Source organism: Ovis canadensis, chromosome 24 (assembly GCF_042477335.2).
Source record: "Ovis canadensis isolate MfBH-ARS-UI-01 breed Bighorn chromosome 24, ARS-UI_OviCan_v2, whole genome shotgun sequence".
Lineage (NCBI taxonomy): Eukaryota > Metazoa > Chordata > Mammalia > Artiodactyla > Bovidae > Ovis > Ovis canadensis.
In genome coordinates, this window is record NC_091268.1 from 4,971,458 (window position 1) to 5,041,534 (window position 70,077).

The window sequence follows — 70,077 nt, forward strand, 5'->3', positions numbered from 1 at the left end:
CCCGCTCTGGTGGCCTCAGGAAAGGCCAGTCCCCATGCGAGTTCCTCGGGGGCCTCTCGGGATTCCTCTCCCGTCGATGCCGGGGCCTAAGACCTTGTGTGGAGTCGGGGCCGGAACCTGAGGATTCCTCTCCAGTGCTGACATGGATCTTGGGGTACTTCTGGAGTCTCCCCAGGGGAGTCAGTCCTCGTCTCGAATGCGGGCATGCACTTGCGCTTTCCTCCAGAGCGGTAGCAGCAGTGTCACGCAGTCCACCGCGTGGATCAAAGGATCTATGGTTTTCCCTCGAGTCTTTCCCACGAGGCTTTCCCACGAGGCTTTCCCACAGGGCTGTCCCACGTGCACACGTGGTGGGAGTCGATCCTCGGCTTGAACGTCAAGGCAGTGCAGGGAAAACAGGTTCCTCTGGAATGGACTGACACATCTGGGGGACTCTTGGAATGGTGGCACGACCCTGGAGTTCCTCTCGCCTTTCCTGTGGAGAGCGCCTCCTCTTGAGATGCGACGGGAACGCCGGGAATTCTTTCCCTACGAAACAGGGAAAGGATCCCTCATCTCGAGCTAGGAGGCGGAAACGGGGCTCCCCTGGATGTGTGCGGACCCCACGTGCTTCCTCTCGAGTGGAGACGGGTATGTCGGGGAACTTCTTGAGTTGCAGCAAGGGTGTGAAGGACCCTTTGGAAGTTCCAGTGGTTAGACGTGATTGGCCTCGAGAAGACTCAGCGGAAATGGGCCTCATCTCGCCTGGAGGGCAAAACCTCCTGAATTTTCTCGAGTTGCAGCAGGTGCTCTCGACTTACGACGGGGACCTCAGGGACCCGCTCTGGTGGCCTCAGGAAAGGCCAGTCCCCATGCGAGTTCCTCGGGGGCCTCTCGGGATTCCTCTCCCGTCGATGCCGGGGCCTAAGACCTTGTGTGGAGTCGGGGCCGGAACCTGAGGATTCCTCTCCAGTGCTGACATGGATCTTGGGGTACTTCTGGAGTCTCCCCAGGTGAGTCAGTCCTCGTCTCGAATGCGGGCATGCACTTGCGCTTTCCTCCAGAGCGGTAGCAGCAGTGTCACGCAGTCCGCCCCGTGGATCAAAGGATCTATGGTGTTCCCTCGAGTCTTTCCCACGAGGCTTTCCCACGAGGCTTTCCCACAGGGCTGTCCCACGTGCACACGTGGTGGGAGTCGATCCTCGGCTTGAACGTCAAGGCAGTGCAGGGAAAACAGGTTCCTCTGGAATGGACTGACACATCTGGGGGACTCTTGGAATGGTGGCACGACCCTGGAGTTCCTCTCGCTTTTCCTGTGGAGAGCGCCTCCTCTTGAGATGCGACGGGAACGCCGGGAATTCTTTCCCTACGAAACAGGGAAAGGATCCCTCATCTCGAGCTAGGAGGCGGAAACGGGGCTCCCCTGGATGTGTGCGGACCCCACGTGCTTACTCTCAAGTGGAGACGGGTATGTCGGGGAACTTCTTGAGTTGCAGCAAGGGTGTGAAGGACCCTTTGGAAGTTCCAGTGGTTAGACGTGATTGGCCTCGAGAAGACTCAGCGGAAATGGGCCTCATCTCGCCTGGAGGGCAAAACCTCCTGAATTTTCTCGAGTTGCAGCAGGTGCTCTCGACTTACGACGGGGACCTCAGGGACCCGCTCTGGTGGCCTCAGGAAAGGCCAGTCCCCATGCGAGTTCCTCGGGGGCCTCTCGGGATTCCTCTCCCGTCGATGCCGGGGCCTAAGACCTTGTGTGGAGTCGGGGCCGGAACCTGAGGATTCCTCTCCAGTGCTGACATGGATCTTGGGGTACTTCTGGAGTCTCCCCAGGGGAGTCATTCCTCGTCTCGAATGCGGGCATGCACTTGCGCTTTCCTCCAGAGCGGTAGCAGCAGTGTCACGCAGTCCGCCGCGTGGATCAAAGGATCTATGGTTTTCCCTCGAGTCTTTCCCACGAGGCTTTCCCACGAGGCTTTCCCACAGGGCTGTGCCACGTGCACACGTGGTGGGAGTCGATCCTCGGCTTGAACGTCAAGGCAGTGCAGGGAAAACAGTTTCCTCTGGAATTGACTGACACATCTGGGGGACTCTTGGAATGGTGGCACGACCCTGGAGTTCCTCTCGCCTTTCCTGTGGAGAGCGCCTCCTCTTGAGATGCGACGGGAACGCCGGGAATTCTTTCCCTACGAAACAGGGAAAGGATCCCTCATCTCGAGCTAGGAGGCAGAAACGGGGCTCCCCTGGATGTGTGCGGGACCCCACGTGCTTCCTCTCGAGTGGAGACGGGTATGTCGGGGAACTTCTTGAGTTGCAGCAAGGGTGTGAAGGACCCTTTGGAAGTTCCTGTGGTTAGACGTGATTGGCCTCGAGAAGCCTCAGCGGAAATGGGCCTCATCTCGCCTGGAGGGCAAAACCTCCTGGATTTTCTCGAGTTGCGGCAAGTGCTCTCGACTTACGACGGGGACCTAAGGGACCCGCTCTGGTGGCCTCAGGAAAGGCCAGTCCCCATGCGAGTTCCTCGGGGGCCTCTCGGGATTCCTCTCCCGTCGATGCCGGGGCCTAAGACCTTGTGTGGAGTCGGGGCCGGAACCTGAGGATTCCTCTCCAGTGCTGACATGGATCTTGGGGTACTTCTGGAGTCTCCCCAGGGGAGTCAGTCCTCGTCTCGAATGCGGGCATGCACTTGCGCTTTCCTCAAGAGCGGTAGCAGCAGTGTCACGCAGTCCGCCGCGCGGATCAAAGGATCTATGGTTTACCCTCGAGTCTTTCCCACGAGGCTTTCCCACGAGGCTTTCCCACAGGGCTGTCCCACGTGCACACGTGGTGGGAGTCGATCCTCGGCTTGAACGTCAAGGCAGTGCAGGGAAAACAGGTTCCTCTGGAATGGACTGACACATCTGGGGGACTCTTGGAATGGTGGCACGACCCTGGAGTTCCTCTCGCCTTTCCTGTGGAGAGCGCCTCCTCTTGAGATGCGACGGGAACGCCGGAAATTCTTTCCCTGCGAAACAGGGAAAGGATCCCTCATCTCGAGCTAGGAGGCGGAAACGGGGCTTCCCTGGATGTGTGCGGGACCCCACGTGCTTCCTCTCGAGTGGAGACGGGTATGTCGGGGAACTTCTTGAGTTGCAGCAATGGTGTGAAGGACCCTTTGGAAGTTCCAGTGGTTAGATGTGATTGGCCTCGAGAAGCCTCAGCGGAAATGGGCCTCATCTCGCCTGGAGGGCAAAACCTCCTGGATTTTCTCGAGTTGCGGCAGGTGCTCTCGACTTACGACAGGGACCTCAGGGACCCGCTCTGGTGGCCTCAAGAAAGGCCAGTCCCCATGCGAGTTCCTCGGGGGCCTCTCGGGATTCCTCTCCCGTCGATGCCGGGGCCTAAGACCTTGTGTGGAGTCGGGGCCGGAACCTGAGGTTTCCTCTCCAGTGCTGACATGGATCTTGGGGTACTTCTGGAGTCTCCCCAGGGGAGTCAGTCCTCGTCTCGAATGCGGGCATGCACTTGCGCTTTCCTCCAGAGCGGTAGCAGCAGTGTCACGCAGTCCGCCGCGTGGATCAAAGGATCTATGGTTTTCCCTCGAGTCTTTCCCACGAGGCTTTCCCACGAGGCTTTCCCACAGGGCTGTGCCACGTGCACACGTGGTGGGAGTCGATCCTCGGCTTGAACGTCAAGGCAGTGCAGGGAAAACAGATTCCTCTGGAATGGACTGACACATCTGGGGGACTCTTGGAATGGTGGCACGACCCTGGAATTCATCTCGCCTTTCCTGTGGAGAGCGCCTCCTCTTGAGATGCGACGGGAACGCCGGGAATTCTTTCCCTACGAAACAGGGAAAGGATCCCTCATCTCGAGCTAGGAGGCGGAAACGGGGCTCCCCTGGATGTGTGCGGGACACCACGTGCTTCCTCTCGAGTGGAGACGGGTATGTCGGGGAACTTCTTGAGTTGCAGCAAGGGTGTGAAGGACCCTTTGGAAGTTCCTGTGGTTAGACGTGATTGGCCTCGAGAAGCCTCAGCGGAAATGGGCCTCATCTCGCCTGGAGGGCAAAACCTCCTGGATTTTCTCGAGTTGCGGCAGGTGCTCTCGACTTACGACGGGGACCTCAGGGACCCGCTCTGGTGGCCTCAGGAAAGGCCAGTCCCCATGCGAGTTCCTCGGGGGCCTCTCGGGATTCCTCTCCCGTCGATGCCGGGGCCTAAGACCTTGTGTGGAGTCGGGGCCGGAACCTGAGGATTCCTCTCCAGTGCTGACATGGATCTTGGGGTACTTCTGGAGTCTCCCCAGGGGAGTCAGTCCTCGTCTCGAATGCGGGCATGCACTTGCGCTTTCCTCAAGAGCGGTAGCAGCAGTGTCACGCAGTCCGCCGCGTGGATCAAAGGATCTATGGTTTTCCCTCGAGTCTTTCCCACGAGGCTTTCCCACGAGGCTTTCCCACAGGGCTGTCCCACGTGCACACGTGGTGGGAGTCGATCCTCGGCTTGAACGTCAAGGCAGTGCAGGGAAAACAGGTTCCTCTGGAATGGACTGACACATCTGGGGGACTCTTGGAATGGTGGCACGACCCTGGAGTTCCTCTCGCCTTTCCTGTGGAGAGCGCCTCCTCTTGAGATGCGACGGGAACGCCGGGAATTCTTTCCCTACGAAACAGGGAAAGGATCCCTCATCTCGAGCTAGGAGGCGGAAACGGGGCTCCCCTGGATGTGTGCGGGACCCCACGTGCTTCCTCTCGAGTGGAGACGGGTATGTCGGGGAACTTCTTGAATTGCAGCAATGGTGTGAAGGACCCTTTGGAAGTTCCAGTGGTTAGATGTGATTGGCCTCGAGAAGCCTCAGCGGAAATGGGCCTCATCTCGCCTGGAGGGCAAAACCTCCTGGATTTTCTCGAGTTGCGGCAGGTGCTCTCGACTTACGACGGGGACCTCAGGGACCCGCTCTGGTGGCCTCAGGAAAGGCCAGTCCCCATGCGAGTTCCTCGGGGGCCTCTCGGGATTCCTCTCCCGTCGATGCCGTGGCCTAAGACCTTGTGTGGAGTCGGGGCCGGAACCTGAGGTTTCCTCTCCAGTGCTGACATGGATCTTGGGGTACTTCTGGAGTCTCCCCAGGGGAGTCAGTCCTCGTCTCCAATGCGGGCATGCACTTGCGCTTTCCTCCAGAGCGGTAGCAGCAGTGTCACGCAGTCCGCCGCGTGGATCAAAGGATCTATGGTTTTCCCTCGAGTCTTTCCCACGAGGCTTTCCCACGAGGCTTTCCCACAGGGCTGTCCCACGTGCACACGTGGTGGGAGTGGATCCTCGGCTTGAACGTCAAGGCAGTGCAGGGAAAACAGGTTCCTCTGGAATGGACTGACACATCTGGGGGACTCTTGGAATGGTGGCACGACCCTGGAGTTCCTCTCACCTTTCCTGTGGAGATCGCCTCCTCTTGAGATGCGACGGGAACGCCGGGAATTCTTTCCCTACGAAACAGGGAAAGGATCCCTCATCTCGAGCTAGGAGGCGGAAACGGGGCTCCCCTGGATGTGTGCGGGACACCACGTGCTTCCTCTCGAGTGGAGACGGGTATGTCGGGGAACTTCTTGAGTTGCAGCAAGGGTGTGAAGGACCCTTTGGAAGTTCCAGTGGTTAGATGTGATTGGCCTCGAGAAGCCTCAGCGGAAATGGGCCTCATCTCCCCTGGAAGGCAAAACCTCCTGGATTTTCTCGAGTTGCGGCAGGTGCTCTCGACTTACGACGGGGACCTCAGGGACCCGCTCTGGTGGCCTCAGGAAAGGCCAGTCCCCATGCGAGTTCCTCGGGGGCCTCTCGGGATTCCTCTCCCGTCGATGCCGGGGCCTAAGACCTTGTGTGGAGTCGGGGCCGGAACCTGAGGTTTCCTCTCCAGTGCTGACATGGATCTTGGGGTACTTCTGGAGTCTCCCCAGGGGAGTCAGTCCTCGTCTCGAATGCGGGAATGCACTTGCGCTTTCCTCCAGAGCGGTAGCAGCAGTGTCACGCAGTCCGCCGCGTGGATCAAAGGATCTATGGTTTTCCCTCGAGTCTTTCCCACGAGGCTTTCCCACGAGGCTTTCCCACAGGGCTGTCCCACGTGCACACGTGGTGGGAGTCGATCCTCGGCTTGAACGTCAAGGCAGTGCAGGGAAAACAGGTTCCTCTGGAATGGACTGACACATCTGGGGGACTCTTGGAATGGTGGCACGACCCTGGAGTTCCTCTCACCTTTCCTGTGGAGAGCGCCTCCTCTTGAGATGCGACGGGAACGCCGGGAATTCTTTCCCTACGAAACAGGGAAAGGATCCCTCATCTCGAGCCAGGAGGTGGAAACGGGGCTCCCCTGGATGTGTGCGGGACACCACGTGCTTCCTCTCGAGTGGAGACGGGTATGTCGGGGAACTTCTTGAGTTGCAGCAAGGGTGTGAAGGACCCTTTGGAAGTTCCAGTGGTTAGATGTGATTGGCCTCGAGAAGCCTCAGCGGAAATGGGCCTCATCTCGCCTGGAGGGCAAAACCTCCTGGATTTTCTCGAGTTGCGGCAGGTGCTCTCGACTTACGACGGGGACCTCAGGGACCCGCTCTGGTGGCCTCAGGAAAGGCCAGTCCCCATGCGAGTTCCTCGGGGGCCTCTCGGGATTCCTCTCCCGTCGATGCCGGGGCCTAAGACCTTGTGTGGAGTCGGGGCCGGAACCTGAGGTTTCCTCTCCAGTGCTGACATGGATCTTGGGGTACTTCTGGAGTCTCCCCAGGGGAGTCAGTCCTCGTCTCGAATGCGGGCATGCACTTGCGCTTTCCTCCAGAGCGGTAGCAGCAGTGTCACGCAGTCCGCCGCGTGGATCAAAGGATCTATGGTTTTCCCTCGAGTCTTTCCCACGAGGCTTTCCCACGAGGCTTTCCCACAGGGCTGTCCCACGTGCACACGTGGTGGGAGTCGATCCTCGGCTTGAACGTCAAGGCAGGGCAGGGAAAACAGGTTCCTCTGGAATGGATTGACACATCTGGGGGACTCTTGGAATGGTGGCACGACCGTGGAGTTCCTTTCGCCTTTCCTGTGGAGAGCGCCTCCTCTTGAGATGCGACGGGAACGCCGGGAATTCTTTCCCTACGAAACAGGGAAAGGATCCCTCATCTCGAGCTAGGAGGCGGAAACGGGGCTCCCCTGGATGTGTGCGGGACCCACGTGCTTCCTCTCGAGTGGAGACGGGTATGTCGATGAACTTCTTGAGTTGCAGGAAGGGTGTGAAGGACCCTTTGGAAGTTCCAGTGGTTAGATGTGATTGGCCTCGAGAAGCCTCAGCGGAAATGGGCCTCATCTCGCCTGGAGGGCAAAACCTCCTGGATTTTCTCGAGTTGCGGCAGGTGCTCTCGACTTACGACGAGGACCTCAGGGACCCGCTCTGGTGGCCTCAGGAAAGGCCAGTCCCCATGCGAGTTCCTCGGGGGCCTCTCGGGATTCCTCTCCCGTCGATGCCGGGGCCTAAGACCTTGTGTGGAGTCGGGGCCGGAACCTGAGGATTCCTCTCCAGTGCTGACATGGATCTTGGGGTACTTCTGGAGTCTCCCCAGGGGAGTCAGTCCTCGTCTCGAATGCGGGCATGCACTTGCGCTTTCCTCCAGAGCGGTAGCAGCAGTGTCACGCAGTCCGCCGCGTGGATCAAAGGATCTATGGTTTTCCCTCGAGTCTTTCCCACGAGGCTTTCCCACGAGGCTTTCCCACAGGGCTGTCCCACGTGCACACGTGGTGGGAGTCGATCCTCGGCTTGAACGTCAAGGCAGTGCAGGGAAAACAGGTTCCTCTGGAATGGATTGACACATCTGGGGAACTCTTGGAATGGTGGCACGACCGTGGAGTTCCTCTCGCCTTTCCTGTGGAGAGCGCCTCCTCTTGAGATGCGACGGGAACGCCGGGAATTCTTTCCCTACGAAACAGGGAAAGTATCCCTCATCTCGAGCCAGGAGGCGGAAACGGGGCTCCCCTGGATGTGTGCGGGACACCACGTGCTTCCTCTCGAGTGGAGACGGGTATGTCGGGGAACTTCTTGAGTTGCAGCAAGGGTGTGAAGGACCCTTTGGAAGTTCCAGTGGTTAGATGTGATTGGCCTCGAGAAGCCTCAGCGGAAATGGGCCTCATCTCGCCTGGAGGGCAAAACCTCCTGGATTTTCTCGAGTTGCGGCAGGTGCTCTCGACTTACGACGGGGACCTCAGGGACCCGCTCTGTTGGCCTCAGGAAAGGCCAGTCCCCATGCGAGTTCCTCGGGGGCCTCTCGGGATTCCTCTCCCGTCGATGCCGGGGCCTAAGACCTTGTGTGGAGTCGGGGCCGGAACCTGAGGGTTCCTCTCCAGTGCTGACATGGATCTTGGGGTACTTCTGGAGTCTCCCCAGGGGAGTCAGTCCTCGTCTCGAATGCGGGCATGCACTTGCTCTTTACTCCAGAGCGGTAGCAGCAGTGTCACGCAGTCCGCCGCGTGGATCAAAGGATCTATGGTTTTCCCTCGAGTCTTTCCCACGAGGCTTTCCCACGAGGCTTTCCCACAGGGCTGTCCCACGTGCACACGTGGTGGGAGTCGATCCTCGGCTTGAACGTCAAGGCAGTGCAGGGAAAACAGGTTCCTCTGGAATGGATTGACACATCTGGGGGACTCTTGGAATGGTGGCACGACCGTGGAGTTCCTCTCGCCTTTCCTGTGGAGAGCGCCTCCTCTTGAGATGCGACGGGAACGCCGGGAATTCTTTCCCTACGAAACAGGGAAAGGATCCCTCATCTCGAGCTAGGAGGCGGAAACGGGGCTCCCCTGGATGTGTGCGGGACCCACGTGCTTCCTCTCGAGTGGAGACGGGTATGTCGATGAACTTCTTGAGTTGCAGCAAGGGTGTGAAGGACCCTTTGGAAGTTCCAGTGGTTAGATGTGATTGGCCTCGAGAAGCCTCAGCGGAAATGGGCCTCATCTCGCCTGGAGGGCAAAACCTCCTGGATTTTCTCGAGTTGCGGCAGGTGCTCTCGACTTACGACGGGGACCTCAGGGACCCGCTCTGGTGGCCTCAGGAAAGGCCAGTCCCCATGCGAGTTCCTCGGGGGCCTCTCGGGATTCCTCTCCCGTCGATGCCGGGGCCTAAGACCTTGTGTGGAGTCGGGGCCGGAACCTGAGGATTCCTCTCCAGTGCTGACATGGATCTTGGGGTACTTCTGGAGTCTCCCCAGGGGAGTCAGTCCTCGTCTCGAATGCGGGCATGCACTTGCGCTTTCCTCCAGAGCGGTAGCAGCAGTGTCACGCAGTCCGCCGCGTGGATCAAAGGATCTATGGTTTTCCCTCGAGTCTTTCTCACGAGGCTTTCCCACGAGGCTTTCCCACAGGGCTGTCCCACGTGCACACGTGGTGGGAGTCGATCCTCGGCTTGAACGTCAAGGCAGTGCAGGGAAAACAGGTTCCTCTGGAATGGATTGACACCTCTGGGGGACTCTTGGAATGGTGGCACGACCCTGGAGTTCCTCTCGCCTTTCCTGTGGAGAGCGCCTCCTCTTGAGATGCGACGGGAACGCCGGGAATTCTTTCCCTACGAAACAGGGAAAGGATCCCTCATCTCGAGCTAGGAGGCGGAAACGGGGCTCCCCTGGATGTGTGCGGGACCCACGTGCTTCCTCTCGAGTGGAGACGGGTATGTCGAAGAACTTCTTGAGTTGCAGCAAGGGTGTGAAGGACCCTTTGGAAGTTCCAGTGGTTAGATGTGATTGGCCTCGAGAAGCCTCAGCGGAAATGGGCCTCATCTCGCCTGGAGGGCAAAACCTCCTGGATTTTCTCGAGTTGCGGCAGGTGCTCTCGACTTACGACGGGGACCTCAGGGACCCGCTCTGGTGGCCTCAGGAAAGGCCAGTCCCCATGCGAGTTCCTCGGGGGCCTCTCGGGATTCCTCTCCCGTCGATGCCGGGGCCTAAGACCTTGTGTGGAGTCGGGGCCGGAACCTGAGGATTCCTCTCCAGTGCTGACATGGATCTTGGGGTACTTCTGGAGTCTCCCCAGGGGAGTCAGTCCTCGTCTCGAATGCGGGCATGCACTTGCGCTTTCCTCCAGAGCGGTAGCAGCAGTGTCACGCAGTCCGCCGCGTGGATCAAAGGATCTATGGTTTTCCCTCGAGTCTTTCCCACGAGGCTTTCCCACGAGGCTTTCCCACAGGAGTGTCCCACGTGCACACGTGGTGGGAGTCGATCCTCGGCTTGAACGTCAAGGCAGTGCAGGGAAAACAGGTTCCTCTGGAATGGATTGACATCTCTGGGGGACTCTTGGAATGGTGGCACGACCGTGGAGTTCCTCTCGCCTTTCCTGTGGAGAGCGCCTCCTCTTGAGATGCGACGGGAACGCCGGGAATTCTTTCCCTACGAAACAGGGAAAGGATCCCTCATCTCGAGCTAGGAGGCGGAAACGGGGCTCCCCTGGATGTGTGCGGGACCCACGTGCTTCCTCTCGAGTGGAGACGGGTATGTCGATGAACTTCTTGAGTTGCAGCAAGGGTGTGAAGGACCCTTTGGAAGTTCCAGTGGTTAGATGTGATTGGCCTCGAGAAGCCTCAGCGGAAATGGGCCTCATCTCGCCTGGAGGGCAAAACCTCCTGGATTTTCTCGAGTTGCGGCAGGTGCTCTCGACTTACGACGGGGACCTCAGGGACCCGCTCTGGTGGCCTCAGGAAAGGCCAGTCCCCATGCGAGTTCCTCGGGGGCCTCTCGGGATTCCTCTCCCGTCGATGCCGGGGCCTAAGACCTTGTGTGGAGTCGGGGCCGGAACCTGAGGATTCCTCTCCAGTGCTGACATGGATCTTGGGGTACTTCTGGAGTCTCCCCAGGGGAGTCAGTCCTCGTCTCGAATGCGGGCATGCACTTGCGCTTTCCTCCAGAGCGGTAGCAGCAGTGTCACGCAGTCCGCCGCGTGGATCAAAGGATCTATGGTTTTCCCTCGAGTCTTTCCCACGAGGCTTTCCCACGAGGCTTTCCCACAGGGCTGTCCCACGTGCACACGTGGTGGGAGTCGATCCTCGGCTTGAACGTCAAGGCAGTGCAGGGAAAACAGGTTCCTCTGGAATGGACTGACACATCTGGGGGACTCTTGGAATGGTGGCACGACCCTGGAGTTCCTCTCACCTTTCCTGTGGAGAGCGCCTCCTCTTGAGATGCGACGGGAACGCCGGGAATTCTTTCCCTACGAAACAGGGAAAGGATCCCTCATCTCGAGCCAGGAGGCGGAAACGGGGCTCCCCTGGATGTGTGCGGGACACCACGTGCTTCCTCTCGAGTGGAGACGGGTATGTCGGGGAACTTCTTGAGTTGCAGCAAGGGTGTGAAGGACCCTTTGGAAGTTCCAGTGGTTAGATGTGATTGGCCTCGAGAAGCATCAGCGGAAATGGGCCTCATCTCCCCTGGAGGGCAAAACCTCCTGGATTTTCTCGAGTTGCGGCAGGTGCTCTCGACTTACGACGGGGACCTCAGGGACCCGCTCTGGTGGCCTCAGGAAAGGCCAGTCCCCATGCGAGTTCCTCGGGGGCCTCCCGGGATTCCTCTCCCGTCGATGCCGGGGCCTAAGACCTTGTGTGGAGTCGGGGCCGGAACCTGAGGGTTCCTCTCCAGTGCTGACATGGATCTTGGGGTACTTCTGGAGTCTCCCCAGGGGAGTCAGTCCTCGTCTCGAATGCGGGCATGCACTTGCTCTTTCCTCCAGAGCGGAAGCAGCAGTGTCACGCAGTCCGCCGCGTGGATCAAAGGATCTATGGTTTTCCCTCGAGTCTTTCCCACGAGGCTTTCCCACGAGGCTTTCCCACAGGGCTGTCCCACGTGCACACGTGGTGGGAGTCGATCCTCGGCTTGAACGTCAAGGCAGTGCAGGGAAAACAGGTTCCTCTGGAATGGATTGACACATCTGGGGGACTCTTGGAATGGTGGCACGACCGTGGAGTTCCTCTCGCCTTTCCTGTGGAGAGCGCCTCCTCTTGAGATGCGACGGGAACGCCGGGAATTCTTTCCCTACGAAACAGGGAAAGGATCCCTCATCTCGAGCTAGGAGGCGGAAACGGGGCTCCCCTGGATGTGTGCGGGACCCACGTGCTTCCTCTCGAGTGGAGACGGGTATGTCGATGAACTTCTTGAGTTGCAGCAAGGGTGTGAAGGACCCTTTGGAAGTTCCAGTGGTTAGATGTGATTGGCCTCGAGAAGCCTCAGCGGAAATGGGCCTCATCTCGCCTGGAGGGCAAAACCTCCTGGATTTTCTCGAGTTGCGGCAGGTGCTCTCGACTTACGACGGGGACCTCAGGGACCCGCTCTGGTGGCCTCAGGAAAGGCCAGTCCCCATGCGAGTTCCTCGGGGGCCTCTCGGGATTCCTCTCCCGTCGATGCCGGGGCCTAAGACCTTGTGTGGAGTCGGGGCCGGAACCTGAGGATTCCTCTCCAGTGCTGACATGGATCTTGGGGTACTTCTGGAGTCTCCCCAGGGGAGTCAGTCCTCGTCTCGAATGCGGGCATGCACTTGCGCTTTCCTCCAGAGCGGTAGCAGCAGTGTCACGCAGTCCGCCGCGTGGATCAAAGGATCTATGGTTTTCCCTCGAGTCTTTCCCACGAGGCTTTCCCACGAGGCTTTCCCACAGGGCTGTCCCACGTGCACACGTGGTGGGAGTCGATCCTCGGCTTGAACGTCAAGGCAGTGCAGGGAAAACAGGTTCCTCTGGAATGGACTGACACATCTGGGGGACTCTTGGAATGGTGGCACGACCGTGGAGTTCCTCTCGCCTTTCCTGTGGAGAGCGCCTCCTCTTGAGATGCGACGGGAACGCCGGAAATTCTTTCCCTACGAAACAGGGAAAGGATCCCTCATCTCGAGCTAGGAGGCGGAAACGGGGCTCCCCTGGATGTGTGCGGGACCCACGTGCTTCCTCTCGAGTGGAGACGGGTATGTCGATGAACTTCTTGAGTTGCAGCAAGGGTGTGAAGGACCCTTTGGAAGTTCCAGTGGTTAGATGTGATTGGCCTCGAGAAGCCTCAGCGGAAATGGGCCTCATCTCGCCTGGAGGGCAAAACCTCCTGGATTTTCTCGAGTTGCGGCAGGTGCTCTCGACTTACGACGGGGACCTCAGGGACCCGCTCTGGTGGCCTCAGGAAAGGCCAGTCCCCATGCGAGTTCCTCGGGGGCCTCTCGGGATTCCTCTCCCGTCGATGCCGGGGCCTAAGACCTTGTGTGGAGTCGGGGCCGGAACCTGAGGATTCCTCTCCAGTGCTGACATGGATCTTGGGGTACTTCTGGAGTCTCCCCAGGGGAGTCAGTCCTCGTCTCGAATGCGGGCATGCACTTGCGCTTTCCTCCAGAGCGGTAGCAGCAGTGTCACGCAGTCCGCCGCGTGGATCAAAGGATCTATGGTTTTCCCTCGAGTCTTTCCCACGAGGCTTTCCCACGAGGCTTTCCCACAGGGCTGTCCCACGTGCACACGTGGTGGGAGTCGATCCTCGGCTTGAACGTCAAGGCAGTGCAGGGAAAACAGGTTCCTCTGGAATGGACTGACACATCTGGGGGACTCTTGGAATGGTGGCACGACCCTGGAGTTCCTCTCACCTTTCCTGTGGAGAGCGCCTCCTCTTGAGATGCGACGGGAACGCCGGGAATTCTTTCCCTACGAAACAGGGAAAGGATCCCTCATCTCGAGCTAGGAGGCGGAAACGGGGCTCCCCTGGATGTGTGCGGGACACCACGTGCTTCCTCTCGAGTGGAGACGGGTATGTCGGGGAACTTCTTGAGTTGCAGCAAGGGTGTGAAGGACCCTTTGGAAGTTCCAGTGGTTAGATGTGATTGGCCTCGAGAAGCCTCAGCGGAAATGGGCCTCATCTCCCCTGGAGGGCAAAACCTCCTGGATTTTCTCGAGTTGCGGCAGGTGCTCTCGACTTACGACGGGGACCTCAGGGACCCGCTCTGGTGGCCTCAGGAAAGGCCAGTCCCCATGCGAGTTCCTCGGGGGCCTCTCGGGATTCCTCTCCCGTCGATGCCGGGGCCTAAGACCTTGTGTGGAGTCGGGGCCGGAACCTGAGGTTTCCTCTCCAGTGCTGACATGGATCTTGGGGTACTTCTGGAGTCTCCCCAGGGGAGTCAGTCCTCGTCTCGAATGCGGGAATGCACTTGTGCTTTCCTCCAGAGCGGTAGCAGCAGTGTCACGCAGTCCGCCGCGTGGATCAAAGGATCTATGGTTTTCCCTCGAGTCTTTCCCACGAGGCTTTCCCACGAGGCTTTCCCACAGGGCTGTCCCACGTGCACACGTGGTGGGAGTCGATCCTCGGCTTGAACGTCAAGGCAGTGCAGGGAAAACAGGTTCCTCTGGAATGGACTGACACATCTGGGGGACTCTTGGAATGGTGGCACGACCGTGGAGTTCCTCTCGCCTTTCCTGTGGAGAGCGCCTCCTCTTGAGATGCGACGGGAACGCCGGGAATTCTTTCCCTACGAAACAGGGAAAGGATCCCTCATCTCGAGCAAGAGGCGGAAACGGGGCTCCCCTGGATGTGTGCGGGACCCACGTGCTTCCTCTCGAGTGGAGACGGGTATGTCGATGAACTTCTTGAGTTGCAGCAAGGGTGTGAAGGACCCTTTGGAAGTTCCAGTGGTTAGATGTGATTGGCCTCGAGAAGCCTCAGCGGAAATGGGCCTCATCTCGCCTGGAGGACAAAACCTCCTGGATTTTCTCGAGTTGCGGCAGGTGCTCTCGACTTACGACGAGGACCTCAGGGACCCGCTCTGGTGGCCTCAGGAAAGGCCAGTCCCCATGCGAGTTCCTCGGGGGCCTCTCGGGATTCCTCTCCCGTCGATGCCGGGGCCTAAGACCTTGTGTGGAGTCGGGGCCGGAAACTGAGGATTCCTCTCCAGTGCTGACATGGATCTTGGGGTACTTCTGGAGTCTCCCCAGGGGAGTCAGTCCTCGTCTCGAATGCGGGCATGCACTTGCGCTTTCCTCCAGAGCGGTAGCAGCAGTGTCACGCAGTCCGCCGCGTGGATCAAAGGATCTATGGTTTTCCCTCGAGTCTTTCCCACGAGGCTTTCCCACGAGGCTTTCCCACAGGGCTGTCCCACGTGCACACGTGGTGGGAGTCGATCCTCGGCTTGAACGTCAAGGCAGTGCAGGGAAAACAGGTTCCTCTGGATTGGACTGACACATCTGGGGGACTCTTGGAATGGTGGCACGACCCTGGAGTTCCTCTCGCCTTTCCTGTGGAGAGCGCCTCCTCTTGAGATGCGACGGGAACGCCGGGAATTCTTTCCCTACGAAACAGGGAAAGGATCCCTCATCTCGAGCTAGGAGGCGGAAACGGGGCTCCCCTGGATGTGTGCGGGACACCACGTGCTTCCTCTCGAGTGGAGACGGGTATGTCGGGGAACTTCTTGAGTTGCAGCAAGGGTGTGAAGGACCCTTTGGAAGTTCCAGTGGTTAGATGTGATTGGCCTCGAGAAGCCTCAGCGGAAATGGGCCTCATCTCCCCTGGAGGGCAAAACCTCCTGGATTTTCTCGAGTTGCGGCAGGTGCTCTCGACTTACGACGGGGACCTCAGGGACCCGCTCTGGTGGCCTCAGGAAAGGCCAGTCCCCATGCGAGTTCCTCGGGGGCCTCTCGGGATTCCTCTCCCGTCGATGCCGGGGCCTAAGACCTTGTGTGGAGTCGGGGCCGGAACCTGAGGTTTCCTCTCCAGTGCTGACATGGATCTTGGGGTACTTCTGGAGTCTCCCCAGGGGAGTCAGTCCTCGTCTCGAATGCGGGAATGCACTTGTGCTTTCCTCCAGAGCGGTAGCAGCAGTGTCACGCAGTCCGCCGCGTGGATCAAAGGATCTATGGTTTTCCCTCGAGTCTTTCCCACGAGGCTTTCCCACGAGGCTTTCCCACAGGGCTGTCCCACGTGCACACGTGGTGGGAGTCGATCCTCGGCTTGAACGTCAAGGCAGTGCAGGGAAAACAGGTTCCTCTGGAATGGACTGACACATCTGGGGGACTCTTGGAATGGTGGCACGACCGTGGAGTTCCTCTCGCCTTTCCTGTGGAGAGCGCCTCCTCTTGAGATGCGACGGGAACGCCGGGAATTCTTTCCCTACGAAACAGGGAAAGGATCCCTCATCTCGAGCTAGGAGGCGGAAACGGGGCTCCCCTGGATGTGTGCGGGACCCACGTGCTTCCTCTCGAGTGGAGACGGGTATGTCGATGAACTTCTTGAGTTGCAGCAAGGGTGTGAAGGACCCTTTGGAAGTTCCAGTGGTTAGATGTGATTGGCCTCGAGAAGCCTCAGCGGAAATGGGCCTCATCTCGCCTGGAGGGCAAAACCTCCTGGATTTTCTCGAGTTGCGGCAGGTGCTCTCGACTTACGACGAGGACCTCAGGGACCCGCTCTGGTGGCCTCAGGAAAGGCCAGTCCCCATGCGAGTTCTTCGGGGGCCTCTCGGGATTCCTCTCCCGTCGATGCCGGGGCCTAAGACCTTGTGTGGAGTCGGGGCCGGAAACTGAGGATTCCTCTCCAGTGCTGACATGGATCTTGGGGTACTTCTGGAGTCTCCCCAGGGGAGTCAGTCCTCGTCTCGAATGCGGGCATGCACTTGCGCTTTCCTCCAGAGCGGTAGCAGCAGTGTCACGCAGTCCGCCGCGTGGATCAAAGGATCTATGGTTTTCCCTCGAGTCTTTCCCACGTGGCTTTCCCACGAGGCTTTCCCACAGGGCTGTCCCACGTGCACACGTGGTGGGAGTCGATCCTCGGCTTGAACGTCAAGGCAGTGCAGGGAAAACAGGTTCCTCTGGATTGGACTGACACATCTGGGGGACTCTTGGAATGGTGGCAAGAGCCTGGAGTTCCTCTCGCCTTTCCTGTGGAGACCGCCTCCTCTTGAGATGCGATGGGAACGCCGGGAATTCTTTCCCTACGAAACAGGGAAAGGATCCCTCATCTCGAGCTAGGAGGCGGAAACGGGGCTCCTCTGGATGTGTGCGGACCCCACGTGCTTCCTCTCGAGTGGAGACGGGTATGTCGGGGAACTTCTTGAGTTGCAGCAAGGGTGTGAAGGACCCTTTGGAAGTTCCAGTGGTTAGACGTGATTGGCCTCGAGAAGCCTCAGCGGAAATGGGCCTCATCTAGCCTGGAGGGCAAAACCTCCTGGATTTTCTCGAGTTGCGGCAGGTGCTCTCGACTTACGACGGGGACCTCAGGGACCCGCTCTAGTGGCCTCAGGAAAGGCCAGTCCCCATGCGAGTTCCTCGGGGGCCTCTCGGGATTCCTCTCCCGTCGATGCCGGCGCCTAAGACCTTGTGTGGAGTCGGGGCCGGAACCTGAGGATTCCTCTCCAGTGCTGACATGGATCTTGGGGTACTTCTGGAGTCTCCCCAGGGGAATCAGTCCTCGTCTCGAATGCGGGCATGCACTTGCGCTTTCCTCCAGAGCGGTAGCAGCAGTGTCACGCAGTCCGCCGCGTGGATCAAAGGATCTATGGTTTTCCCTCGAGTCTTTCCCACGAGGCTTTCCCACGAGGCTTTCCCACAGGGCTGTCCCACGTGCACACGTGGTGGGAGTCGATCCTCGGCTTGAACGTCAAGGCAGTGCAGGGAAAACAGGTTCCTCTGGAATGGACTGACACATCTGGGGGACTCTTGGAATGGTGGCACGACCCTGGAGTTCCTCGCGCCTTTCCTGTGGAGAGCGCCTCCTCTTGAGATGCGACGGGAACGCCGGGAATTCTTTCCCTACGAAACAGGGAAAGGATCCCTCATCTCGAGCTAGGAGGCGGAAACGGGGCTCCCCTGGATGTGTGCGGGACCCACGTGCTTCCTCTCGAGTGGAGACGGGTATGTCGGGGAACTTCTTGAGTTGCAGCAAGGGTGTGAAGCACCCTTTGGAAGTTCCAGTGGTTAGATGTGATTGGCCTCGAGAAGCCTCAGCGGAAATGGGCCTCATCTCGCCTGGAGGGCAAAACCTCCTGGATTTTCTCGAGTTGCGGCAGGTGCTCTCGACTTACGACGGGGACCTCAGGGACCCGCTCTGGTGGCCTCCGGAAAGGCCAGTCCCCATGCGAGTTCCTCGGGGGCCTCTCGGGATTCCTCTCCCGTCGATGCCGGGGCCTAAGACCTTGTGTGGAGTCGGGGCCAGAACCTGAGGATTCCTCTCCAATGCTGACATGGATATTGGGGTACTTCTGGAGTCTCCCCAGGGGAGTCAGTCCTCGTCTCGATTGCGGGCATGCACTTGCGCTTTCCTCCAGAGCGGTAGCAGCAGTGTCACGCAGTCCGCCGCGTGGATCAAAGGATCTATGGTTTTCCCTCGAGTCTTTCCCACGAGGCTTTCCCACGAGGCTTTCCCACAGGGCTGTCCCACGTGCACACGTGGTGGGAGTCGATCCTCGGCTTGAACGTCAAGGCAGTGCAGGGAAAACAGGTTCCTCTGGAATGGACTGACACATCTGGGGGACTCTTGGAATGGTGGCACGACCCTGGAGTTCCTCGCGCCTTTCCTGTGGAGAGCGCCTCCTCTTGAGATGCGACGGGAACGCCGGAAATTCTTTCCCTAAGAAACAGGGAAAGGATCCCTCATCTCGAGCTAGGAGGCGGAAACGGGGTCCCCTGGATGTGTGCGGGACCCACGTGCTTCCTCTCGAGTGGAGACGGGTATGTCGGGGAACTTCTTGAGTTGCAGCAAGGGTGTGAAGCACCCTTTGGAAGTTCCAGTGGTTAGATGTGATTGGCCTCGAGAAGCCTCAGCGGAAATGGGCCTCATCTCGCCTGGAGGGCAAAACCTCCTGGATTTTCTCGAGTTGCGGCAGGTGCTCTCGACTTACGACGGGGACCTCAGGGACCCGCTCTGGTGGCCTCAGGAAAGGCCAGTCCCCATGCGAGTTCCTCGGGGGCCTCTCGGGATTCCTCTCCCGTCGATGCCGGGGCCTAAGACCTTGTGTGGAGTCGGGGCCGGAACCTGAGGTTTCCTCTCCAGTGCTGACATGGATCTTGGGGTACTTCTGGAGTCTCCCCAGGGGAGTCAGTCCTCGTCTCGAATGCGGGAATGCACTTGTGCTTTCCTCCAGAGCGGTAGCAGCAGTGTCACGCAGTCCGCCGCGTGGATCAAAGGATCTATGGTTTTCCCTCGAGTCTTTCCCACGAGGCTTTCCCACGAGGCTTTCCCACAGGGCTGTCCCACGTGCACACGTGGTGGGAGTCGATCCTCGGCTTGAACGTCAAGGCAGTGCAGGGAAAACAGGTTCCTCTGGAATGGACTGACACATCTGGGGGACTCTTGGAATGGTGGCACGACCGTGGAGTTCCTCTCGCCTTTCCTGTGGAGAGCGCCTCCTCTTGAGATGCGACGGGAACGCCGGGAATTCTTTCCCTACGAAACAGGGAAAGGATCCCTCATCTCGAGCTAGGAGGCGGAAACGGGGCTCCCCTGGATGTGTGCGGGACCCACGTGCTTCCTCTCGAGTGGAGACGGGTATGTCGATGAACTTCTTGAGTTGCAGCAAGGGTGTGAAGGACCCTTTGGAAGTTCCAGTGGTTAGATGTGATTGGCCTCGAGAAGCCTCAGCGGAAATGGGCCTCATCTCGCCTGGAGGACAAAACCTCCTGGATTTTCTCGAGTTGCGGCAGGTGCTCTCGACTTACGACGAGGACCTCAGGGACCCGCTCTGGTGGCCTCAGGAAAGGCCAGTCCCCATGCGAGTTCCTCGGGGGCCTCTCGGGATCCCTCTCCCGTCGATGCCGGGGCCTAAGACCTTGTGTGGAGTCGGGGCCGGAAACTGAGGATTCCTCTCCAGTGCTGACATGGATCTTGGGGTACTTCTGGAGTCTCCCCAGGGGAGTCAGTCCTCGTCTCGAATGCGGGCATGCACTTGCGCTTTCCTCCAGAGCGGTAGCAGCAGTGTCACGCAGTCCGCCGCGTGGATCAAAGGATCTATGGTTTTCCCTCGAGTCTTTCCCACGAGGCTTTCCCACGAGGCTTTCCCACAGGGCTGTCCCACGTGCACACGTGGTGGGAGTCGATCCTCGGCTTGAACGTCAAGGCAGTGCAGGGAAAACAGGTTCCTCTGGATTGGACTGACACATCTGGGGGACCCTTGGAATGGTGGCACGACCCTGGAGTTCCTCTCGCCTTTCCTGTGGAGAGCGCCTCCTCTTGAGATGCGACGGGAACGCCGGGAATTCTTTCCCTACGAAACAGGGAAAGGATCCCTCATCTCGAGCTAGGAGGCGGAAACGGGGCTCCCCTGGATGTGTGCGGGACACCACGTGCTTCCTCTCGAGTGGAGACGGGTATGTCGGGGAACTTCTTGAGTTGCAGCAAGGGTGTGAAGGACCCTTTGGAAGTTCCAGTGGTTAGATGTGATTGGCCTCGAGAAGCCTCAGCGGAAATGGGCCTCATCTCCCCTGGAGGGCAAAACCTCCTGGATTTTCTCGAGTTGCGGCAGGTGCTCTCGACTTACGACGGGGACCTCAGGGACCCGCTCTGGTGGCCTCAGGAAAGGCCAGTCCCCATGCGAGTTCCTCGGGGGCCTCTCGGGATTCCTCTCCCGTCGATGCCGGGGCCTAAGACCTTGTGTGGAGTCGGGGCCGGAACCTGAGGTTTCCTCTCCAGTGCTGACATGGATCTTGGGGTACTTCTGGAGTCTCCCCAGGGGAGTCAGTCCTCGTCTCGAATGCGGGAATGCACTTGTGCTTTCCTCCAGAGCGGTAGCAGCAGTGTCACGCAGTCCGCCGCGTGGATCAAAGGATCTATGGTTTTCCCTCGAGTCTTTCCCACGAGGCTTTCCCACGAGGCTTTCCCACAGGGCTGTCCCACGTGCACACGTGGTGGGAGTCGATCCTCGGCTTGAACGTCAAGGCAGTGCAGGGAAAACAGGTTCCTCTGGAATGGACTGACACATCTGGGGGACTCTTGGAATGGTGGCACGACCGTGGAGTTCCTCTCGCCTTTCCTGTGGAGAGCGCCTCCTCTTGAGATGCGACGGGAACGCCGGGAATTCTTTCCCTACGAAACAGGGAAAGGATCCCTCATCTCGAGCTAGGAGGCGGAAACGGGGCTCCCCTGGATGTGTGCGGGACCCACGTGCTTCCTCTCGAGTGGAGACGGGTATGTCGATGAACTTCTTGAGTTGCAGCAAGGGTGTGAAGGACCCTTTGGAAGTTCCAGTGGTTAGATGTGATTGGCCTCGAGAAGCCTCAGCGGAAATGGGCCTCATCTCGCCTGGAGGGCAAAACCTCCTGGATTTTCTCGAGTTGCGGCAGGTGCTCTCGACTTACGACGAGGACCTCAGGGACCCGCTCTGGTGGCCTCAGGAAAGGCCAGTCCCCATGCGAGTTCTTCGGGGGCCTCTCGGGATTCCTCTCCCGTCGATGCCGGGGCCTAAGACCTTGTGTGGAGTCGGGGCCGGAAACTGAGGATTCCTCTCCAGTGCTGACATGGATCTTGGGGTACTTCTGGAGTCTCCCCAGGGGAGTCAGTCCTCGTCTCGAATGCGGGCATGCACTTGCGCTTTCCTCCAGAGCGGTAGCAGCAGTGTCACGCAGTCCGCCGCGTGGATCAAAGGATCTATGGTTTTCCCTCGAGTCTTTCCCACGTGGCTTTCCCACGAGGCTTTCCCACAGGGCTGTCCCACGTGCACACGTGGTGGGAGTCGATCCTCGGCTTGAACGTCAAGGCAGTGCAGGGAAAACAGGTTCCTCTGGATTGGACTGACACATCTGGGGGACTCTTGGAATGGTGGCAAGAGCCTGGAGTTCCTCTCGCCTTTCCTGTGGAGACCGCCTCCTCTTGAGATGCGATGGGAACGCCGGGAATTCTTTCCCTACGAAACAGGGAAAGGATCCCTCATCTCGAGCTAGGAGGCGGAAACGGGGCTCCTCTGGATGTGTGCGGACCCCACGTGCTTCCTCTCGAGTGGAGACGGGTATGTCGGGGAACTTCTTGAGTTGCAGCAAGGGTGTGAAGGACCCTTTGGAAGTTCCAGTGGTTAGACGTGATTGGCCTCGAGAAGCCTCAGCGGAAATGGGCCTCATCTAGCCTGGAGGGCAAAACCTCCTGGATTTTCTCGAGTTGCGGCAGGTGCTCTCGACTTACGACGGGGACCTCAGGGACCCGCTCTAGTGGCCTCAGGAAAGGCCAGTCCCCATGCGAGTTCCTCGGGGGCCTCTCGGGATTCCTCTCCCGTCGATGCCGGCGCCTAAGACCTTGTGTGGAGTCGGGGCCGGAACCTGAGGATTCCTCTCCAGTGCTGACATGGATCTTGGGGTACTTCTGGAGTCTCCCCAGGGGAATCAGTCCTCGTCTCGAATGCGGGCATGCACTTGCGCTTTCCTCCAGAGCGGTAGCAGCAGTGTCACGCAGTCCGCCGCGTGGATCAAAGGATCTATGGTTTTCCCTCGAGTCTTTCCCACGAGGCTTTCCCACGAGGCTTTCCCACAGGGCTGTCCCACGTGCACACGTGGTGGGAGTCGATCCTCGGCTTGAACGTCAAGGCAGTGCAGGGAAAACAGGTTCCTCTGGAATGGACTGACACATCTGGGGGACTCTTGGAATGGTGGCACGACCCTGGAGTTCCTCGCGCCTTTCCTGTGGAGAGCGCCTCCTCTTGAGATGCGACGGGAACGCCGGGAATTCTTTCCCTACGAAACAGGGAAAGGATCCCTCATCTCGAGCTAGGAGGCGGAAACGGGGCTCCCCTGGATGTGTGCGGGACCCACGTGCTTCCTCTCGAGTGGAGACGGGTATGTCGGGGAACTTCTTGAGTTGCAGCAAGGGTGTGAAGCACCCTTTGGAAGTTCCAGTGGTTAGATGTGATTGGCCTCGAGAAGCCTCAGCGGAAATGGGCCTCATCTCGCCTGGAGGGCAAAACCTCCTGGATTTTCTCGAGTTGCGGCAGGTGCTCTCGACTTACGACGGGGACCTCAGGGACCCGCTCTGGTGGCCTCCGGAAAGGCCAGTCCCCATGCGAGTTCCTCGGGGGCCTCTCGGGATTCCTCTCCCGTCGATGCCGGGGCCTAAGACCTTGTGTGGAGTCGGGGCCAGAACCTGAGGATTCCTCTCCAATGCTGACATGGATATTGGGGTACTTCTGGAGTCTCCCCAGGGGAGTCAGTCCTCGTCTCGATTGCGGGCATGCACTTGCGCTTTCCTCCAGAGCGGTAGCAGCAGTGTCACGCAGTCCGCCGCGTGGATCAAAGGATCTATGGTTTTCCCTCGAGTCTTTCCCACGAGGCTTTCCCACGAGGCTTTCCCACAGGGCTGTCCCACGTGCACACGTGGTGGGAGTCGATCCTCGGCTTGAACGTCAAGGCAGTGCAGGGAAAACAGGTTCCTCTGGATTGGACTGACACATCTGGGGGACTCTTGGAATGGTGGCACGACCCTGGAGTTCCTCTCGCCTTTCCTGTGGAGAGCGCCTCCTCTTGAGATGCGACGGGAACGCCGGGAATTCTTTCCCTACGAAACAGGGAAAGGATCCCTCATCTCGAGCTAGGAGGCGGAAACGGGGCTCCCCTGGATGTGTGCGGGACACCACGTGCTTCCTCTCGAGTGGAGACGGGTATGTCGGGGAACTTCTTGAGTTGCAGCAAGGGTGTGAAGGACCCTTTGGAAGTTCCAGTGGTTAGATGTGATTGGCCTCGAGAAGCCTCAGCGGAAATGGGCCTCATCTCCCCTGGAGGGCAAAACCTCCTGGATTTTCTCGAGTTGCGGCAGGTGCTCTCGACTTACGACGGGGACCTCAGGGACCCGCTCTGGTGGCCTCAGGAAAGGCCAGTCCCCATGCGAGTTCCTCGGGGGCCTCTCGGGATTCCTCTCCCGTCGATGCCGGGGCCTAAGACCTTGTGTGGAGTCGGGGCCGGAACCTGAGGTTTCCTCTCCAGTGCTGACATGGATCTTGGGGTACTTCTGGAGTCTCCCCAGGGGAGTCAGTCCTCGTCTCGAATGCGGGAATGCACTTGTGCTTTCCTCCAGAGCGGTAGCAGCAGTGTCACGCAGTCCGCCGCGTGGATCAAAGGATCTATGGTTTTCCCTCGAGTCTTTCCCACGAGGCTTTCCCACGAGGCTTTCCCACAGGGCTGTCCCACGTGCACACGTGGTGGGAGTCGATCCTCGGCTTGAACGTCAAGGCAGTGCAGGGAAAACAGGTTCCTCTGGAATGGACTGACACATCTGGGGGACTCTTGGAATGGTGGCACGACCGTGGAGTTCCTCTCGCCTTTCCTGTGGAGAGCGCCTCCTCTTGAGATGCGACGGGAACGCCGGGAATTCTTTCCCTACGAAACAGGGAAAGGATCCCTCATCTCGAGCTAGGAGGCGGAAACGGGGCTCCCCTGGATGTGTGCGGGACCCACGTGCTTCCTCTCGAGTGGAGACGGGTATGTCGATGAACTTCTTGAGTTGCAGCAAGGGTGTGAAGGACCCTTTGGAAGTTCCAGTGGTTAGATGTGATTGGCCTCGAGAAGCCTCAGCGGAAATGGGCCTCATCTCGCCTGGAGGGCAAAACCTCCTGGATTTTCTCGAGTTGCGGCAGGTGCTCTCGACTTACGACGAGGACCTCAGGGACCCGCTCTGGTGGCCTCAGGAAAGGCCAGTCCCCATGCGAGTTCCTCGGGGGCCTCTCGGGATTCCTCTCCCGTCGATGCCGGGGCCTAAGACCTTGTGTGGAGTCGGGGCCGGAAACTGAGGATTCCTCTCCAGTGCTGACATGGATCTTGGGGTACTTCTGGAGTCTCCCCAGGGGAGTCAGTCCTCGTCTCGAATGCGGGCATGCACTTGCGCTTTCCTCCAGAGCGGTAGCAGCAGTGTCACGCAGTCCGCCGCGTGGATCAAAGGATCTATGGTTTTCCCTCGAGTCTTTCCCACGAGGCTTTCCCACGAGGCTTTCCCACAGGGCTGTCCCACGTGCACACGTGGTGGGAGTCGATCCTCGGCTTGAACGTCAAGGCAGTGCAGGGAAAACAGGTTCCTCTGGATTGGACTGACACATCTGGGGGACCCTTGGAATGGTGGCACGACCCTGGAGTTCCTCTCGCCTTTCCTGTGGAGAGCGCCTCCTCTTGAGATGCGACGGGAACGCCGGGAATTCTTTCCCTACGAAACAGGGAAAGGATCCCTCATCTCGAGCTAGGAGGCGGAAACGGGGCTCCCCTGGATGTGTGCGGGACACCACGTGCTTCCTCTCGAGTGGAGACGGGTATGTCGGGGAACTTCTTGAGTTGCAGCAAGGGTGTGAAGGACCCTTTGGAAGTTCCAGTGGTTAGATGTGATTGGCCTCGAGAAGCCTCAGCGGAAATGGGCCTCATCTCCCCTGGAGGGCAAAACCTCCTGGATTTTCTCGAGTTGCGGCAGGTGCTCTCGACTTACGACGGGGACCTCAGGGACCCGCTCTGGTGGCCTCAGGAAAGGCCAGTCCCCATGCGAGTTCCTCGGGGGCCTCTCGGGATTCCTCTCCCGTCGATGCCGGGGCCTAAGACCTTGTGTGGAGTCGGGGCCGGAACCTGAGGTTTCCTCTCCAGTGCTGACATGGATCTTGGGGTACTTCTGGAGTCTCCCCAGGGGAGTCAGTCCTCGTCTCGAATGCGGGAATGCACTTGTGCTTTCCTCCAGAGCGGTAGCAGCAGTGTCACGCAGTCCGCCGCGTGGATCAAAGGATCTATGGTTTTCCCTCGAGTCTTTCCCACGAGGCTTTCCCACGAGGCTTTCCCACAGGGCTGTCCCACGTGCACACGTGGTGGGAGTCGATCCTCGGCTTGAACGTCAAGGCAGTGCAGGGAAAACAGGTTCCTCTGGAATGGACTGACACATCTGGGGGACTCTTGGAATGGTGGCACGACCGTGGAGTTCCTCTCGCCTTTCCTGTGGAGAGCGCCTCCTCTTGAGATGCGACGGGAACGCCGGGAATTCTTTCCCTACGAAACAGGGAAAGGATCCCTCATCTCGAGCTAGGAGGCGGAAACGGGGCTCCCCTGGATGTGTGCGGGACCCACGTGCTTCCTCTCGAGTGGAGACGGGTATGTCGATGAACTTCTTGAGTTGCAGCAAGGGTGTGAAGGACCCTTTGGAAGTTCCAGTGGTTAGATGTGATTGGCCTCGAGAAGCCTCAGCGGAAATGGGCCTCATCTCGCCTGGAGGGCAAAACCTCCTGGATTTTCTCGAGTTGCGGCAGGTGCTCTCGACTTACGACGAGGACCTCAGGGACCCGCTCTGGTGGCCTCAGGAAAGGCCAGTCCCCATGCGAGTTCTTCGGGGGCCTCTCGGGATTCCTCTCCCGTCGATGCCGGGGCCTAAGACCTTGTGTGGAGTCGGGGCCGGAAACTGAGGATTCCTCTCCAGTGCTGACATGGATCTTGGGGTACTTCTGGAGTCTCCCCAGGGGAGTCAGTCCTCGTCTCGAATGCGGGCATGCACTTGCGCTTTCCTCCAGAGCGGTAGCAGCAGTGTCACGCAGTCCGCCGCGTGGATCAAAGGATCTATGGTTTTCCCTCGAGTCTTTCCCACGTGGCTTTCCCACGAGGCTTTCCCACAGGGCTGTCCCACGTGCACACGTGGTGGGAGTCGATCCTCGGCTTGAACGTCAAGGCAGTGCAGGGAAAACAGGTTCCTCTGGATTGGACTGACACATCTGGGGGACTCTTGGAATGGTGGCAAGAGCCTGGAGTTCCTCTCGCCTTTCCTGTGGAGACCGCCTCCTCTTGAGATGCGATGGGAACGCCGGGAATTCTTTCCCTACGAAACAGGGAAAGGATCCCTCATCTCGAGCTAGGAGGCGGAAACGGGGCTCCTCTGGATGTGTGCGGACCCCACGTGCTTCCTCTCGAGTGGAGACGGGTATGTCGGGGAACTTCTTGAGTTGCAGCAAGGGTGTGAAGGACCCTTTGGAAGTTCCAGTGGTTAGACGTGATTGGCCTCGAGAAGCCTCAGCGGAAATGGGCCTCATCTAGCCTGGAGGGCAAAACCTCCTGGATTTTCTCGAGTTGCGGCAGGTGCTCTCGACTTACGACGGGGACCTCAGGGACCCGCTCTAGTGGCCTCAGGAAAGGCCAGTCCCCATGCGAGTTCCTCGGGGGCCTCTCGGGATTCCTCTCCCGTCGATGCCGGCGCCTAAGACCTTGTGTGGAGTCGGGGCCGGAACCTGAGGATTCCTCTCCAGTGCTGACATGGATCTTGGGGTACTTCTGGAGTCTCCCCAGGGGAATCAGTCCTCGTCTCGAATGCGGGCATGCACTTGCGCTTTCCTCCAGAGCGGTAGCAGCAGTGTCACGCAGTCCGCCGCGTGGATCAAAGGATCTATGGTTTTCCCTCGAGTCTTTCCCACGAGGCTTTCCCACGAGGCTTTCCCACAGGGCTGTCCCACGTGCACACGTGGTGGGAGTCGATCCTCGGCTTGAACGTCAAGGCAGTGCAGGGAAAACAGGTTCCTCTGGAATGGACTGACACATCTGGGGGACTCTTGGAATGGTGGCACGACCCTGGAGTTCCTCGCGCCTTTCCTGTGGAGAGCGCCTCCTCTTGAGATGCGACGGGAACGCCGGGAATTCTTTCCCTACGAAACAGGGAAAGGATCCCTCATCTCGAGCTAGGAGGCGGAAACGGGGCTCCCCTGGATGTGTGCGGGACCCACGTGCTTCCTCTCGAGTGGAGACGGGTATGTCGGGGAACTTCTTGAGTTGCAGCAAGGGTGTGAAGCACCCTTTGGAAGTTCCAGTGGTTAGATGTGATTGGCCTCGAGAAGCCTCAGCGGAAATGGGCCTCATCTCGCCTGGAGGGCAAAACCTCCTGGATTTTCTCGAGTTGCGGCAGGTGCTCTCGACTTACGACGGGGACCTCAGGGACCCGCTCTGGTGGCCTCCGGAAAGGCCAGTCCCCATGCGAGTTCCTCGGGGGCCTCTCGGGATTCCTCTCCCGTCGATGCCGGGGCCTAAGACCTTGTGTGGAGTCGGGGCCAGAACCTGAGGATTCCTCTCCAATGCTGACATGGATATTGGGGTACTTCTGGAGTCTCCCCAGGGGAGTCAGTCCTCGTCTCGATTGCGGGCATGCACTTGCGCTTTCCTCCAGAGCGGTAGCAGCAGTGTCACGCAGTCCGCCGCGTGGATCAAAGGATCTATGGTTTTCCCTCGAGTCTTTCCCACGAGGCTTTCCCACGAGGCTTTCCCACAGGGCTGTCCCACGTGCACACGTGGTGGGAGTCGATCCTCGGCTTGAACGTCAAGGCAGTGCAGGGAAAACAGGTTCCTCTGGATTGGACTGACACATCTGGGGGACTCTTGGAATGGTGGCACGACCCTGGAGTTCCTCTCGCCTTTCCTGTGGAGAGCGCCTCCTCTTGAGATGCGACGGGAACGCCGGGAATTCTTTCCCTACGAAACAGGGAAAGGATCCCTCATCTCGAGCTAGGAGGCGGAAACGGGGCTCCCCTGGATGTGTGCGGGACACCACGTGCTTCCTCTCGAGTGGAGACGGGTATGTCGGGGAACTTCTTGAGTTGCAGCAAGGGTGTGAAGGACCCTTTGGAAGTTCCAGTGGTTAGATGTGATTGGCCTCGAGAAGCCTCAGCGGAAATGGGCCTCATCTCCCCTGGAGGGCAAAACCTCCTGGATTTTCTCGAGTTGCGGCAGGTGCTCTCGACTTACGACGGGGACCTCAGGGACCCGCTCTGGTGGCCTCAGGAAAGGCCAGTCCCCATGCGAGTTCCTCGGGGGCCTCTCGGGATTCCTCTCCCGTCGATGCCGGGGCCTAAGACCTTGTGTGGAGTCGGGGCCGGAACCTGAGGTTTCCTCTCCAGTGCTGACATGGATCTTGGGGTACTTCTGGAGTCTCCCCAGGGGAGTCAGTCCTCGTCTCGAATGCGGGAATGCACTTGTGCTTTCCTCCAGAGCGGTAGCAGCAGTGTCACGCAGTCCGCCGCGTGGATCAAAGGATCTATGGTTTTCCCTCGAGTCTTTCCCACGAGGCTTTCCCACGAGGCTTTCCCACAGGGCTGTCCCACGTGCACACGTGGTGGGAGTCGATCCTCGGCTTGAACGTCAAGGCAGTGCAGGGAAAACAGGTTCCTCTGGAATGGACTGACACATCTGGGGGACTCTTGGAATGGTGGCACGACCGTGGAGTTCCTCTCGCCTTTCCTGTGGAGAGCGCCTCCTCTTGAGATGCGACGGGAACGCCGGGAATTCTTTCCCTACGAAACAGGGAAAGGATCCCTCATCTCGAGCTAGGAGGCGGAAACGGGGCTCCCCTGGATGTGTGCGGGACCCACGTGCTTCCTCTCGAGTGGAGACGGGTATGTCGATGAACTTCTTGAGTTGCAGCAAGGGTGTGAAGGACCCTTTGGAAGTTCCAGTGGTTAGATGTGATTGGCCTCGAGAAGCCTCAGCGGAAATGGGCCTCATCTCGCCTGGAGGGCAAAACCTCCTGGATTTTCTCGAGTTGCGGCAGGTGCTCTCGACTTACGACGAGGACCTCAGGGACCCGCTCTGGTGGCCTCAGGAAAGGCCAGTCCCCATGCGAGTTCTTCGGGGGCCTCTCGGGATTCCTCTCCCGTCGATGCCGGGGCCTAAGACCTTGTGTGGAGTCGGGGCCGGAAACTGAGGATTCCTCTCCAGTGCTGACATGGATCTTGGGGTACTTCTGGAGTCTCCCCAGGGGAGTCAGTCCTCGTCTCGAATGCGGGCATGCACTTGCGCTTTCCTCCAGAGCGGTAGCAGCAGTGTCACGCAGTCCGCCGCGTGGATCAAAGGATCTATGGTTTTCCCTCGAGTCTTTCCCACGTGGCTTTCCCACGAGGCTTTCCCACAGGGCTGTCCCACGTGCACACGTGGTGGGAGTCGATCCTCGGCTTGAACGTCAAGGCAGTGCAGGGAAAACAGGTTCCTCTGGATTGGACTGACACATCTGGGGGACTCTTGGAATGGTGGCAAGAGCCTGGAGTTCCTCTCGCCTTTCCTGTGGAGACCGCCTCCTCTTGAGATGCGATGGGAACGCCGGGAATTCTTTCCCTACGAAACAGGGAAAGGATCCCTCATCTCGAGCTAGGAGGCGGAAACGGGGCTCCTCTGGATGTGTGCGGACCCCACGTGCTTCCTCTCGAGTGGAGACGGGTATGTCGGGGAACTTCTTGAGTTGCAGCAAGGGTGTGAAGGACCCTTTGGAAGTTCCAGTGGTTAGACGTGATTGGCCTCGAGAAGCCTCAGCGGAAATGGGCCTCATCTAGCCTGGAGGGCAAAACCTCCTGGATTTTCTCGAGTTGCGGCAGGTGCTCTCGACTTACGACGGGGACCTCAGGGACCCGCTCTAGTGGCCTCAGGAAAGGCCAGTCCCCATGCGAGTTCCTCGGGGGCCTCTCGGGATTCCTCTCCCGTCGATGCCGGCGCCTAAGACCTTGTGTGGAGTCGGGGCCGGAACCTGAGGATTCCTCTCCAGTGCTGACATGGATCTTGGGGTACTTCTGGAGTCTCCCCAGGGGAATCAGTCCTCGTCTCGAATGCGGGCATGCACTTGCGCTTTCCTCCAGAGCGGTAGCAGCAGTGTCACGCAGTCCGCCGCGTGGATCAAAGGATCTATGGTTTTCCCTCGAGTCTTTCCCACGAGGCTTTCCCACGAGGCTTTCCCACAGGGCTGTCCCACGTGCACACGTGGTGGGAGTCGATCCTCGGCTTGAACGTCAAGGCAGTGCAGGGAAAACAGGTTCCTCTGGAATGGACTGACACATCTGGGGGACTCTTGGAATGGTGGCACGACCCTGGAGTTCCTCGCGCCTTTCCTGTGGAGAGCGCCTCCTCTTGAGATGCGACGGGAACGCCGGGAATTCTTTCCCTACGAAACAGGGAAAGGATCCCTCATCTCGAGCTAGGAGGCGGAAACGGGGCTCCCCTGGATGTGTGCGGGACCCACGTGCTTCCTCTCGAGTGGAGACGGGTATGTCGGGGAACTTCTTGAGTTGCAGCAAGGGTGTGAAGCACCCTTTGGAAGTTCCAGTGGTTAGATGTGATTGGCCTCGAGAAGCCTCAGCGGAAATGGGCCTCATCTCGCCTGGAGGGCAAAACCTCCTGGATTTTCTCGAGTTGCGGCAGGTGCTCTCGACTTACGACGGGGACCTCAGGGACCCGCTCTGGTGGCCTCCGGAAAGGCCAGTCCCCATGCGAGTTCCTCGGGGGCCTCTCGGGATTCCTCTCCCGTCGATGCCGGGGCCTAAGACCTTGTGTGGAGTCGGGGCCAGAACCTGAGGATTCCTCTCCAATGCTGACATGGATATTGGGGTACTTCTGGAGTCTCCCCAGGGGAGTCAGTCCTCGTCTCGATTGCGGGCATGCACTTGCGCTTTCCTCCAGAGCGGTAGCAGCAGTGTCACGCAGTCCGCCGCGTGGATCAAAGGATCTATGGTTTTCCCTCGAGTCTTTCCCACGAGGCTTTCCCACGAGGCTTTCCCACAGGGCTGTCCCACGTGCACACGTGGTGGGAGTCGATCCTCGGCTTGAACGTCAAGGCAGTGCAGGGAAAACAGGTTCCTCTGGAATGGACTGACACATCTGGGGGACTCTTGGAATGGTGGCACGACCCTGGAGTTCCTCGCGCCTTTCCTGTGGAGAGCGCCTCCTCTTGAGATGCGACGGGAACGCCGGAAATTCTTTCCCTACGAAACAGGGAAAGGATCCCTCATCTCGAGCTAGGAGGCGGAAACGGGGCTCCCCTGGATGTGTGCGGGACCCACGTGCTTCCTCTCGAGTGGAGACGGGTATGTCGGGGAACTTCTTGAGTTGCAGCAAGGGTGTGAAGCACCCTTTGGAAGTTCCAGTGGTTAGATGTGATTGGCCTCGAGAAGCCTCAGCGGAAATGGGCCTCATCTCGCCTGGAGGGCAAAACCTCCTGGATTTTCTCGAGTTGCGGCAGGTGCTCTCGACTTACGACGGGGACCTCAGGGACCCGCTCTGGTGGCCTCAGGAAAGGCCAGTCCCCATGCGAGTTCCTCGGGGGCCTCACGGGATTCCTCTCCCGTCGATACCGGGGCCTAAGACCTTGTGTGGAGTCGGGGCCGGAACCTGAGGATTCCTCTCCAGTGCTGACATGGATCTTGGGGTACTTCTGTAGTCTCCCCAGGGGAGTCAGTCCTCATCTCGAATGCGGGCATGCACTTGCGCTTTCCTCCAGAGCGGTAGCAGCAGTGTCACGCAGTCCGCCGCGTGGATCAAAGGATCTATGGTGTTCCCTCGAGTCTTTCCCACAAGGCTTTGCCACGAGGCTTTCCCACAGGGCTGTCCCACGTGCACACGTGGTGGGAGTCGATCCTCGGCTTGAACGTCAAGGCAGTGCAGGGAAAACAGGTTCCTCTGGAATGGACTGACACATCTGGGGGACTCTTGGAATGGTGGCACGACCCTGGAGTTCCTCTCGCCTTTCCTGTGGAGAGCGCCTCCTCTTGAGATGCGACGGGAACGCCGGGAATTCTTTCCCTACGAAACAGGGAAAGGATCCCTCATCTCGAGCTAGGAGGCGGAAACGGGGCTCCCCTGGATGTGTGCGGACCCCACGTGCTTCCTCTCGAGTGGAGACGGGTATGTCGGGGAACTTCTTGAGTTGCAGCAAGGGTGTGAAGGACCCTTTGGAAGTTCCAGTGGTTAGACGTGATTGGCCTCGAGAAGCCTCAGCGGAAATGGGCCTCATCTCGCCTGGAGGGCAAAACCTCCTGGATTTTCTCGAGTTGCAGCAGGTGCTCTCGACTTACGACGGGGACCTCAGGGACCCGCTCTGGTGGCCTCAGGAAAGGCCAGTCCCCATGCGAGTTCCTCGGGGGCCCCTCGGGATTCCTCTCCCGTCGATGCCGGGGCCTAAGACCTTGTGTGGAGTCGGGGCCGGAACCTGAGGATTCCTCTCCAGTGCTGACATGGATCTTGGGGTACTTCTGGAGTCTCCCCAGGGGAGTCATTCCTCGTCTCGAATGCGGGCATGCACTTGCGCTTTCCTCCAGAGCGGTAGCAGCAGTGTCACGCAGTCCGCCGCGTGGATCAAAGGATCTATGGTTTTCCCTCGAGTCTTTCCCACGAGGCTTTCCCACGAGGCTTTCCCACAGGGCTGTGCCACGTGCACACGTGGTGGGAGTCGATCCTCGGCTTGAACGTCAAGGCAGTGCAGGGAAAACAGTTTCCTCTGGAATGGACTGACACATCTGGGGGACTCTTGGAATGGTGGCACGACCGTGAAATTCATCTCGCCTTTCCTGTGGAGAGCGCCTCCTCTTGAGATGCGACGGGAACGCCGGGAATTCTTTCCCTACGAAACAGGGAAAGGATCCCTCATCTCGAGCTAGGAGGCGGAAACGGGGCTCCCCTGGATGTGTGCGGGACACCACGTGCTTCCTCTCGAGTGGAGATGGGTATGTCGGGGAACTTCTTGAGTTGCAGCAAGGGTGTGAAGGACCCTTTGGAAGTTCCTGTGGTTAGACGTGATTGGCCTCGAGAAGCCTCAGCGGAAATGGGCCTCATCTCGCCTGGAGGGCAAAACCTCCTGGATTTTCTCGAGTTGCGGCAGGTGCTCTCGACTTACGACGGGGACCTCAGGGACCCGCTCTGGTGGCCTCAGGAAAGGCCAGTCCCCATGCGAGTTCCTCGGGGGCCTCTCGGGATTCCTCTCCCGTCGATGCCGGGGCCTAAGACCTTGTGTGGAATCGGGCCCGGAACCTGAGGATTCCTCACAAGTGCTGACATGGATCTTGGGGTACTTCTGGAGTCTCCCCAGGGGAGTCAGTCCTCGTCTCGAGTGCGGGCATGCACTTGCGCTTTCCTCCAGAGCGGTAGCAGCAGTGTCACGCAGTCCGCCGCGTGGATCAAAGGATCTATGGTTTTCCCTCGAGTCTTTCCCACGAGGCTTTCCCACGAGGCTTTCCCACAGGGCTGTCCCACGTGCACACGTGGTGCGAGTCGATCCTCGGCTTGAACGTCAAGGCAGTGCAGGGAAAACAGGTTCTTCTGGAATGGACTGACACATCTGGGGGACTCTTGGAATGGTGGCACGACCCTGGAGTTCCTCTCACCTTTCCTGTGGAGAGCGCCTCCTCTTGAGATGCGACGGGAACGCCGGGAATTCTTTCCCTACGAAACAGGGAAAGGATCCCTCATCTCGAGCCAGGAGGCGGAAACGGGGCTCCCCTGGATGTGAGCGGGACACGACGTGCTTCCTCTCGAGTGGAGACGGGTATGTCGGGGAACTTCTTGAGTTGCAGCAAGGGTGTGAAGGACCCTTTGGAAGTTCCAGTGGTTAGATGTGATTGGCCTCGAGAAGCCTCAGCGGAAATGGGCCTCATCTCCCCTGGAGGGCAAAACCTCCTGGATTTTCTCGAGTTGCGGCAGGTGCTCTCGACTTACGACGGGGACCTCAGGGACCCGCTCTGGTGGCCTCAGGAAAGGCCAGTCCCCATGCGAGTTCCTCGGGGGCCTCTCGGGATTCCTCTCCCGTCGATGCCGGGGCCTAAGACCTTGTGTGGAGTCGGGGCCGGAACCTGAGGTTTCCTCTCCAGTGCTGACATGGATCTTGGGGTACTTCTGGAGTCTCCCCAGGGGAGTCAGTCCTCGTCTCGAATGCGGGAATGCACTTGTGCTTTCCTCCAGAGCGGTAGCAGCAGTGTCACGCAGTCCGCCGCGTGGATCAAAGGATCTATGGTTTTCCCTCGAGTCTTTCCCACGAGGCTTTCCCACGAGGCTTTCCCACAGGGCTGTCCCACGTGCACACGTGGTGGGAGTCGATCCTCGGCTTGAACGTCAAGGCAGTGCAGGGAAAACAGGTTCCTCTGGAATGGACTGACACATCTGGGGGACTCTTGGAATGGTGGCACGACCGTGGAGTTCCTCTCGCCTTTCCTGTGGAGAGCGCCTCCTCTTGAGATGCGACGGGAACGCCGGGAATTCTTTCCCTACGAAACAGGGAAAGGATCCCTCATCTCGAGCTAGGAGGCGGAAACGGGGCTCCCCTGGATGTGTGCGGGACCCACGTGCTTCCTCTCGAGTGGAGACGGGTATGTCGATGAACTTCTTGAGTTGCAGCAAGGGTGTGAAGGACCCTTTGGAAGTTCCAGTGGTTAGATGTGATTGGCCTCGAGAAGCCTCAGCGGAAATGGGCCTCATCTCGCCTGGAGGGCAAAACCTCCTGGATTTTCTCGAGTTGTGGCAGGTGCTCTCGACTTACGACGGGGACCTCAGGGACCCGCTCTGGTGGCCTCAGGAAAGGCCAGTCCCCATGCGAGTTCCTCGGGGGCCTCTCGGGATTCCTCTCCCGTCGATGCCGGGGCCTAAGACCTTGTGTGGAGTCGGGGCCGGAACCTGAGGATTCCTCTCCAATGCTGACATGGATCTTGGGGTACTTCTGGAGTCTCCCCAGGGGAGTCAGTCCTCGTCTCGAATGCGGGCATGCACTTGCGCTTTCCTCCAGAGCGGTAGCAGCAGTGTCACGCAGTCCGCCGCGTGGATCAAAGGATCTATGGTTTTCCCTCGAGTTTTTCCCACGAGGCTTTCCCACGAGGCTTTCCCACAGGGCTGTCCCACGTGCACACGTGGTGGGAGTCGATCCTCGGCTTGAACGTCAAGGCAGTGCAGGGAAAACAGGTTCCTCTGGAATGGACTGACACATCTGGGGGACTCTTGGAATGGTGGCACGACCCTGGAGTTCCTCGCGCCTTTCCTGTGGAGAGCGCCTCCTCTTGAGATGCGACGGGAACGCCGGGAATTCTTTCCCTACGAAACAGGGAAAGGATCCCTCATCTCGAGCTAGGAGGAGGAAACGGGGCTCCGCTGGATGTGTTCGGGACCCCACGTGCTTCCTCTCGAGTGCAGACGGGTATGTCGGGGAACTTCTTGAGTTGCAGCAAGGGTGTGAAGGACCCTTTGGAAGTTCCAGTGGTTAGACGTGATTGGCCTCGAGAAGCCTCAGCGGAAATGGGCCTCGTCTCGCCTGAAGGGCAAAACCTCCTAGATTTTCTCGAGTTGCGGCAGGTGCTCTCGACTTACGACGGGGTCCTCAGGGACCCGCTCTGGTGGCCTCAGGAAAGGCCAGTCCCCATGCGAGTTCCTCGGGGGCCTCTCGGGATTCCTCTCCCGTCGATGCCGGGGCCTAAGACCTTGTGTGGAGTCGGGGCCGGAACCTGAGGATTCCTCTCCAGTGCTGACATGGATCTTGGGGTACTTCTGGAGTCTCCCCAGGGGAGTCAGTCCTCGTTTCGAATGCGGGCATGCACTTGCGCTTTCCTCCAGAGCGGTAGCAGCAGTGTCACGCAGTCCGCCGCTGGATCAAAGGATCTATGGTTTTCCCTCGAGTCTTTCCCACGAGGCTTTCCCACGAGGCTTTCCCACAGGGCTGTCCCACGTGCACACGTGGTGGGAGTAGATCCTCGGCTTGAAAGTCAAGGCAGTGCAGGGAAAACAGGTTCCTCTGGAATGGACTGACAAATCTGGGGGACTCTTGGAATGGTGTCACGACCCTGGAGTTCCTCTCGCCTTTCCTGTGGAGAGCGCCTCCTCTTGAGATGCGACGGTAACACCGGGAATTCTTTCCCTACGAAACAGGGAAAGGATCCCTCATCTCGAGCTAGGAGGCGGAAACGGGGCTCCCCTGGATGTGTGCGGGACCCCACATGCTTCCTCTCGAGTGGAGATGGGTATGTCGGGGAACTTCTTGAGTTGCAGTAATGGTGTGAAGGACCCTTTGGAAGTTCCAGTGGTTAGATGTGATTGGCCTCGAGAAGCCACAGCGGAAATGGGCAGCATCTCGCCTGGAGGGCAAAACCTCCTGGATTTTCTCGAGTTGCGGCAGGTGCTCTCGACTTACGACGGGGACCTCAGGGACCCGCTCTGGTGGCCTCAGGAAAGGCCAGTCCCCATGCGAGTTCCTCGGGGGCCTCTCGGGATTCCTCTCCCGTCGATGCTGGGGCCTAAGACCTTGTGTGGAGTCGGGGCCGGAACCTGAGGATTCCTCTCCAGTGCTGACATGGATCTTGGGGTACTTCTGGAGTCTCCCCAGGGGAGTCAGTCCTCGTCTCGAATGCGGGCATGCACTTGCGCATTCCTCCAGAGCGGTAGCAGCAGTGTCACGCAGTCCGCCGCGTGTATCAAAGGATCTATGGTTTTCCCTCGAGTCTTTCCCACGAGGCTTTCCCACGAGGCTTTCCCACAGGGCTGTCCCACGTGCACACGTGGTGGGAGTCGATCCTCGGCTTGAACGTCAAGGCAGTAAAGGGAAAACAGGTTCCTCTGGAATGGACTGACACATCTGGGGGACTCTTGCAATGGCGGCACGACCCTGGATTTCCTCTCGCCTTTCCTGTGGAGAGCGCCTCCTCTTGAGATGCGACGGAAACGCCGGGAATTCTTTCCCTACGAAACAGGGAAAGGATCCCTCATCTCGAGCTAGGAGGCGGAAACTGGGCTACCCTTGATGTGTTCGGGACCCTCGTGCTTCCTCTCGCGTATAGACGTGTATGTCGGGGAACTTCTTGAGTTGCAGCAAGGGTGTGAAGGACCCTTTGGAAGTTCCAGTGGTTAGATGTGATTAGCCTCGAGAAGCCTCAGCGGAAATGGGCCTCATCTCGCCTGGAGGGCAAAACCTCCTGGATTTTCTCTAGTTGCGGCTGGTGCTCTCGACTTACGACGGGGACAAGTGGGACACGCTCTGGTGGCCTCAGAAAAGGCCAGTTCCCATGCGAGTTCCTCGGGGGCCCCTCGGGATTCCTCTCCCGTCGATGCCGGGGCCTAAGACCTTGTGTGGAGTCGGGGCCGGAACCTGAGGATTCCTCTCCAGTGCTGACATGGATCTTGGGGTACTTCTGGAAGCTCCCGAGGGGAGTCAGTCCTCGTCTCGAATGCGGGCATGCACTTGCGCTTTCCTCCAGAGCGGTCGCAGCAGTGTCACGAATTCCGCAGCGTGGATCAAGGGATCTATGGCTTTCCCTCGAGGCTTTCCCACGAGGTTTTCCCACAGGGCTGTCCCTCCTGCCACCGTGGGGGCAGTCGATCCTCGGCTTGAACGTCAAGGCAGTGCAGGGAAAACAGGTTCCTCTGGAATGGACTGACACATCTGGGGGACTCTTGGAATGGTGGCACGACCCTGGAGTTCCTCTCGCCTTTCCTGTGGAGAGCGCCTCCTCTTGAGATGCGACGGGAACGCGAGGAATTCTTTCCCTACGAAACAGGGAAAGGATCCCTCATCTCGAGCTAGGTGGCGGAGGCAGGGCTCCCCTCGATGTTTGTGGGACCCTCGTGCTTCCTCTCGAGTGGAGACGGGTATGTCTATGTCGGGGAACTTCTTGAGTTGCAGCAAGGGTGTGAAGGACCCTTTGGAATTTCCAGTTGTTAGATGTGATTAGCCTCGAGTAGCCTCAGCGGAAATGGGCCTCATCTCGCCTGGAGGGCAAAGCCTCCTGGATTTTCTCGAGTTGCGGCAGGTGCTCTCGACTTATGACGGGGACCTCAAGGACCCGCTCTGGTGGCCTCAGGAAAGGCCAGTCCCCATGCGAGTTCCTCGGGGGCCTCTCGGGATTCCTCTCCCGTCGATGACGGGGCCTAAGACCTTGTGTGGGGTCGGGGCCGGAACCTGAGGATTCCTCCCCAGTGCTGACATGGATCTTGGGGTATTCCTGGAGTCTCCCGAGGGGAGTCAGTCCTCGTCTCGAATGCTGGCATGCACTTGCGCTTTCCTCCAGAGCGGTAGCAGCAGTGTCACGCAGTCTGCCGCGTGAATCAAAGGATCTATGGTTTTCCCTCGAGTCTTTCCCACGAGGCTTTCCCATGAGGCTTTCCCTCAGGGCTGTCCCACGTGCGCACGTGGTGGGAGTCGATCTTCGGCTTCAACGTCAAGGCAGTGCAGGGAAAAAAGGTTCCTCTGGAATGGACTGACACATCTGGGGGACTCTTGGAATGGTGGCACGACCCTGGAGTTCCTATCGCCTTTCCTGTGGAGAGCGCCTCCTCTTGAGATTCGACGTGAACGCCGGGAATTCTTTCCCTACGAAACAGGGAAAGGATCCCTCATCTCGAGCTAGGAGGTGGAAACGGGGCTCCCCTGGATCTGTGCGGGACCCTCGTGATTCCTCTCGAGTGGGGACGGGTAAGTCGGGGAACTTCTTTAGTTGCAGCAAAGGTGTGAAGGACCCTTTGGAAGTTCCAGTGGTTAGATGTGATTAGCCTCGAGAAGCCTCAGCGGAAATGGGCCTCATCTCGCCTGGAGGGCAAAACCTCCTGGATTTTCTCGAGTTGCGGCAGGTGCTCTCGACTTACGACGGGGACCTCAGAGACCCGCTCTGGTGGCCTCAGGAAAGGCCAGAACCCATGCGAGTTCCTCGGGGGCTTCTCGGGATTCCTCTCCCGTCGATGCCGGGGCCTAAGACCTTGTGTGGAGTCGGGGCCGGAACCTGAGGAGTCCTCTCCAGTGCCGACATGGATCTTGGGGTACTTCTGGAGGCTCCCCAGGGGAGTCAGTCCTCGTCTCGAATGCGGGCATGCACTTGCGCTTTCCTCCAGAGCGGTAGCAGCAGTGTCACGCAGTCCTCCGCGTGGATCAAGGGATCTATGGCTTTCCCTCGAGGCTTTCCCACGAGGTTTTCCCACAGGGCTGTCCCACGTGCCACCTTGGGGGCAGTCGATCCTCGGCTTGAACGTCGAGGCAGTGCAGAGAAAACAGGTTCCTCTGGAATGGACTGACACATCTGGGGGACTCTTGGAATGGTGGCACGACCCTGGAGTTCCTCTCGCCTTTCCTGTGGAGAGCGCCTCCTCTTGAGATGCGACGGGAACACCGGGAATTCTTTCCCTACGAAACAGGGAAAGGATCCCTCATCTCGAGCTAGGAGGCGGAAACGGGGCTCCCCTGGATGTGTGCGGGACCCTCTTGCTTCCTCTCGAGTGGAGACGGGTATGTCGGGGAACTTCTTGAGTTGCAGCAAGGGTGTGAAGGACCATTTGGAAGTTCCAGTGGTTAGACGTGATTAGCCTCGAGAAGCCTCCGCGGAAATGGGCCTCATCTCGCCTGGAGGGCAAAACCTCCTGGATTTTCTCGAGTTGCGGCAGGTGTTCTCGACTTACGACGAGGACCTCAGGGACCCGCTCTGGTGGCCTCAGGAAAGGCCAGTCCCCATGCGAGTTCCTCGGGGGCCTCTCGGGATTCCTCTCCCGTCGATGCCGGGGCCTAAAACCTTGTGTGGAGTCGGGGCCGGAACCTGAGGATTCCTCTCCAGTGCTGACATGGATCTTGGGTTACTTCTGGAGTCTCCCCAGGGGAGTCAGTCCTCGTCTCGAATGCGGGCATGCACTTGCGCTTTCCTCCAGAGCGGTAGCAGCAGTGTCACGCAGTCCGCCGCGTGGATCAAAGGATCTATGGTTTTCCCTGGAGTCTTTCCCACGAGGCTATCCCACAGGGCTGTCCCACGAGGCTTTCCCACAGGGCTGTCCCACGTGCACACGTGGTGGGAGTCGATCCTCGGCTTGAACGTCAAGGCAGTGCAGGGAAAACAGGTTCCTCTGGAATGGACTGACACATCTGGGGGACTCTTGGAATGGTGGCACGACCCTGGAGTTCCTCTCGCCTTTCCTGTGGAGAGCGCCTCCTCTTGAGATGCGACGGGAACGCCGGGAATTCTTTCCCTACGAAACAGGGAAAGAATCCCTCATCTCGAGCTAGGAGGCGGAAACGGGGCTCCCCTGGATGTGTGCGGGACCCTTGTGCTTCCTCTCGAGTGGATACGGTTATGTCGGGGAACTTCTTGAGTTTCAGCAAGGGTGTGAAGTACCCTTTGGAAGTTTCAGTGGTTAGATGTGATTAGCCTCGAGAAGCCTCAGCGGAAATGGGCCTCATCTCGCCTGGAGGGCAAAACCTCCTGGATTTTCTCGAGTTGCGGCAGGTGCTCTCGACTTACGATGGGGACGTCGGGGACCCGCTCTGGTGGCCTCAGGAAAGGCCAGTCCCCATGCGAGTTCCTCGGGGGCCTCTCGGGATTCCTCTCCCGTCGATGCCGGGGCCTAAGACCTTGTGTGGAGTCGGGGCCGGAACCTGAGGATTTCTCTCCAGTGCTGACATGGATCTTGGGGTACTTCTGGAGTTTCCCCAAGGAAGTCAGTCCTCGTCTCGAATGCGGGCATGCACCTGCGCTTTCCTCCAGAGCGGTAGGAGCAGTGTCACGCAGACCGCCGCGTGGATCAAAGGATCTATGGTTTTCCCTCGAGTCTTTCCCACGAGGCTTTCCCACGAGGCTTTCCCACAGGGCTGTCCCACGTGCCACCGTGGTGGGAGTCGATCCTTGGCATGAACGTCGAGGCAGTGCAGGGAAAATACGTTAATCTGGAATGGACTGACACATCTGGAGGACTCTTGGAATAGTGGCACGACCCTGGAGTTCCTCTCGCCTTTCCTGTGGAGAGCGCCTCCTCTTGAGATGCGACGGGAACGCCGGGAATTCTTTCCCTACGAAACAGGGAAAGGATCCCTCATCTCGAGCTAGGAGGTGGAAACGGGGCTCCCTAGGATCTGTGCGGGACCCTCGTGATTCCTCTCGAGTGGAGACGGGTATGTCGGGGAACTTCTTGAGTTGCGGCAAAGGTGTGAAGGACCCTTTGGAAGTTCCAGTGGTTAGATGTGATTGGCCTCGAGAAGCCTCAGCGGAAATGGGCCTCATCTCGCCTGGAGGGCAAAACCTCCTGGATTTTCTCGAGTTGGGGCAGATGCTGTCGACTTAAGACGGGGACTTCAGGGACCCTCTCTGGTGGCCTCAGGAAAGGCCAGTCCCCATGCGAGTTCCTCGGGGGCTTCTCGGGATTCCTCTCCCGTCGATGCCGGGGACTAAGACATTGTGTGGAGTCGGGGCCGGAAACTGAGGATTCCTCTCCAGTGCTGACATGGATCTTGGGGTACTTCTGGAGTCTCCCCAGGGGAGTCAGTCCTCGTCTCGAATGCGGGCATGCAATTCCGCTTTCCACCAGAGCGGTAACAGCAGTGTCACGCATTCCTCCGCGTGGATCACCGGATCTATGGCTTTCCCTCGAGGCTTTCTCACGAGGCTTTCCCTCAGGGCTGTCCCACGTGCCACCGTGGTGGAAGTCGATACCCGGCATGAACGTCGAGGCAGTGCAGGGAAAACAGGTTCCTCTGGAATGGACTGACAAATCTGGGAGACTCTTGGAATGGTGGCACGACCCTGGAGTTCCTCTCGCCTTTCCTGTGGAGAGCGCCTCCTCTTGAGATTCGACGGGGACGCCGGGAATTCTTTCCCTACGAAACAGGGAAAGGATCCCTCATCTCGAGCTAGGAGGCGGAAACGGGTCTCCCCTGGATGTGTGCGGGACCTTCTTGCTTCCTCTCGAGTGGAGACGGGTATGTCGGGGAACTTCTTGAGTTGCAGCAAGGGTGTGAAGGACCCTTTGGAAGTTCCAGTGGTTAGATGTGATTAGCCTCGAGAAGCCTCAGCGGAAATGGGCCTCATCTCGCCTGGAGGGCAAAACCTCCTGGATTTTCTCGAGTTGCGATGGTGCTCTCGACTTTCGACGGGGACAAGAGGGACACGCTCTGGTGGCCTCAGAAAAGGCCAGGTCCCATGCGAGTTCCTCGGGGGCCTCTCGGGATTCCTCTCCCGTCGATGCCGGGGCCTAAGACCTTGTGTGGAGTCGGGGCCTGAACCTGAGGATTCCTCTCCAGTGCTGACATGGATCTTGGGGTAATTCTGGAGTCTCCCCAGGGGAGTCAGTCCTCGTCTCGAATGCGGGCATGCACTTGCGCTTTCCTCCAGAGCGGTAGCAGCAGTGTCACGAATTCCGCCGCGTGGATCAAGGGATCTATGGCTTTCCCTCGAGGCTTTCCCACGAGGCTTTCCCACAGGGCTGTCCCAGGTGCACACGTGGTGGGAGTCGATCCTCGGCTTGAACGTCAAGGCAGTGCGGGGAAAACAGGTTCCTCTGGAATGGACTGACACATCTGGGGGACTCTTGGAATGGTGGCATGACCCTGGAGTTCGTCTCGCCTTTCCTGTGGAGAGCGCCTCCTCTTGAGATGTGACGGGAACGCCGGGAATTCTTTCCCTACGAAACAGGGAAAGGATCCCTCATCTCGAGCTAGGAGGCGGAAACGGGGCTCCCCTGTATGTGTGCGGGACCCTCGAGCTTCCCCTCGAGTGGAGACGGGTGTGTCAGGGAACTTCTTGAGTTGAGGCAAGAGTGTGAAGGACCCTTTGGAAGTTCCAGTGGTTAGATGTGATTAGCCTCGAGAAACCTCAGCGGAAATGGGCCTCATCTCGCCTGGAGGGCAAAACCTCCTGGATTTTCTCGATTTGCGGCAGGTGCTCTCGACTTACGACGGGGACCTCAGGGCCCCTCTCTGGTGGCCTTAGGAAAGGCCAGTCCCCATGCGAGTTCCTCGGGGGCCTCTCGGGATTCCTCTCCCGTCGATGCCGGGGCCTAAGACCTTGTGTGGAGTCGGGGTCGGAACCTGAGGATTCCTCTCCAGTGCTGACATGGATCTTGGGGTACTTCTGGAGTCTCCCCAGGGGAGTCAGTCCTCGTCTCGAATGCGGGCATATACTTGCGCTTTCCTCCAGAGGGGTAGCAGCAGTGTCACGCAGTCTGCCCCGTGGATCAAAGGATGTATGGTTTTCGCTCGAGTCTTTCCCACGAGGCTTTCCCACGAGGCTTTCCCACAGGGCTGTCCGACGTGCACACGTGGTGGGAGTCGATCCTAGGCTTGAACGTCAAGGCAGTGCAGGAAAAACAGGTTCCTCTGGAATGGACTGACACATCTGGCGGACTCTTGGAATGGTGGCACGACCCTGGAGTTCCTCTCGCCTTTCCGGTGGAGAGCGCCTCCTCTTGAGATGCGACGGGAACGCCGGGAATTCTTTCCCTACGAAAAAGGGATAGGATCCCTCAACTCGGGCTAGGAGGCAGAAACGGGGCTCCCCTGGATGTGTGCGGGACCCCACGTGCTTCCTCTCGAGTGGAGACGGATATGTCGGGGAACTTCTTGAGTTGCAGCAAGGGTGTGAAGGACCCTTTGGAAGTTCCAGTGGTTAGATGTGATTAGCCTCGAGAAGCCTCAGCGGAAATGGGCCTCATCTCGCCTGGAGGGCAAAACCTCCTGGATTTTCTCGAGTTGCGGCAGGTGCTCTCGACTTACGACGGGGACCTCGGGGACCCGCTCTGGTGGCCTCAGGAAAGGCCAGTCCCCATGCGAGTTCCTCGCGGGCCTCTCGGGATTCCTCTCCCGTCGATGCCGGGGCCTAAGACCTTGTGCGGAGACGGGGCCGGAACCTGAGGATTCCTCTCCAGTGCTGACATGGATCTTGGGGTAGTTCTGGAGTCTCCCCAGGGGAGTCAGTCCTCGTCTCGAATGCGGGCATGCACTTGCGCTTTCCTCCAGAGCGGTAGCAGCAGTGTCACGCATTCCGCCGCGTGGATAAAGGGATCTATGGTTTTCCCTCGAGTCTTTCCCACGAGGCTTTCCCACGAGGCTTTCCCACAGGGCTGTCCCACGTGCCACCGTGGTGGGAGTCGATCCTTGGCATGAACGTCGAGGCAGTGCAGGGAAAATACGTTAATCTGGAATGGACTGACACATCTGGAGGACTCTTGGAATAGTGGCACGACCCTGGAGTTCCTCTCGCCTTTCCTGTGGAGAGCGCCTCCTCTTGAGATGCGACGGGAACGCCGGGAATTCTTTCCCTACGAAACAGGGAAAGGATCCCTCATCTCGAGCTAGGAGGTGGAAACGGGGCTCCCTAGGATCTGTGCGGGACCCTCGTGATTCCTCTCGAGTGGAGACGGGTATGTCGGGGAACTTCTTGAGTTGCGGCAAAGGTGTGAAGGACCCTTTGGAAGTTCCAGTGGTTAGATGTGATTGGCCTCGAGAAGCCTCAGCGGAAATGGGCCTCATCTCGCCTGGAGGGCAAAACCTCCTGGATTTTCTCGAGTTGGGGCAGATGCTGTCGACTTAAGACGGGGACTTCAGGGACCCTCTCTGGTGGCCTCAGGAAAGGCCAGTCCCCATGCGAGTTCCTCGGGGGCTTCTCGGGATTCCTCTCCCGTCGATGCCGGGGACTAAGACATTGTGTGGAGTCGGGGCCGGAAACTGAGGATTCCTCTCCAGTGCTGACATGGATCTTGGGGTACTTCTGGAGTCTCCCCAGGGGAGTCAGTCCTCGTCTCGAATGCGGGCATGCAATTCCGCTTTCCACCAGAGCGGTAACAGCAGTGTCACGCATTCCTCCGCGTGGATCACCGGATCTATGGCTTTCCCTCGAGGCTTTCTCACGAGGCTTTCCCTCAGGGCTGTCCCACGTGCCACCGTGGTGGAAGTCGATACCCGGCATGAACGTCGAGGCAGTGCAGGGAAAACAGGTTCCTCTGGAATGGACTGACAAATCTGGGAGACTCTTGGAATGGTGGCACGACCCTGGAGTTCCTCTCGCCTTTCCTGTGGAGAGCGCCTCCTCTTGAGATTCGACGGGGACGCCGGGAATTCTTTCCCTACGAAACAGGGAAAGGATCCCTCATATCGAGCTAGGAGGCGGAAACGGGTCTCCCCTGGATGTGTGCGGGACCTTCTTGCTTCCTCTCGAGTGGAGACGGGTATGTCGGGGAACTTCTGGACTTGCAGCAAGGGTATGAAGGACCCTTTGGAAGTTCCAGTGGTTAGATGTGATTAGCCTGGAGAAGCCTCAGCGGAAATGGGCCTCATCTCGCCTGGAGGGCAAAACCTGCTGGATTTTCTCGAGATGCGGCAGGTGCTCTCGACTTACGACGGGGACCTCGGGGACATCAGGGACCCGCTCTGGTGGCCTCAGGAAAGGCCAGTCCTCATGCCAGTTCCTCGGGGGCTTCTCGGGATTCCTCTCCGGTTGATGTTGGGGCCTAAGACCTTGTGTGGAGTCGGGGCCGGAACCTGAGGATTCCTCTCCAGTGCTGACATGGAACTTGGGGTACTTCTGGAGTCTTCAAAGGGGAGTCAGTCGTCGTCTCGAATGCGGGCATGCACTTGCGCTTTCCTCCAGAGCGGTAACAGCAGAGTCACGCAGTCCGCCGCGTGGATCAAAGGATCTATGGTTTTCCCTCGAGTCTTTCCCACGAGGCTTTCCCACGCGGCTTTCCCACAGGGCTGTCCCACGTGCACACGTGGTGGTAGTCGACCCTCGGCTTGAACGTCGAGGCAGTGCAGGGAAAACAGGTTCCTCTGGAATGGACTGACACATCTGGGGGACTCTTGGAATGGTGGCACGACCCTGGAGTTCCTCTCGCCTTTCCTGTGGAGAGCGCCTCCTCTTGAGATGCGACGGGAACGCCGGGAATTCTTTCCCTACGAAACAGGGAAAGGATCCCTCATCTCGAGCTAGGAGGCGGAAACGGGGCTCCCCTGGATGTGTGCGGGACCCTCTTGCTCCCTCTCGAGTGGAGACGGGTATGTCGGGGAACTTCTTGAGTTGCAGCAAGTGTGTGAAGGACCCTTTGAAAATTCCAGTGGTTAGATGTGATTAGCCTCGAGAAGCCTCAGCGGAAATGGGCCTCATCTCGCCTGGAGGGCAAAACCTCCTGGATTTTCTCGAGTTGGGGCAGGTGCTCTCGACTTACGACGGGGACCTCAGGGACCCGCTCTGGTGGCCTCAGGAAAGGCCAGTCCCCATGCGAGTTCCTCGGGGTCCTCTCGGGATTCCTCTCCCGTCGATGCCGGGGCCTAAGACCTTGTGTGGAGTCGGGGACGGAACCTGAGGATTCCTCTCCAGTGCTGACATGGATCTTGGGGTACTTCTGGAGTTTCCCATGGGAGTCAGTCCTCGTCTCGAATGCGGGCATGCACTTGCGCTTTCCTCCAGAGCGGTAGCAGCAGTATCACGCAGTCCGCCGCGTGGATCAAAGGATCTATGGTTTTCCTTCGAGTCTTTCCCACTAGGCTTTCCCACGAGGCTTTCCCACAGGGCTGTCCCACGTGCACACGTGGTGGGAGTCGATCCTCGGCTTGAACGTCAAGGCAGTGCAGGGAAAACAGGTTCCTCTGGAATGGACTGACACATCTGGGGGACTCTTGGAATGGTGGCACGACCCTGGAGTTCCTCTCGCCTTTCCTGTGGAGAGCGCCTCCTCTTGAGATGCGACGGGAACGCCGCGAATTCTTTCCCTACGAAACAGGGAAAGGATCCCTCATCTCGAGCTAGGAGGCGGAAACGGGGTCCCCTGGATGTGTGCGGGACCCTCGTGCTTCCTCTCGAGTGGAGACGGGTATGTGGGGGAACTTCTTGAGTTGCAGCAAGGGTGTGAAGGACCCTTTGGAAGTTCCAGTGGTTAGATGTGATTAGCCTCGAGAAGCCTCAGCGGAAATGGGCCTCATCTCGCCTGGAGGGAAAAACCTCCTGGATTTTCTGGAGTTGCGGCAGGTGCTCTCGACTTACGACGGGGACCTCAGGGACCCGCTCTGGTGGCCTCAGGAAAGGCCAGTCCCCATGCGAGTTCCCCGGGGTCCTCTCGGGATTCCTCTCCCGTCCATGCCGGGGCCTAAGACGTTGTGTGGAGTCGGGAATGGAACCTGAGGTTTCCTCTCCAGTGCTGACATGGATCGTGGAGTACTTCTGGTGTTTCCCCAGGGGAGTAAGTCCCCGTCTCGAATGGGGGCATGCACGTGCGCTTTCCTCCAGAGCTGTAACAACACTGTCATGCCTCCCGGCGCGCCGATCATGGGATCTGTGGCTTTCCCACGAGGCTTTCCCACGAGGCTTTCCCACAGGACTGTCCCACGTGTCACCGTGGTGTGAGTCGATGCTCGGCGTGAAACTCGAGGCAGTGCAGGGATAACAGGTTCCTCTGGAATGGACTGAGATATCTGGGGGACTCTGGGAACGGTGGCACGACCCTGGAGTTCCTCTCGCCTTTCCTGTGAGGAGCGCCTCCACTTGAGATGCAACGGGAACTCCCAGAATTATTTCCCGAAAAAGCTGTGAAAGGATCCCTCATCTTGAGCTACGGGGCGAACACGGGGCTCCCCTGGATGTGGGCGGGACCCTCGTGCTTCCTCTCGAGTGGAGACGGGTATGTTAGGGAACTTCTTGAGTTGCAGCAAGGGTGTGAAGGACCTTTTAGAAGTTCCAGAGGTTAGGTGTGATTAGCTTCCAGAAGCCTCAGCGGAAATGGGCCTCACTCAGCTGGAGTGCAAAACCTCCTTGATTTTCTCGAGTTGCGGCAGGTGCTCTTGACTTACGACGGGGACTTTAGGGACCCGCTCTGGTGGCCTCAATACTGGCCCGTCCCCATTCGAATTGCTCGGGGTCCTCTCGGGATTCATCTTCCGTCGATGCCGGGGCCTAAGTCCTTGTGTGGAGTCGGGGCCGGAACCTGAGGATTCCTCTCCAGTACTGACATGGATCTTGGAGTACTTTTGGAGTCTCCCCAGGGGAGTCAGTCTTCGTCTCGAATGGGGGCATGCACGTGCGCTTTCCTCCGAGCTGTAGCACCAGCGTCACGATTCCTGTCGCGTGGATCAAGGGATCTGTGGCTTTCCCTCGAGGCTTTCCCACGAGGCTTTCCCACAGGGCTGTCCCACGTGAGACCGTGGTGGGAGTCGATCCTCCTCGTTAAAGTCAAGGCAGTGCAGGGAAAACAGTATCCTCAGGAATGGACTGAGACATCTGGGGGACTCTTGGAATGGTGGCACGACGCTGGAGTTGCTCTCACCTTTCCTGTGGAGAGCCCCTACACTTGAGATGCGATGGGAACGCCAAGGAATCTCTCCTGAACAAGCAGCGAACGGATCCCTCATCTCGACCTACGAGGCGGAAACGGAGCTCTTCTGGATGTGGGTGGGACATGCGTGCTTCCTCTCGAGTGGAGAGGGGTATATAGGGGAACTTCTTGAGTTGCAGCAAGGGTGTCAAGGACCCTTTGGAAGTTCCAGAGCTTAGGTGTGATTAGCCTTGAGAAGCCTCAGCGGAAATGGGCCTCATCTCGCCTGGAGGGCAAATCCTAATGGATTTTCTCTAGTTGCGGCAGGTGCTCTCGACATACGACGGGGACCTCTGGGACCCGCTCTGGTTGCCTCAGGAAAGGCCAGTCCCCATGCGAGTTGCACGTGGGCCTCTCGGAATACCTTTCCCTTCGATGCCAGGGCCTAATACCTTGTGTGGAGGCGGGGCCGGAACCTGAGGATTCCTCTCCAGTGCTGACATAGATCTTGGGGTAATTCTGGAGTCTCCCCAGGGGAGTAAGTCCTCGTCTCAAATGGGGGCATGCACGTGCGCTTTCCTCCAGAGCAGTAGCAGCAGTGTCATGCTTTCCATCACCTGGAACAAGGGATCTGTGGCTTTCTCTCGAGGCTTTCCTACGAGGGTGTCCCACAGGGCTGTCACACGTGCCACTGTGGTGGGAGTCAATCATCGGTGTGAAAGTCGAGGCAGTGCAGGGAAAACAGGTTCCTCTGGAATGGACTGAGACTTCTGGGGGACTCTTGGAATGGTGGCACGACGCTGGAGTTCCTCTTGCCTTTCCTGTGGAGAGCACCTCCTCTTGAGGTGAGAGTGGAACGCCGGGAATTCTTTCCCCACAAAGCAGCGAAATGTCCCTCATCTCGAGCTGCGAGGCGGAAACGGGTCTCCTCTGGATGTGGCCGGGACCCTTGTGCTTCCTCTAGAGTGGAGACGGGTATGTCAGGCAACTTCTTGAGTTACAGCAAGGGTGTGAAGGAACTTTTGGAAGTTCCAGAAGTTAGGTTTGATTAGCTTCGAGAAGCCTCAGCGGAAATGGGCTCTTCTCGCCTGGAGGGCAAAACCTCCTGGATTTTTTCGAGTTGCGGCAGGTGCTCTCGATTTACGACGGGGACCTCAGGGACTCGCTCTGGTGGCCTCAGGCAATGCCAATCCCCATGCGAGTTGCTCGGGTGCCTCTCGGGATTCCTCTCCCTTCGATGCTGGGGCCTGAGATCTTGTGTGAAGTCGGGGCGGAACATGAGGATTCCTCCCCAGTGCTGACATGGATCTTGGGGGAACTTCTGGAGTCTCTCCAGGGGAGTAAGTCCTCGTCTCGAGAGGGGGCATGCACGTGCGCTTTACTCCAGAGCGGTAGCAGCAGTGTCACGCAGTCCGCCGCCTGGATCAAAGGATCTATGTTTTTCCCTCGAGTCTTTCCCACGAGGCTTTCCCACGAGGCTTTCCCACAGGGCATCCCACGTGCACACTGGTGGGAGTCGATCCTCGGCTTGAACATCAAGGCAGTGCAGGGAAAACAGGTTCCTCTGGAATGGACTGACACATCTGGGCGACTCTTGGAATGGTGGCACGACCCTGGAGTTCCTCTCGCCTTTCCTGTGGAGAGCGCCTCCTCTTGAGATGCGACGGGAACGCCGGGAATTCTTTCCCTATGAAACAGGGAAAGGATCCCTCATCTCGAGCTAGGAGGCAGAATCGGGGCTCCCCTGGATGTGTGCGGGACTTTTGTGTTTCCTCTCGAGTGGAGACGGGTATGTCGGGGAACTTCTGGAGTTGCAGCAAGGGTGTGAAGGACCCTTTGGAAGTTCCAGTGGTTAGATGTGATTAGCCTCGAGAAGCCTCAGCGCAAATGGGCCTCATCTCGCCTGGAGGGCAAAACCTCCTGGATTTTCTCGAGTTGCGGCAGGTGCTCTCGACTTATGACGGGGACCTCAGGGACCCGCTCTGGTGGCCTCAGGAAAGGCCAGTCCCCATGCGAGTTCCTCGGGGGCCTCTCGGGATTGCTCTCCCTTCGATGCCGGGGCCTAAGACCTTGTGTGGAGTCGGGGCCGGAACCTGAGGATTCCTCTCCAGTGCTGACATGGAACTTGGGGTATTTCTGGAGTCTCCCCAGGGGAGTCAGTCCTCGTCTCGAATGCGGGCATGCACTTGCGCTTTCCTCCAGAGCGGTAGCAGCAGTGTCACGCAGTCCGCCGCGTGGATCAAAGGATCTATGGTTTTCCCTCGAGTCTTTCCCACGAGGCTTTCCCACGAGGCTTTCCCACAGGGCTGTCCCACGTGCACACGTGGTGGGAGTCGATCCTCGGCTTGAACGTCAAGGCAGTGCAGGGAAAACAGGTTCCTCTGGAATGGACTGACACATCTGGGGCACTCTTGGAATGGTGGCACGACCCTGGAGTTCCTCTCGCCTTTCCTGTGGAGAGCGCCTCCTCTTGGGATGCGACGGGAACGCCGGGAATTCTTTCCCTACGAAACAGGGAAAGGATCCCTCATCTCGAGCTAGGAGGCGGAAACGGGGCTCCCCTGGATGTGTGCGGGACCCTCGTGCTTCCTCTCGAGTGGAGACGGGTATGTCTGGGAACTTCTTGAGTTGCAGCAAGGGTGTGAAGGACCCTTTGGAAGTTCCAGAGGTTAGACGTGATTAGCCTCGAGAAGCCTCAGCGGAAATGGGCCTCATCTCGCCTGGAGGGCAAAACCTCCTGGATTTTCTGGAGTTGCAGCAGGTACTCTCGACTTACGACGGGGACCTCAGGGACCCGCTCTGGTGGCCTCAGGAAAAGACAGTCCCCAAGCGAGTTCCTCGGGGCCTCTCGGGATTCCTCTCCCGTCGATGCCGGGGCCTAAGACCTTGTGTGGAGTCGGGGCCGGAACCTGAGGATTCCTCTCCAGTACTGCCATGGATCTTGGGGTACTTCTTGAGTCTCCCCAGGGGAGTAAGTCCTCGTCTGGAATGGGCGCATGCACGTGATCTTTCCTCAAGACTGTAGCAGCAGTGTCACGTTTCCCATCGCCTGGATCAAGGGATCTGTAGCTTTCCCTCGAGACTTTCCCACGAGGCTTTCCCACAGGGCTTTCCCACAGGGCTGTCCCACGTGCCACCTTGGTGTGAGTCGATCCTCTGCATGAAAGTCGAGGCAGTGCAGGGAAAACGGGTTCCGTTGGAACGAACTGAGACATCTAGGGGACTCTGGGAATGTTGGCACGACCCTGGAGTTCCTCTCCCATTTCCTGTGGAGAGCACCTCCACTTGAGATGCGACGGGAACGCCGGGAAATCTTTCCCGACCACGCAGGGAAAGGATCCCTCATCTCGAGCTGCGAGGCGGCAACGGGGCTCCTCTGGATGTTCGCGGGACCATCGTGCTTCCTCTCGAATGGAGACTGTATGTCGGGGAACTCTTGAGTGGCAGCAAGGGTGTGAAGGACTTTTTGGAGATTCCAGAGGTTAGGCGTGATTAGACTCGAGAAGCCTCAGCGGAAATGGGCCTCATCTGGCCTGGAGGGCAAATCCTCCGGAATTTCTCGTGTTGCGGTAGGTGCTCTAGACTTTGGTCGGGGACTTCAGGGACCCGCTCTGGTGGCCTCAGGAAAGGCCAGTCCCATTGCGAGTTGTTCGCGGGCCTCTCGGGATTCCTCTCCCTTCGATGCCAGAGCCTAAGACTTTGTGTGGAGTCGGGGCCCGAACCTGAGGATTCCTCTCCAGTGCTCTCATGGAACTTGCGGTACTTCGGGAGTCTCCCCAGGAGAGTAAGTTCTCGTTTCGAGAGGGTGCATGCACGTGTGCTTTCCTCCCGAGCTGTAGCACCAGTATCATGCTTTCCGTCGCGTCAGTCATGGGATCTGTGTCTTTTCCTCAAGGATTTTCCACGAAGCTTTCCCACGAGGCTTTCCCACAGGGCTGTCCCACGTGCCACTGTGGTGTGAGTTGATCCTCGGCGTGAAAGTAAAGGCAGTGCAGGGAAAACAGGTTCCTCTGGAATGGACTGAGACATCTGGGGGACTCTGGGAATGGTGGCACGACCTTGGAGTTCCTGTCGCCTTTCCTGTGGAGAGTGCCTCCTCTTGAGATACGCCGGGAAACCCAGGAATTATTTCCCGACCAAGCAGGGAAAGGATCCCCCATGTCCAGTTACAAGGCGGAAACTGGGCTCCTCTGGATGTGGGCGGGACCCTCTTGCTTCCTCTCGAGTGGAGACGGGTATGTCGGGGAACTTCTTGAGTTGCAGCAAGGGTGTGAAGGGCCTTTTGGAAGATCCAGAGGTTAGATGTGATTAGCCTCGAGAAGCCTCAGCGGAAATGGGACTCATCTCGCCTGCAGGGCAAAACCTCGTGGATTTTCTCGAGTTTTGGCAGGTGCTCTCGACTTACGACGGGGACCTCAGGCACCTGCTCTGGTGGCCTCACGAAATGCCAGTCCCCATGCAAGTGGCTCGCGGGCCTCTCGGGATTCCTCTCCCTTCGATGCCCGGGCCTAAGACCTTGTGTTGAGTCGGGGCCGGTACCTGAGGATTCCTCTCCAGTGCTGACATGGATCTTGGTGTACTTCTGGAGTCTCCCCTGGGGAGTAAGTCCTCGTCTCGAATAGGGGCATGCACGTGCGCTTTCCTCCAGAGCGGTAGCAGCAGTGTCACGCTTCCCATCACCTGGATTAAGGGATCTCTGGCTTTCCTTCGAGGCTTTCCCTCGAGGCTTTCCCACGAGGCTTTCTGACGAGGCTTTCACACAGGGATGTCCCACGTGCCACCGTGGTGGGAGTCGATCCTCGGCATGAAATTCGAGGCAGTGCAGGGAAAACAGGTTCCTCTGGAATGGACTGAGACATCCGGGGGACTCTTGGAATGGTGGCAGGACGCTGGAGTTCCTCTCGCCTTCCCTGTGGAGAACGCCTTCTCTTGAGAAGCGACGGGAACGCCGGGAATTCTTTCGCGACCAAGAAGGGAAAGGATCCCGCATCTCGAGCTACGAGGTGGATACGGGGCTCCTCTGGATGTGAGTGGGACCCTCATGCTTCCACTAGAGTGGAGACCGGGATGTCCGGGAACTTCTTGAGTTGCAGCAAGGGTGTGAAGGACCTTTTGGAAGTTCCAGAGATTAGATGTGATTAGCCTTGAGAAGCCTCAGTGGAAATGGGCCTCATCTGACCTGGAGGGCAAAACCTCCTGGATTTTCTCGAGTTGCGGCAGGTGCTCTCGACTCACGACGGGGACCTCAGGGACCCGCTCTGGTGGCCTCAGGAAAGGCCAGTCCCCATGCGAGTTGCTCGGGGGCCTCTCGGGGTTCCTCTACCTTCGATGCCAGGGCCTAAGTCCTTGTGTGGAGTCAGGTCCGGGACCTGAGGGTTCCTCTCCAGTGCTCACATTGATCTTGGGGTACTTCTGGAGTCTCCCCAGGGGAGTAAGTCCTCGTTTCGAATGGGGGCATGCACGTGTGCTTTCCTCCAGATCGGCAGCAGCCGTGTCATGCTTCCCTTCGCCTTGATCAAGGGATCTGTGGCTTTCCCTCGAGACTTTCCCACGAGGCTTACCCACAGGGCTGTCCCACGTGCCACCATGGTGGGAGTCGATCCTCACCGTGAAAGTCGAGGCAGTGCAGGGAAAACAGGTTCCTCTGCAATGGACTGAGACTTCTGGGGGACTCTTGGAATGGTGGCACGACCCTGGAGTTCCTCTCGCCTTTCCTGTGGAGAGCGCCTCCTCTTGAGATGCGAGGGGAATGCCCAGAATTCTTTCCCGACCAAGCAGGGAATGAATCACTCATCTCAAGCTACAAGGCGGAAACGGGGCTCCTCTCGATGTGGGCGGGACCCTCGTGCTTCCTCTATAGTGGAGACGGGTATGTCAGGGAACTTCTTGATTTGCAGCAAGGGTGTGATGGACCTTTTGGAATTCCAGAGCTTAGATGTGATTAGCATTGTGAAGCCTCTGCGAAAATGGGCCTCATCTCGCCTGGAGGGCAAAACCTCCTGGATCTTCTCGAGTTTTGGAAGGTGCTCTCGACTTACGACGGGGAACTCAGGGACACGCTCTGGTGGCCTCAGGCAAGGCCAGTTCCCATGTGAGTTCCTCCGGGCCTCTCGGGATTCCTCTTCCTTCGATGCCGGCGCCAAAGAACTTGAGTGGAGGCGGCGCCGGAAACTGAGGATTCCTCTCCAGTGCTGACATGGATCTTGGGGTACTTCTGGAGTATCCCCAGGGGAGTAAGTCCTCGTCTCGAATGGGGGCATGCACGTGCACTTTCCTCCCGATCTGTAGCAGCAGTGTCACACTTCCTGTCGCGAGGATCAAGGGTTCTGTGGCTTTCCCTCGCTGCTTTCCCACGCGGCTTTCCCACAGGGCTGTCCCACGTGCCACCTTGATGGGAGTGGATCCTCGGCGCGAAAGTCGAGACAGTGCAGGGAAAACAGGTTCTTTTGGAATAGAGTGAGATATCTGGGGGACTCTTGGCATGGTGGCATGACGCCTGAGTTCCTCTCGACTTTCCTGTCGAGAGCGGCTTCTCTTGAGATGGGACGGGAATGCCCAGAATTCTTTCCCGACAAAGCAGCGAAAGGAATCCTCATCTTGAGCTACGAGGCGGAAACGGCGCTACTTTGGATGTGGGCGGGACCCTCGTGCTTCCTCTAAAGCGGAGACAGGGATGTCGGGGAACTTCTTGAGTTGCAGCAAGGGTGTGAAGGACCTTTTGGAAGTTCCAGATGTTAGGTGTGATTAGCCTCGAGAAGCCTCAGCGGAAATGGGCCTCATCCCGCCTGGAGGGCAAAACCTCGTGGATTATCTCGAGTTGTGGCAGGTGCTCTCGACTTATGACGGGGACCTCAGAGACCCGCTCTGGTGGTCTCAGGAAAGGCCAGTCCCCAGGCGAGTTGCTCGGGGGCCTCTTGGGATTCATCTCCCTTTGATGCCGGGGCCTAAGACCTTGTGTGCAGGCGGGACTGGAACCTGAGGATTCCTCTCCAGTGCTGACATGGACCTTGGGGATACTTCTGGAGTCTCCCCAGGGGAGTAAGTCCTCATCTCGAATGGGGGCATGCACGTGCGCTTTCCTCCAGAGTGGCAGCAGCAATGTCACGCTTCCCGTCGCGTGGATCAAGGGATCTGTGGCTTTGCCTCGAGGCTTTCCCACGAGGCTTTCCCACAGGTCTGTCCCACGTGCCACCGTGGTGGGAGTCGATCCTCGGCGTGAAAGTCGAGGCAGAGCAGGGAAAACAGGTTCCGCTGGAATGGACTGAGACATCTGGGGGACTCCGGAATGGCGCAACGACCCTGGAGTTCCTCTCACCTTTCCTGTGGAGAGCGCCTCCTCTTGAGATGCGCCAGGAACGCCCAGAAATCTTTCCCGGGCAAGCAGCGAAAGGATCCCTCATCTCGAGCTACGAGGCGGAAACGGGGCTCCTCTGGATGTGTGCGGGACCCTCGTGCTTCCTCTAGAGTGGAGACGGGTATGTGAGGGAACTTCTTGAGTTGCAGCAAGGGTGTGAAGAACCTTTTGGAAATTCCAGAGGTTAGGTGTGATTAGCCTCGAGAAGCCTCACTGGAAATGGGCCTGATCTCGCCTGGAGAGTAAAACCTCCTGGATTTTCTCGAGTTGCGGCAGGTGCACTCGACTTCCGACGGGGACCGCAGGGACCCACTCTGGTGGCCTCAGGAAAGGACAGTCCGCATGCGAGTTGCTCGGGGGCCTCTCGGGATTCCTTTCCCGTCGATGCCGGGGCCTAAGACCTTGTGTGGAGTCGGGCCCGGAACCTGAGGATTCCTCTCCAGTACTGCCATGGATCTTGGGGTACTTCTTGAGTCTCCCCAGGGGAGTAAGTCCTCGTCTTGAATGGGCGCATGCACGTGATCTTTCCTCAAGACTGTAGCAGCAGTGTCACGTTTCCCATCGCCTGGATCAAGGGATCTGTAGCTTTCCCTCGAGACTTTCCCACGAGGCTTTCCCACAGGGCTTTCCCACAGGGCTGTCCCATGTGCCACCTTGGTGTGAGTCGATCCTCTGCATGAAAGTCGAGGCAGTGCAGGGAAAACAGGTTCCGTTGGAACGAACTGAGACATCTAGGGGACTCTGGGAATGTTGGCACGACCCTGGAGTTCCTCTCCCATTTCCTGTGGAGAGCACCTCCACTTGAGATGCGACGGGAACGCCGGGAAATCTTTCCCGACCACGCAGGGAAAGGATCCCTCATCTCGAGCTGCGAGGCGGCAACGGGGCTCCTCTGGATGTTCGCGGGACCATCGTGCTTCCTCTCGAATGGAGACTGTATGTCGGGGAACTCTTGAGTGGCAGCAAGGGTGTGAAGGACTTTTTGGAGATTCCAGAGGTTAGGCGTGATTAGACTCGAGAAGCCTCAGCGGAAATGGGCCTCATCTGGCCTGGAGGGCAAATCCTCCGGAATTTCTCGTGTTGCGGTAGGTGCTCTAGACTTTGGTCGGGGACTTCAGGGACCCGCTCTGGTGGCCTCAGGAAAGGCCAGTCCCATTGCGAGTTGTTCGCGGGCCTCTCGGGATTCCTCTCCCTTCGATGCCAGAGCCTAAGACTTTGTGTGGAGTCGGGGCCCGAACCTGAGGATTCCTCTCCAGTGCTCTCATGGAACTTGCGGTACTTCGGGAGTCTCCCCAGGAGAGTAAGTTCTCGTTTCGAGAGGGTGCATGCACGTGTGCTTTCCTCCCGAGCTGTAGCACCAGTATCATGCTTTCCGTCGCGTCAGTCATGGGATCTGTGTCTTTTCCTCAAGGATTTTCCACGAAGCTTTCCCACGAGGCTTTCCCACAGGGCTGTCCCACGTGCCACTGTGGTGTGAGTTGATCCTCGGCGTGAAAGTAAAGGCAGTGCAGGGAAAACAGGTTCCTCTGGAATGGACTGAGACATCTGGGGGACTCTGGGAATGGTGGCACGACCTTGGAGTTCCTGTCGCCTTTCCTGTGGAGAGTGCCTCCTCTTGAGATACGCCGGGAAACCCAGGAATTATTTCCCGACCAAGCAGGGAAAGGATCCCCCATGTCCAGTTACAAGGCGGAAACTGGGCTCCTCTGGATGTGGGCGGGACCCTCTTGCTTCCTCTCGAGTGGAGACGGGGATGTAGGAGAACTTCTTGAATTGCAGCAAGGGTGTGAAGGACCTTTTGGAAGATCCAGAGGTTAGATGTGATTAGCCTCGAGAAGCCTCAGCGGAAATGGGACTCATCTCGCCTGCAGGGCAAAACCTCGTGGATTTTCTCGAGTTTTGGCAGGTGCTCTCGACTTACGACGGGGACCTCAGGGACCTGCTCTGGTGGCCTCACGAAATGCCAGTCCCCATGCAAGTGGCTCGCGGGCCTCTCGGGATTCCTCTCCCTTCGATGCCCGGGCCTAAGACCTTGTGTTGAGTCGGGGCCGGTACCTGAGGATTCCTCTCCAGTGCTGACATGGATCTTGGTGTACTTCTGGAGTCTCCCCTGGGGAGTAACTCCTCGTCTCGAATAGGGGCATGCACGTGCACTTTCCTCCAGAGCGGTAGCAGCAGTGTCACGCTTCCCATCACCTGGATTAAGGGATCTCTGGCTTTCCTTCGAGGCTTTCCCTCGAGGCTTTCCCACGAGGCTTTCTGACGAGGCTTTCACACAGGGATGTCCCACGTGCCACCGTGGTGGGAGTCGATCCTCGGCATGAAATTCGAGGCAGTGCAGGGAAAACAGGTTCCTCTGGAACGGACTGAGACATCCGGGGGACTCTTGGAATGGTGGCAGGACGCTGGAGTTCCTCTCGCCTTCCCTGTGGAGAACGCCTTCTCTTGAGAAGTGACGGGAACGCCGGGAATTCTTTCGCGACCAAGAAGGGAAAGGATCCCGCATCTCGAGCTACGAGGTGGATACGGGGCTCCTCTGGATGTGAGTGGGACCCTCATGCTTCCACTAGAGTGGAGACCGGGATGTCCGGGAACTTCTTGAGTTGCAGCAAGGGTGTGAAGGACCTTTTGGAAGTTCCAGAGATTAGATGTGATTAGCCTTGAGAAGCCTCAGTGGAAATGGGCCTCATCTGACCTGGAGGGCAAAACCTCCTGGATTTTCTCGAGTTGCGGCAGGTGCTCTCGACTCACGACGGGGACCTCAGGGACCCGCTCTGGTGGCCTCAGGAAAGGCCAGTCCCCATGCGAGTTGCTCGGGGGCCTCTCGGGGTTCCTCTACCTTCGATGCCAGGGCCTAAGTCCTTGTGTGGAGTCAGGTCCGGGACCTGAGTTTTCCTCTCCAGTGCTCACATTGATCTTGGGGTACTTCTGGAGTCTCCCCAGGGGAGTAAGTCCTCGTTTCGAATGGGGGCATGCACGTGTGCTTTCCTCCAGATCGGCAGCAGCCGTGTCATGCTTCCCTTCGCCTTGATCAAGGGATCTGTGGCTTTCCCTCGAGACTTTCCCACGAGGCTTACCCACAGGGCTGTCCCACGTGCCACCATGGTGGGAGTCGATCCTCACCGTGAAAGTCGAGGCAGTGCAGGGAAAACAGGTTCCTCTGCAATGGACTGAGACTTCTGGGGGACTCTTGGAATGGTGGCACGACCCTGGAGTTCCTCTCGCCTTTCCTGTGGAGAGCGCCTCCTCTTGAGATGCGAGGGGAATGCCCAGAATTCTTTCCCGACCAAGCAGGGAAAGAATCCCTCATCTCGAGCTACGAGGCGGAAACGGGGCTCCTCTCGATGTGGGCGGGACCCTCGTGCTTCCTCTATAGTGGAGACGGGTATGTCAGGGAACTTCTTGATTTGCAGCAAGGGTGTGATGGACCTTTTGGAATTCCAGAGCTTAGATGTGATTAGCATTGTGAAGCCTCTGCGAAAATGGGCCTCATCTCGCCTGGAGGGCAAAACCTCCTGGATCTTCTCGAGTTTTGGAAGGTGCTCTCGACTTACGACGGGGAACTCAGGGACACGCTCTGGTGGCCTCAGGCAAGGCCAGTTCCCATGTGAGTTCCTCCGGGCCTCTCGGGATTCCTCTTCCTTCGATGCCGGCGCCAAAGAACTTGAGTGGAGGCGGCGCCGGAAACTGAGGATTCCTCTCCAGTGCTGACATGGATCTTGGGGTACTTCTGGAGTATCCCCAGGGGAGTAAGTCCTCGTCTCGAATGGGGGAATGCACGTGCACTTTCCTCCCGATCTGTAGCAGCAGTGTCACACTTCCTGTCGCGTGGATCAAGGGATCTGTGGCTTTCCCTCGCTGCTTTCCCACGCGGCTTTCCCACAGGGCTGTCCCACGTGCCACCTTGATGGGAGTGGATCCTCGGCGCGAAAGTCGAGACAGTGCAGGGAAAACAGGTTCTTTTGGAATAGAGTGAGATATCTGGGGGACTCTTGGCATGGTGGCATGACGCCTGAGTTCCTCTCGACTTTCCTGTCGAGAGCGGCTTCTCTTGAGATGGGACGGGAATGCCCAGAATTCTTTCCCGACAAAGCAGCGAAAGGAATCCTCATCTTGAGCTACGAGGCGGAAACGGCGCTACTTTGGATGTGGGCGGGACCCTCGTGCTTCCTCTAAAGCGGAGACAGGGATGTCGGGGAACTTCTTGAGTTGCAGCAAGGGTGTGAAGGACCTTTTGGAAGTTCCAGATGTTAGGTGTGATTAGCCTCGAGAAGCCTCAGCGGAAATGGGCCTCATCCCGCCTGGAGGGCAAAACCTCGTGGATTATCTCGAGTTGTGGCAGGTGCTCTCGACTTATGACGGGGACCTCAGAGATCCGCTCTGGTGGTCTCAGGAAAGGCCAGTCCCCAGGCGAGTTGCTCGGGGGCCTCTTGGGATTCTTCTCCCTTTGATGCCGGGGCCTGAGACCTTGTGTGCAGGCGGGACTGGAACCTGAGGATTCCTCTCCAGTGCTGACATGGACCTTGGGGATACTTCTGGAGTCTCCCCAGGGGAGTAAGTCCTCATCTCGAATGGGGGCATGCACGTGCGCTTTCCTCCAGAGTGGCAGCAGCAATGTCACGCTTCCCGTCGCGTGGATCAAGGGATCTGTGGCTTTGCCTCGAGGCTTTCCCACGAGGCTTTCCCACAGGTCTGTCCCACGTGCCACCGTGGTGGGAGTCGATCCTCGGCGTGAAAGTCGAGGCAGAGCAGGGAAAACAGGTTCCGCTGGAATGGACTGAGACATCTGGGGGACTCCGGAATGGCGCAACGACCCTGGAGTTCCTCTCACCTTTCCTGTGGAGAGCGCCTCCTCTTGAGATGCGCCAGGAACGCCCAGAAATCTTTCCCGGGCAAGCAGCGAAAGGATCCCTCATCTCGAGCTAGGAGGCGGAAACGGGGCTCCTCTGGATGTGTGCAGGACCCGTGTGCTTCCTCTCGAGTGGACACGGGTATGTCGGGGAGCTTCTTGAGTTGCAGCAAGGGTGTGAAGGACCTTTTGGAAGTTCCAGAGGTTAGGTGTGAGTAGCCTTCAAAAGGAACAGCGGAAATGGGCCTCATCTTGCCTGGAGGGCAAAACCTCCTGGATTTTCTCGAGTTGTGGCAGGTGCTCTGTACTTATGATAGGGACCTCAGGGACCCGCTCTGGTGGCCTCAGGAAAGGCCTGTCCCCATGTGAGTTGGTCGCGGGCCTCTCGGGATTCCTCTCCCTTGGATGCTGGAGCCTAAGACCTTGTGTGGAGTCGGGCCCGGAACCTGAGGATTCCTCTCCAGTGCTGACATGGATCTTGGGGTACTTCTGGAGTCTCCCCAGGGAAGTAAGTCCTCGTTTCGAATGGGGGCATGCACGTGCCCTTTCCTCCAGAGCTGTAGCAGCAGTGTCACGCTTCCTATCAACTGCATCATGGTATCTGTGGCTTTCCCTCGAGGTTTTCCCACAAGGCTTTCCCATGAGGCTTTCCCACAGGGCTGTCCCATGTGCCACCGTGGTGTGAGTCGATCTGCGGCGTGAAAGTCGAGGCAGTGGAGGGAAAACACCTTCCTCTGGAATGGACTGGGACATCTGGGGGACTCTGAGAATGGTGGCACGACCCTGGAGTTCCTCTCGCCTTTCCTGTGGAGAGCGCCTCCTCTTGAGATGCGACAGGAACGCCCAGAATTCTTTCCCGACCAAGCAGGGATAGGATCCCTCATCTGGAACTACAATGCCGAAACGGGGCTCCTCTTGATGTGGGCGGGACCATTGTGCTTCCTCTAGAGTGGACAGGGGTAGTCGGGGAACTTCTTGAGTTGCAGCAAGGGTGTGAAGGACCTTTTGGAAGTTCCAGAGGTTAGTTGTGATTAGTGTCGAGAAGCATCGGCGGAAATGGGCCTCATTTCGCCTGGAGGGGAGTACCTCCTGGATTTTCTCGAGTTGCGGCAGGTGCTCTCGTCTTACGACGGTGACTTAAGGCACCCGCTCTGGTGGCCTCAGGACTGGCCAGTCCCCATTCGAGTTGCTCGGGGGCCGCTCGGGATTCCTCTCCCTTCGATGCCGGGGCCTAAGACCTTGTGTGGAGTCGGAGGCGGAACCTGAGGATTCCTCTCCAGTGCTGACATGGATCTTGCGGTACTTCTGGAGTCTGCCCAGGAGAGTCAGTCCTCGTCTCGAGAGGGGGCATGCACGTGCGCTTTCCTCCCGAGCTGTAGTAGCAGTGTCACGCTTCCCGTCGTGTCGATCATGGGATCTGTGGCTTTCCCTCGAGGCTTTCCCATGAGGCTTTCCCACGAGGCTTTCCCACAGGGCTGTCTCACGTGCCACCCTGGTGTGAGTCGATCCTCGGCGTGAAAGTCGAGGCAGTGCAGGGAAAGGAGGTTCCTCAGGAATGGACTGGGACATCTGGGGGACTCTGGGAATGGTGGCACGACCCTGGAGTTCCTCTCGCCTTTCCTTTGGAGAGTGCCTGCTCTTGAGATGCGACGGGAACGCCGGGAATTCTTTCCCGACCAAGCAGGGAAAGGATCCCTCATCTCGAGCTACGAGGTGGAAACGGGGCTCCTCTGGATGTGGGCCGAACGCCGTGCTTTCTTTCGACTGGAGACGGGTATGTCGGGGAACTTCTTGAGTTGCAGTAAGGGTGTCAAGGACCCTTTGGAAGTTCCAGAGGATAGATGTGATTAGCCTCGAGACGCCTCAGCCAAAATGGGCCACATCTCGCCCGGAGGGGGGAACCTCCTGGTTTTCTCGAGTTGCGGCTTGTGCTCTCGACTTACGACGGGGACCTCATGGACCCGCTCTGTTGGCCTCAGGAAAGGTCATTCCCCATGCGAGTTGCTCGGTGGCCTCTCAGGATTCCTCGCCCGTCGATGCCGGCGCCTAAGACCTTGTGTGGAGTCGGACCAGAACCTGAGGATTCCTCTCCCGTGCTCACATGGATCTTGGCGTACTTCTGGAGTCTCCCAAGGGGCGTCAGTCCTCGTCTCGAGTGGGGTCATGCAGGTGTGCTTTCCTCCTGAGCAGTAGCAGCAGTGTCTCGCTTCCCGTCTTGTGGATCAAGGGATCTGTGTCTTTCCCTCGAGGCTTTTCCATGGGCTTTCCCACAGGGCTATTCCACGTGCCACCATGCAGTGCTGGGAAAACAGGAACCTCCTTCCCCACATAGGGGGTACACTGTCCCCTTGGGCGTGTATCTCCGGGGCATTCGCGCTTGGGGGTTGCCACGGATGTTGGCCTCAGGCTCCACATGAGAAAAGCCCCTAATGGCATTAGCTGCCGGTCCAGACGCTGGCCCCTCAGGTCTCTGGCCGGAGCCTTGGGCTCCAGGCAACTCAAAGCCCTCGGGGCTGGTGCTCTGGGACTGCTGTAGGGAAAGGACGCCAGGAGCCCACGGAGGAGTTGGGGAGGCGCAGGTGGCATATGGAGGCGAGGACAGCGTGGGATCTAGGTGGAGGCGCTGGAGAGAGCGTCCGTTGTCCCGGAATGCCTCGGAGGAGCCAGCGGGGGACAGTCCAGGCCCAGGGACCTGTGGTATGTGAAAAGGTGGGAAACCCCAGAACAAGGCAGGCTGGGAAAGGGGGCGTGGGCGGCCAATTCAAAGGGACCTAGGGGGCGTTTCCTGGGCGGTGAGCTCCCTTGGCACTGCTGAGGGCCCCTGATTGATCCACCCGGGGTTGATCCCACCATCCGCTGCGAGGGAGGGCCACAAACCAAAGCCCCCGAACTGCCCACCCACCCCAACGGGGATCTTGGCGGTCCGGGGCACAGCTGTGCCCGGGAAAAGCCCACTCACTCCACGGGACTCCGTCCAGGGTCTCTGCTTGGAAAGAGGCCAGGGGCGGCCCCCTCCATCTACGCACCCAAACCCTATTGACGTCAATGGGGGTGGAGACGCCTCCCGCTCTCCAGAGTCCTGGGCTGCTGGGTCCCCGCCCACTCGGCCAGCAGTCTGCAGCGCTCCTGTGTGCCTCTCCCACCATGGCTTCGTCCAGCTCCTCCAGCACCTCAAGCGGTACGTTTGCCCTCGGTCCCTGGGGTCGGATCACGTCTCAGGGGATTTGCGGGTGGCCCGGGCAAGGGCTCTCGGCCCACGTGTCGACCCCCGCTCCCGCCCGAGAACGGCGGGGACCCATCGGCCGGGCCCGGGGTTCCCAGGCGTCAGGTGTGCCCAAAGTTGGAGGGCGTTGCATCGTTCGTTCATCTTGCTCCTTTGGCACACACATGGCTTCTCCGTTCTCTTTTCTGGGAAGACAGTGTTGTTTTAGGGGGCGTGCTGCGGGAGTCAGGGGCCGGTGGGAGCGGGTGCTGTGCTGGGATGAGGCCCTTTATCCTCACATCTTCCTGTGGGCATTGACTTTGACCTTGAACTTGAACTTGAACTTGAACTTGAACTTGACCTTGACCTTGACTTTGACCTTGAACTTGAACTTGAACTTGAACTTGAACTTGACTTTGACCTTGACTTTGACCTTGAACTTGAACTTGAACTTGACTTTGACCTTGAACTTGAACTTGAACTTGACCTTGACTTTGACCTTGAACTTGAACTTGAACTTGAACTTGACCTTGACTTTGACCTTGAACTTGAACTTGAACTTGAACTTGAACTTGACCTTGACTTTGACCTTGAACTTGAACTTGAACTTGACCTTGACCTTGAACTTGAACTTGACCTTGAACTTGAACTTGAACTTGACCTTGACTTTGACTTTGACCTTGAACTTGAACTTGAACTTGACCTTGACTTTGACCTTGAACTTGAACTTGACCTTGAACTTGACCTTGACCTTGAACTTGACCTTGACCTTGACCTTGACCTTGAACTTGACCTTGACCTTGACCTTGAACTTGAACTTGACCTTGACTTTGACCTTGACCTTGAACTTGACCTTGACCTTGAACTTGAACTTGACCAACAACGGGAGACCAGATTTGCTCAGAGCACCGGTGGTCCAGAGGTAGGGCTGTGTATCTCCCCTTCCCTTTGTGATCATTGCAAAGACATTCCTAGCTGATAGCGGGAGTGCCCATGAAGAAGCAAGCAGTGGGAGTGTGTTTGACACGACTGTGTGCCTCAACTCCACAAGGGGCCTTTCCTCTCGAAGTAGGCCCCATGTCCCCTTGGGGAGGGTGTCATGCCTCTTTTCTCCACACTGCCAAAGGGTGGAGCAAAGCTCGCTCTGTCAGAGGTACAAAAACAGCAATTGAATGGATTTTCAAGCTCTTGCTAGGCTGCCCCCTTTCAGGGCCCACTTTACTGAAACAGGTGCTCTGTGGCCCCCGGTTGGGTATGCAGGTTCACAAACAGGGTGAGATCCTGTCCAAGCCAACAATTTTCCTGAAAGACCTAGGCTCACTAAAGCTCTCCTCCAGAGCAAAGGGGATAGAGGAGATGTATGGAGGAGTCTTTGCCTTTCCCTGTGAGTGTGGGGCTACTCCCTACGGCCCCAAGCTCAGGGATAACTGCCTCTAAGAAAGGAATGGCAAGAAGCGCTAATCTTGGAGGTTGGGACAGGGAGTTCGCAGCATGTGGGGAAAGAAAGACTTCTTCGGGGAAGAAGAGGCAACCACCGGGGGTGTGTTCGCAAGCCTCTATTTGGAAGGAACACGTTTGCTTATACAACTCAAGACCTCCAGATCTGCTCAGAGGACTGAAGTTCCAGAGACAGGGCCATGTATCTCCCCTTCCCTTTGAGATCCTTGCCAAGACATTCCTAGCAGATTGTCGGAGTGCCCATGAAGAAGCAAGCAGCGGGAGTGTGCTTGACATCACTGGCTGCCTACCTGGGCTCAGCTCCTCAAGGGGCCTTTCTCTCCTGGTAGGCCCTATGTCCCCTTTGGGAGAGGGTTGTGCCCTCTTCCCTCCACACTGCCAAAGGGTGGAGGTGGAGCAAACTCGTTCTCTCCGAGGTAAAAGAAAGACAAATTGGATGGATCTTTAAGCTCTTGCTATGCTGCACCCCTCCAGGACCCACTCGAGCAAAACAGGTGCCCTGTGGCCCCTAGGTCAGGTATGCAGGTTCACACACCGGGTGTGATCCCGTCAAAGCCAAGAATTTTCCTGACAGACCTAGGCTCACTAGAGCTCTCCTCCAGAGGAAAGGGGACAGAAAAGATGTGTGTGTGGAGGTGGCTCTGCCTTTCCAGGTCCCAATCTCAGGGATAACTGCCCCTAAGAAAGGAACTGCTGCTGCTGCTGCTGCTGCTGCTGCTGCTGCTGCTGCTGCTGCTGCTGCTGCTGCTGCTAAGTTGGTTCAGTCGTGTTCGACTCTGTGCGACGCCATAGACGGTAGCCCACTAGGCTCCCCCGTCCCTGGGATTCTCCAGGCAAGAACAGTAAGTGGGTTGCCATTGCCTTCTCCAATGCATGAAAGTGAAAATGAAAGTGCAGTCGCTCAGTCGTGTCCGACCCTCAGCGACCCCATGGACTGCAGCCTACCAGGCTTCTCTGTCCATAGGATTTTCTGAAAGGAACTGCAAGAAGCACTTTTCCAGGAGGCTGGGAAAGGGAGTTTGCAGGATGTGGGGAAAGAGAGCCTCCTTCGGGGAAGAATAGGCGGCCACTTGTTTTGTGTTGCAAACCTCTATTTGGAAGGAACAGGTTAGCTTATACAAAGGGAGACCTCCAGATCTGCTCAGAGGACCGAAGTTGCAGAGGCAGGTCGGTGTATCTTCCCTTCACTTTGCGATCCTTGCAAAGACATTCCTTGCTGCTAGATGACTCAGCAAGGGCCTTTGAGACTGTTGTTTTCTTTCCTAGGTTCAAAGATTCCTTCAGTTCCTAATATAGATATCCTAGAAATGATATGACATCCGTGAAAATCTGATATGTCCTGGTCAAATGCTGTCAGTTATCATTCTAGTTATCATATTAAAGCATTTCAAGTCGCAGCAGTGACCAGATGACATTGTCAATTTCTATTTCGTCAGGTTTTAACTATGTCCTCTGTGGTTTCACACTGATGCCTTTGCAGAAATACTGCTACTTCAAGATACATGGAAAATACTTTTTTTAAGCTTACTGATAATTTGTTTGTTTGTTTGCTTGTCTTCTGGTAAGCTGCTACCAGATGGAATTTAGTCTCCTCTCTAGGTTAAGAGAACTAAGTTTTCTTAGAATGCAATTTTTGATCACAGACTATGAGTTTCTCTACCTTTCATTGATTTATAATTGTTTTCATCATCTGTTTTTTTACTTCGGTAAAGTAAATAAGCCTTATTTAAGATTTTGGTACATGTAGGATGGACTAAGCTTTCCCCACTCTTGCAAGTTCCCTTAACCCTTCAGATTCTTCTCGTGGGACCAAGATCTCACTTTCCTCCAGAGGGACAATCCAAGCTTTTTATCAGTTGATCTGCCCCTGACATCAGAGTCAAGTTGAGCACGAGTTGGCCTATAATTTAGGCATGAAACTATGACTACATAAAGAAAAGGTGACTTTATGATTCAGGGATGGCCATGATATGCCTTGCACTTCAGAGAAAATGGGTTAAAATGATTTTTTTTTTCCTTCAAAACTGCACACCCAGTTCTTTCAGCATATGCAATTGAAAACATCTAGTCATTAGGTCAGTTTTCATTCCAATCCCAAAGAAAGGCAATGACAAACACTATTCAAGCTGCTGCACAATTGCACTCATCTCACACACTAGTAAAGTAATGCTCAAAATTCTCCAAGTTCACATGAACTGTGAACTTCCAGATGTTCAAGAGGGATTTAAAAAATGCAGAGAAACCAGAGATCAAATTGCCAACATCCACTGGATCATTGAAAAAGCAAGAGAGTTCCGGAAAAAAAAAAACATCTATTTCTGCTTTATTGACAATGCCAAAGCCTTTGACTGTGTGGATCACAAGAAACTGGGAAAAATTCTGAAAGAGATGGGAATACCAGACCACCTGACCTGTCTCTTGAGAAACCTGTATGCAGGTCAGGAAGAAACAGTTCGAACTGGACATGGAACAACAGACTGGTTCTACATAGGAAAAGGAACATGTCAAGGCTGTATATTGTCACCCTGCTTATTTAACTTATATGCAGAGTACAGCATGAGAAACACTGGGCTGGAGGAAGCACACGCTGGAATCAAGGTTGCTGGGAGAAATATCAATAATCTCAGATATTCAGATGACACCACCCTTATGGCAGAAAGTGAAGAAGAGCTAAAGAGTCTCCTGATGAAAGTGAAAGAGGAGAGTGAAAAAGTTAGCTTAAAGCTCAGCATTCAGAAAACTACAATCATTGCATCCAGTCTCATCACTTCATGGCAAATAGATGGGAAAACATTGGAAACAGCAGCAGACTATTTTGGGGGGCTTGGAAATCACTGCAGGTGATGGCTGCCTCCATGAACTTAAAACATATTTATGACTTGGAAGAAAAGTGATGACCAAACTAGACAGCATATTAAAAAGCCGAGACGTTGCTTTGCCAACAAAGACCCATCCGGTCAAGGCTATGGTTTTTCCATATGTCATGGATGGATATGAAAGATGTACTATAAAGAAAGTGACAGCTGAAAATTTGATGCTTTTGAACAGTGGTGTTGGAGAAGATGCTTGTAGGTCGCTTAGACTACAAGGAGACGCAACCACTCCATCCTAAAGGAAATCAGGTCTGAATATCCATTGGAAGGACTAATACTGAACCTGAAACTCCAATACTTTGGCCACTTGATGTGAAGAGCTGACTCACTTGGAAGTTGCTTTGATTTGCCTATGAGTGTGGGAGCCCTCCCTGGGCAAAGGGCCTCAGGGGTCATTGCCACTGAATCATGACATCCAAGCAAGCGCATTCCAGCTGTGTGACATGCAGGAAGCAGGAGACTGGGAAAACTGTCTTCCTTAGAGGAAGGAAAGTCATCCACAGAGAGTGTGTTTTCAGGCCTCTCTTTGCAGCAAGTGTTTTGCTTCTCAGACATCAGAGCTGCAGGCTTGCTCTGAGGGCCTCAATTCCAGAGTCAGGGCTGTGTGTCTCACTGCACTTTCCAAGCATTGCAGACACATTCCTAGGTTGGAGCAGTGCTTCCCATGAGAAAGAAGCCTCGGGAGTGTGTCTGAGCGGGCTGAGTGCCATGCTAGGGTCACCTAGTCGAGGGCACCTTGCACATCCAATGGGCCCCAGGCGAGTAGCTATGGACCGGCCCCTCGGTTGAGATATCCCAAAGCAGGGAACAAAGCTAGCTCTGTCTGTCAGAAGGAGGAAAACAGCAATGGGATGGATTTTCAAGCAGTTGCTCAGTCACACCACGTGAGGGCTCCGCGGGAAAGAAATGCGAATTTTGGCCTCTAGGCCCAGTATCCAGATGTGTGCACAGGATATTTTCCCCACAGGATCCAAGAATGTTCCAGACAGACCTAAGCTCACTAGCTCTCTCCTGCAGAGGAAATGAAATATTGTTGCTGAACCACGAAAAGATGCTGGGATTCTTGGCTTATGGAGGAGAAGAATTCAATCCAGGGCCCAAGACGAGGCTTGATTGCTCAGAGCTTTTGTGCAATCGAGTCTTATTCAAGTAGAAAGGAGATAGAGAAAGCTTCTGACAGAGACATCACAAGGGGCAGAAAGTGTACCCCCTTGCTAGTGTTAGTAATGGAGTTATATACTCTCCAATAAGTTATTACAACGAACAAAAGAATGTCTGGAGGTTGTAAAGACTCACTAGACCTACTCCCATCATTTACATTTTAAGATAACAGGATTAGCCAGAAGGTTTTTCCAGAGACCGTCCTCAAGAAGGATGCATGATTGTTATGTAATCCGAAGGAATGTAGAGGGAAAAAAGTGTGCCCTTTCTTCCTCCTTGAGAATTCTAGACCCCTCTCTCCTTGGGGACCCTGGAACTTCTTATAAACCTGCCTTGGCAATGACTCTCTCCGAAACATGATTGAACAGCCGTTTGGAGCTTCCTTTGACTTTCCCTGGGAGGGAGGGAGCCCTCCCTGAGCACAGGGCCTCAGGGGCCATGGCCAATGAAAACTAATCTCCCAGTAAGTGCTTTTCAGCCCTGTGTGACTCTCAGCCCACAGGAGGCTGAGAAAACTCTCTTCCTTGGAGGAAGGAAAGGCAGCCCAAGAGTGTGTTTTCAGGCCTGTATC